Genomic DNA, 72089 nt, shown 5'->3' with positions numbered 1-72089 from the left:
ATGCCAACCTCCCCCCTGCCTTAATCCAGTGATTCTGATCTCCTGGACGCGAGGTCAATACTGACCTCGTCTTAGTTTAGTTTATAATGCGAGGTCAATCCTGACCTCGTCTTAGTTTAGTGTATCATGCGAGGTCAATCCTGACCTCGTCTTATTCCAGTGCGTTCAGATTACATCTCTGATTCGAGGTCAATGCTGCCCTCGTCCTATTCCAGTAATTCTAAACTTATTTTCTAGGATACGAGGTAAAGCCTTGCGAGGTAAATCCTGACCTCATATTCCATTGATCGGAAGAGCTATATCGTTCTTGAGACGAGGTATATTTACACTTGGGACTTATTATTATATTATTATTTTACTTAACTGTGCAGTGGTTTGACTTGGGACTTGTGCCGAGACAAAATAGAGATACTCCGCCTGATCGTCGGGCGGCGGCGTTGACGAGAAGGGCCGTCGTCCGGCTGATGCCCGAGCCCATTATATGATGATTATTCCCCTCTTCTCCGAACAGAGAAATAGGGATTGCTCTGTACATATTATATATATATGCAAGTATATATATCGAACCCTTTGTGTATACAATGGTTGATGAACGAAGGTGAAGAAAAATGGCGATAATTAAAAATGGAGGGCTGTGTGTTTGTGTGTCTAAAGACACGGCTGAAAGGTGAGAGGTCTGTGTATTATCATTTTTTTTTATTATTATTTATTTATTTATTTCAAGGGTAAATTACACCCACACCCCTGAGGTATACTTAAATAATTGTAAGGTCCCTATGGTATTCATTGCCGCATTGTCCACTTCGAACCTACGTCCGCGAATTTTCTTATCATACTTCGCGTTCATTGCCGCATTGTCCACGTTGCACGTTCTTACTCTGCCACGTGGCCCGTTCTTACTCTGCCACGTTGCACGTTCTTACTCTGCCACGTGGCGCGTTGATACTCTGCCACGTGGCGCGTTCTTACTCTGCCGCGTGGCACGTTCTTACGCGGCGTGTTCTTACTCTGCCCAATATCACAATTATCGTAAAAACCGAGGTATAAAACCTGCGAGATAGACTTTCGAGATAAACTCTACGCCTAACAAAGTAGGTATTACGTCGGCGTATCGAAAGTAGGAAGGGGGACAATTATGGGACGTAAAGGAGGGGTGGCAGGCCTGAACTGATGGAGGAACAGTGAAAAGAACCAATGAGGACATGTGTCACGTGGCTGAATAGACAGGCTGACGGTTTTTCTATCTTGGAAATGTAAACAAGCCCAAAAGGCCCATATTGTAGTAGTATATATACTAGGTCATAAGTAGTGATGTGGGCATGTTCTTATGCAATAAAATTGGGCCATTCGTATCCATTATTTTGTAACATCATCAATTAATTAGCTCACATATATTGTTTAGTAAATCTCTCGTGTTCACATTATTTAGTGATTACATACACATACAAGGTATGAATATTTGAACCTATGGCAAAATCTAGTAATTTAAAGAATAAAATAAAAGGGTAAACTTATATTATTGTATGTGACTAAATTTGGCACATCAGTTGTCACTGTTGTTGTTCCCGATACATAAAACGGGTAGTGATTTAGTAAAATGATCAAATAAATTAGTCGAAATACGAAAAGATTAGCCGAGGCGAGAAAACTCTTTCCTTAAGACAATATTGCACCGCTACGGTGCTTACGGTTGTTTGGCAAGTGTCTCCCAAGATACAACGGCTAACACTGCATATGAGCACCCAAAATCCCGAGTACAACGAACGTTACATTGTGTCTCAAACTCTGGAATCGAATACGGAAGAAAATATTCTACGAAGAATATTCCCGGGCTAAAGAAGGAAGAATTCCATTTTTAAATCAAACATGTGGAGTTTCTATTTGTAAGTTTCCGATGGTTTTGATTAATGAACACAACCCTTGGGAAATTAAACAAGTGAAGAGGTGTGGCCACACATTTTCATATTGTCACACCTATTTGATCAAATATGTGCCTAAAATATTTTTTAATTTTCATTCAAAAAATAATTTTATTTTATTAAATAAATTCCCAACAATTGTTAAGTATGCCAATATTCAGTATGGATCCAATATACAGTATACATAGAGAGAGAAAGACAAAGATAAATACGTATAGTGTGTGTATGTATATATGTGGATGTTCAAAATATTGTTTACGTAAAATTTGGATGTTGTGTTTTGATGATGTATATATATCAAAACACATGTAATATATATCACAATAAACGTGAGAGATATTTATTCTCTCCTCTCTCTAAAATATTCTCCTTCTATCATGGTATCAAGCCAAAAACCCTAAGCCGCCGTTTCTCTCATTCTTCAATTTTTTTTTCGTTCGGCCTTCTTCTCTTCAACCATGGCCAACGAAACACCAACACCGATCATGATTTCCAACCCTTTTCACCTTGCTCATGCTATATCTAACATCAAAGCTCTTATTCCTGTAACCCTGGATATTAAAAATCCGAACTATCAAAAGTGGAGCCATTTCTTCATCATCACCACAGGCCGCTTCTGCCTCACCGATCTGCTTCTCGGAAACAAAAAGCCCGACAACATCTCCGCCGATGAATGGCAACGCGCGGATTACCTCCTCCAATCTTGGATCTATGGCACCATAACCGAGGACCTCTCAAGCATGGTTCTCTCCAAAACAGCAATGGCTCATGATCTGTGGAAGGCCCTCGCCTCTCTCTTTACAGACAACGAAGACTATCGGGCCATACAACTCGAAGAACAGTTCAAGTCCCTCAAGAAAGGATCTCTTTCGATCCATGATTATTGTCAACTTCTCAAAACCACTGCCGACAACTTGGCAGACGTCGGCAACCCCGTGTCCGACAAGCAACTCATCCTCCAAACCCTCCACGGTCTACCAAAACATTACGGGACCATTGTCAATCTAATCTCCTTCCAAACCCCGTTGCCATCTTTTCTCCAAACACGTTCACTACTCCAGATGGAAGAACATCGCATTGCTGAACCGGAGCAGACCCCTACTGTTCACTTTTGACCCATATTTTCGCCAAAATTGCAGTTTCGACCCCATACTTTTCCAATTCTTCAATTTGTACCTAAAATACAATAAATCAACTTTTTAAGCACCAATTATCGTTAAAACACACCAAAAGATCAAATAAAAAGATACGATAAAGTGTAAAAATATACACTTAACACACCCCCAAACTTGAACTTTTGCTTGTCCTCAAGCAAAATCTACCAATAAGCAAATAACTCAACGATAACATCTCATCACATAGATCAATGGTCAACTTCACGTTTTCAGAACTTGTAATTATAATGACAATTCTTAGGCATTCGCAAGCTCAAAATTTAACAACACTTAGTCACTCACCATTACCAAAAACCACAATTCATACAATTACTTCAAGCATCCAATATTTGCAAATTAAAGATAGAAAGAATTTATACTTACATGCATATGCTTGACTCCAAATACTCACCAAATTATTCTACTCTACTAATATCGAACATTAAGCTATTGGGATCATTGGGGCTTTGTGGCTTTCAATTGTTAGGCTCTTTGGTTCGAGGTAGGAAATATGGGTATGTGTGGCTATTCTTCTTGAATTTAGGTGATTACGCCAAAATTTGAAAGATAGGCGTTTGAAACAATGAATTCACCTCTAAGGACTTTAATAAACTCGATTCTTAAGAGTTCAAAAGTCTCCACTTTTGCTTTTGAGGCAATGGGTCGAGTTTTCAAACATAATTCAACAACTAGTCCTTATTTCTCCCTTAGTCTCTTCTTCTTCTTCTTTTTTTTTTTTTTTTTTTTTTCTGTTTTTTTTTTCTTTTTTTTTTATAATATATATATATAGAAGCATATATATTTATCTCTTTTTTTTTCTTTTCTTTTTTTTTTCCTTTTTTTTTTCAAAGAAGAAGAAGGACCTTATAAAATTTTTCGACCGAACTCCAAGGGGTAATTTTCAAGAATCTCCACCTATTCTACCTTACACATTGGCTAAAAGAAAGAACACCTTTTCTCCGAGGCTCAAAACAAGGTTCTAAATATAATTTCGATAAAAATGTCGGCTTGAAAGGCTCAAACGGTTCAAAGAAGGCCCAAATCATATCTCAAATCACTCACTACTCAATACTTCGTATCATAAATTTCCTAAGGTGAGTTCTAAAACCGAACATCGCATGATCTAGCACAAATTAATTCCAAATTTAAAATACAAAACATTCAACCAAAGCAATGCACAAAATGTGATTCCTAGCAATAATTCGCTTCTAAGTTCCTTTGAATCGAAAGCTAAACAAACATCAAATCCTTATCACATAAAACAAGCAATTTCATCATCAAACATTGATCATCTCTCATCATCATAAATCATAGATGCATTCGACTCAAGCATTTTTTTTTTATATTCCGGAAAAACGAGAAAAAACAATAAAAACGAATAAAACCTAATGCATGCAAACTAAAACAAATAAGCACAAAAATAACATGTTTATCACCCCCAAACTTAAAATTTTCGTTGCCCTCAACGAATTTAGCACAAAGTTTAAGGATAGAAAACACCTGATTTAGTCGGAGTCGATGTGATCGGGGTGCTCCTCCCTCGCTCTCTCACACTCGTCCTCATTGGGCGGTGGTACTTTTCTTTCCCTTTCCCTTCCCTTTGGAAGATGATGCTTCGCTCGTGCGGCCTTGTTTGTTGGATGACATAGTTGAGAGAGAGGTTGGAATAGATTCGGTGAGAATTGGTTGACAATCAAACTCAAAATTTGGTTGGAGCAAATTGTCGAACACTTTGTGGGCCTGCCTTGAAAGAGTAGATTTTGAAGAATTTGGTTCGATTCTCTAGCTTCCATTTGTGTGTGGGAGTTTGAGAGAAGGAAAGAGGAGGGTTTAGGAAATAATTGGGGAGAAAATCTAATTTTTTAAAGTTAAAACGCCCCAAAAAATAGTCGGACGGCCGTCCCGGTTTTTGTGCTGATTTTCGGACGGCCGTCCGACATCTTCTGTTTCCCCACTGTTCACGGGACGGCCGTCCCATGTTTGTGCCTTATTTTAGGACGGCCGTCCCACAGGCAGTGATGCCGTTTGGAGCTTTCTGTTTCCCGGACGGCCGTCTGGGATTTTGCCTGCGATTTCGGACGGCCGTCTGGACCTCCTGACTATGTTTTCGACCCTGAAAATTAAAATTCAAATAAACTAATTAGAATGCATGCCTATGACGATAAAAACGAAACGAAAAATTAAAGAAAACTACGAAAACATAAAGCTCGGGTTGCCTCCCGAGAAGCGCTAAGTTTAAAGTCTTCAGCCGGACTTTGCTTGTTGAAATTTTTATGTCCAATCCAAAGCCTTGTAGATTGTGCATCCATCCATGAGCTTTTTCACTTCAATTGCAACCGATACAAGGATAGGATTGCAATATGTCAGGGTCCACCTTAGCTTGTAGTCTTTCTTAGTTGTAATCAATCGGTACGAAGCCAAGATGGGATCTTCATCACCCGCTCCCTCAAATCGGTACACAAAAATCTCACGTCCGCGTATAACCTCAACTTCAAACACATTCGTCTTCTCATCAACCTCTATTGATGCCTTCAAAGCCACGTCATGAACAACAATAATATCCTCAATTTGAATATTTGCACTAACCACATCCATCTCCTTCTTCTCTTGTTCCGAGACATCTTTGGAGTTGAGCTCGATTTCATTGTCTGATTCATCATCTTCAAGTGTCTTTGTAATATCTTTTTCCCTCTCATCGACACTATTTTCTAGGTCTAAAGGATTTTTCTCATCACAAGTTTCAGACGGATTTTCTTTGTTGCAACCATTCTCGATATTGTCTGAAATATGTTCAAGAGATCTCTTGAGCTTCATCTCTTCCAACATTATTTCCAATCTTCGGATAGATGCTTGAGTGGATTTCATAAATTCTTCAAGGACGGAGTTCAAATAACACTCCTGAACATTGGGTTCTCGTGGCGTGTTGGTGTATGTATTCCAATAACCGCCGTTGGTGTTATCTATGAAATTATTCGCTTTCAGTGCATACCAACATTGGTTAGTGTAATGATCTCCACCACATATTGAACAAAGTGACGGCATATCATAGGTATTTTGGAGGTATTCGCCAGACGGAAGCCATTCGTATCCCGTTTGAATTGTAACCTGACATGTAACCAAAGAAAAAAAAATATATTAAAAAAAAAATAATTTGGGTGAATCGTGAAAATTGTTCAAATTTAGAGCTAGAATAAAATAAATAATTAAAATATTCCCCGGCAACGGCGCCAAAAACTTGTTGGCCGAAAACCTACACGCAAGTGCACGTATCGTACAAGTAATATAGTGGGACTAAAAGTCCGGATATCGAACCCACAGGGAATATTTAATTATCTAATCCTAGACGCTAAATTCTACCAATTGTTATCAAGCCCACCCTACACAGTCGAATTTTAGAGAGAATTAACTAAATTAAATTAAAAAGCAAATTAAAACGACGAAGCAAGAAAGCAAATTAAACACGAAGATTTATCAGAGTAAACGAACCTAGGATTTTATTCTTCCCCCTATGTGATTATTATTCCCCCAATTCCTTCAATTATGCAATCAATTAACCCGGATTATTAACCTGAGATGCTAAAATAATCATAACCCGCTTTCGCGTGTATTACGATTCTAATACTCTAGATTCAATTACTATATTCCTATGCAATTAATTCTAGAACACAGCATTAAGCACAAATCTCAATAATGGCTACCTAAGAGATTAACTATATTCCTATGTTAATACCACAAAGGCTCTTCTACCACAGTTCTAATTATTAACCCGATCTTCCGATTCATGCGATTAACAATAACATAAAAGCACATAAGTTGATCAAGTTCATGCACTTAATAAAACAAGTAGAGGAAATAATCCGGAATTAAAACTTGCATAAAATCATAGAATTGGGTTCATAAATCCCACATAGGGTTCCAAATAAAATCCTAGAAATAAAGACTTAGCTACTCGTAATTCTTATGATAAATAAATTAAAATAAATAAATTAAAATAAATAAATTAAATAAGAAAAACTATGCTTGAATCTTCGTTGATCTTTTTTGCTCTTGAATTTGCGTAAAAAGATTGATCCCCAATTGTGTGCTTGGCTTGGTCTTATATAGGGTGAAGAACTTGGGGAATAAGGCAGTTTCCTTGTGCAATTAAAATCCCTTTACCGCGCAGCTTCGGAGTCTCGGACGGCGGTCCCACAATTTGCACTAAAACTGGGACGGGGGTCCGAGCTTAAATCTTCAGAATTTTGATATTTTCACTTTTGACCCATATTTTCGCCAAAATTGCAGTTTCGACCCCATACTTTTCCAATTCTTCAATTTGTACCTAAAATACAATAAATCAACTTTTTAAGCACCAATTATCGTTAAAACACACCAAAAGATCAAATAAAAAGATACGATAAAGTGTAAAAATATACACTTAACAGTAGCAACGAATGTGTTTAGTCACAAAGCCCAGTAGCACAGTGTTGCCACGTTTCAATTTTTTGGAACAAACATTTGCAGGCTTATTTTATGGTCCTAATGTGAAACACAGTGGCTAAGTCAGTTACTACGGTACTCAAGAATTTCTTTTGTGGTTTCGAGATGATCATTTCGCTGAAGTAAACCACAAAAAATAAATAAATGGATTCTGAATATCAAGCATAATTATGTCAAATTCCTCATGATACTCAAAACGGGGAGCTGTAATAATCACATGCAAACCTCAAGATTGATGACAAGGATGAACGGAAGCTTTTTTTCCTGCGGCACTCTGCAATTAGAAATGACATTAGAGAGAAAACGCTATAGTATATAGACGCAGTCAAACCAATTAGAAAATATCATCTATGGCTACGTGATAGTGTTCACGAAACCCATCCGTCATTCAACCAAAGATTACGAATTGTTTGTAGCAAAGAACATATTGTAGAGGAATATTGGATAATGATAGGATTTTGTGGTCGCATCAAACGTTGCAAAGTCGTACTAGCATTACCTGAACAAGGTTTTTAGGATGCAATGCAACCTTTGAGACACATTCTTCCACCTTGAACCAGTCAACTGCTATGAGTTTGAGAAGAGGTTCTCCACCTTTGACCTGAAAAGGGATCAAGTAATACAATATTTTGATCAAATTAGATTGCTTACTTAGAGTTTGGAACTCAAGTAATAATGGAACTCTCGACTAGAGTGGAAACCCAGAATTATTGAAATTTATTCAGAAAGTGGATTGAAAAACAAGAATCACTTATTTCTAAAATTTGATGCAGGATAACAGAACTACAGCGTTTAAAAAATTAAAAAATAAAAAATAAAATTGCCTCTTATAAACGTACCTTCATGCTATCTCTCAGGTATGTCTTCCCTCTAATCATGAATCCAGAACCCTCCGGAGACGACCAGCAATTCTTATCAGCTTCATCCATTGCTCTCCTCATGGACCCATTAAACTGACTCAAATCGAGATTTATAGGAGGTATGTTTGTATCTAACTCATTCGAGTCTGGTGTTGTATCAGATGAATAAAAAGAATCTTTTTAGAATAATCTAAAGGATTCTTAACTAACAGAGATAAATATAGCTGCCTTCAAAATGAGAGAACTGGAGAGAAAAGTACCTGAAGTGCGTTTTAGTGTTAAACTTGCTATGGCCCATGATATATTCTTCAGCTTCATCTTCTTTTCCTGACGAATAAAACAAAAGTTAACAAAAAGTCGTGCATAATTTTAGAAGTAAATAACTCAGACAATGAGCGTAAACCTTAGGAACTTCTTTTCCATTCTCACTATCTTCATCTTCTGAAGATGAGGATGAATCATCAGCAATTGCATCGTAGAACTCTTCTGCTGGTTCTGCATCCTAAAATTCACTGATTGGCCCAGAATGATCGGATGCATTTGATTGGACAATTGTGGTTGAAGACTCGGACGTAATTGCAGGATTTGCTGCAACGTATTCCTTCAGCCCTGGACAAATCATGTAGCATGTGAACATCATTACTGTAGATCATTACTTTCTCATTGTGTAAAATAGGTCTAATTTTTTAACAAACCTGATACTTGACTGAGCAATGCATATGGAACAGTATTTTCGAACTTCTGGCAGTGCTTGTTCCTCCAATTAAACCATCCTTTGAGGTTTATCTCTAGAGTTTGCGTGACTAGACATTTGGGACTACTTAACGAGGAAGGTTTGCTTAAATTACTAATCTCCCACGTTGAAGCTACAAACCAAAAGAAAGAAAGAAAAAAGTTACAACAGTTTACAGGGTTCATAACTTCCAAATACGGATTCTGGTTAGAAAGGCAGTCGTTGACAAACTGTAACAACAAATTCTTATCTGCGATTTAGACAAACAAGAAAAACTTGCACAAAAATAATTTATTGAATTAAAATAAAATATTGCGGGTTACAAACTCTAATTTAATCCTCTGATTCTTCTCTCTAGAACGATATGTGTTTGACTTTGAATTTCGGAGACGGGTCGTTGACTTGGTCTTCTCCGGATTTGATTTGGATTTGAATAACGTCTTCCGAGGGTCTTGCGGCTTGAATCTCGGATCGAAACGCTGAACTTTGACGGGTTTTGACTTGAAGATCTTGAAGTTCTTGATGAATTTGACCCTTCAATCTTTCTTCGATCTTGATTTGTTGAAGAACGCTCTCGATTTGATGAAGAACGCCTTGAATTTGATGAAGAACGACTTGATTGATGAAGAACGACTTGAATATTGTTGAGAGAATTTTCTCCTACGGTTTTTCTTCTTCTTGAGTTGTGTCTTGAATTGTGTAGGGAGGGTCCCTATTTATAGTGGTAGAATAAGAGTCCTACATGAAGTCTTCTTGATGACGTGGCGCGATTTGATTGGCTCTCTTTAAATTAATATTTATCTCTTATAACTTGGAAGAGAAGAAACAATCCTATTGGTCAATAATTAATTGATAATTATCTCCATGACTTATTTTTCAAGATAAATTATAATCTTGGGATTCAATTTAATATAATATAAATTATATTAAATTTACATGTCTACACAAACATTAACTCAAAATGAAAAGGCATGAAAAACTTAGTAAGAGATTAATTATTAAACGCAGGATATTGTGGTGGGAGTAAATTTAGTATTTAATAGGAAGCCATATTGTGGCCCATATCATTCCCACCTTCAGAAATCTTAATGCCCGAGAAATTATAAGTGTATACTTCTTAGATTTAATCACTGAAATAAAGCAAACCTTCTCCACCTAAAACTGGAACATGTAAAAGTTGTACTGTAGTTCGTGTTTTTAATAAAAATATAAATACTGAAGCTTAGTCCACAACACTATATATATATATAATTAAAAATTGTACAATTTCAAATTTATTTTTTGAATGTAAATTTTGGTGTTACATTATTTTGCTTGATCTTGAGTTGGCACATAGTTCCAAAGAAAAATAAATAAAACAAATCTTCATATTTTTTCTTGAATTTGCATAAGTGATTTCTCTTCGTAACATAAAGTTATATATTATTGTAATATTTATTATTCTTCCTCTTCGAAGTAAACAACTTTTGTTGACACTCCTATTTGCAAATTCTAGCATTGTCATTTATTTTATCGATTTGCATTATTTAGTGAAAATAATTTTATGCGATCAATTATTTATATTTATATTTTGTTTTTATTTAACATGGTGATTTATCTGAAGACTAAATTAGAAACAATTAGAGAGAAAATCGATTATACCCTCTCTGTGCAAAAATCGTTATGAATACACTTCAAATGCATATACGCGTATATTACAACAATAACAAAATGAACTTATATTAGACATACATTTACAATTGAGATGGTATTACTTATTAGTCTTTATTGAAATTCCTTCACTACATGGACTGTAAATATTTTTTTCAAGTTTTTCTTTAACTAATAGAAAATTAATTTTATGAATAAATAATTAGATGAGTCTACTTCAAAAATAATTACCCAAAAAAAAAAAAAAGATTATGAAAGTATGATTAAATGCAAGTAGTAATTGAACTGAGCCTTCAATTATTGACTCAATGTAAGAATTTCACTCAATCCTATAAGACCTTCTTGAATGGTAGTCACGTGAAGATTTTTAATTTGTTTACGCAATATTTTTTTATGTCCCTATTTACATGAAATTTCAATTAGTCCTATAGGACCTTCTTCTTCCCCTATATACGCTCTTAGGTAGCCACTTAAATGGTAGTTTTATGAAATTCTCTCTAAGTGAAAGGTGTTCTTTTTGTACCCTTGAATCAAACAAAACACCATCCTGTCGGTTACTATATATATTCATGTTCATGCTAGCTAATTAATTTATATTTGCTAATTGGTTTGTATTTACCGAATTATTTTACAAACTTAATTCCAAAGGGTATTTTGTCCATAAAAAATAGAAGAACCCCCTCTCGATATTCTCACTTTTATAAAACTAAAAAAAATTATAGGGAAGTTGATGCCAATAAAATAACCTAAAGAGATTAAACAAGTACTGTAGATAGTAGCAACATAGAAATTAAAAGTCAAATTCAACTTGCATAATGCAATTTATTATATCCAAGTCTTTTATTTTAAAATAGACTATGGAATTCAAAATTCATGTGCCCAGCAACATCAGAAACCAGTAATATAAATGGTAGCAAAATAGAAATTAAAAGTCGAATCCAACTTACAGTATGAAATTTATTATCATCCCAACGTTCTATTTATAATCTTCAACTAAATTTAATCCATTCGACCAAATGCAGTATATAATTTAGAAAAGTCTAGTAGAAAGTGATAGTGCATATCGATGATGTAAAATAACTTTTTGAATGAGATACATTTGTCCAAACTTACATTAGATGATTATAGAAGATGAAATTATATGTTCTACTTTAACATGCATGAAGATATTTATCAATTAGCGAGCGGAGATCTAAATACAATAGTTTAATAATTATTATTATATCAACTGAATATAAACGAATGGAGCAAGAGGAAATAATGTTGCATCATTCTCCTTTTTATATATTTATTTGCTGACTGTCCAAATTCTTATTAATTCCTAAACAAAGTCGGTTACTTTTATTCATGTCTGTATAATAATAATTTGTATTTATAGTATCATTTAAAATATAATAATACCCTTAATATATCTCTTTTTATTGGATAAAAATAATCGAATAATGATGCTATAAATTTAATCAATTAAAAAGTCGATGTAATATATTTAAAATTTAAATATTATATTTCCTCGATAAAAAAGTCGATGTTTATTTTTACCCTTGATGTGTCCTTAAGCTATTGGTTGTTTTGGAGGGTATTTTTAGGACAACCAAAAAATGGAAGAAACCACCCTACTATTCCCACTTTTATAAGTAGTATAGATATATAAAAAGTAACTAATTGAGAATCAGAACATACTCATCCTCCATGTTCAGCTTGCTTCTCACACTAACACCTCTTGAAAGCTCGTACTCTACCTACAATTGCATGATAAACATGAAGATATGAAAGCAATAAAAGGTAGTCAAATGAACTGCTTTGTGTTGGATCGGTTTAATAATATAGAGTGAAAACACGCAGCGGAATAACTTAAAATAGAGAGGAGGAGTAGTGGAGAGGAGATAAAAATATATTACTCACTCAATCAACACGAATATATAAACTCACTCAATAACTCTCTAACGATGGATTTGGGATAGGTCTTCCAAAGAATCCGCAGTTCCTTATTTTTCTCTCTAACGATGGATTTTAGAAGAGACCGAATGGTTGCGTTTCTTTGGGGACCACGACCCTTTATATAACTGTAGAGTCCAGTTATATTATAATTGTGATTCAACCCCATCAATAAATCACAACTAAGCCCTAATTGTCTCTACACATTAGGCCCATAATTATAGTTTAATACCCATAAGTCCAACCCAATAATCTTTATTAGATCACAATTAATTTGGACTTTCTTTTAGATAGCCATACACATTTATGTCACATATGTGAGCCCACATAATTATTCAAAATAATTCCAACAATCTCCCACTTGGGCCACATATGCTATATACCTTATAAATGTGTACACCTTATGAGCTCAAATATTGCTATCATATAAAAAGGCATTCCTTACAATCTCGTCCATTTACCATATAATAAAGGACTAAAGAGGCTTTCGTCACATTGATCGTGTCTAAACCCAACAGTAATCACGTATACCAATATAGCCAAACGACATAGATCAAATTATGGTGTGTAGCATGGAAATTACATATAATGTGATCTTAACATGCCTATTTCCAACTGGTCCTACTTTAAACTATATTGATACCAAACCTTAACATAATTGTACAAAGCGCAACCAAATACTTTGTTTCTGCAGAAAACTAAATACACAACTTTGTGTCCAAACATATCATAGAGCTACCAAAATGTATTCATATATACACATACATAGAAACTCCCACTGAACCATAATATCCTTAAATGATATAACACCTACATGAGCAATGCTCATGAAATACCTTGTGTGTCAATCCTTTAGTAAGCGGATCCGCATTTGTGGAGTTTATCTTAAAATGCTCTATGTATTGTTCACTCTGTACCCTTCACAACTAAGAACTTTACAAGCTCTTCTTGTTGTTCAAAATTATAGCTGTTAAATATTGTCATCATTTAACTTTAATACAAAACAAAATGTGCAGCCTAGTGACAAAAGTTTATAGCTATATTCTAAAATAAGATGCAAAAAATTACCATAAATTCTCAACCATCGTGAAAAGAGCTTAACGTGTTTGTTGAACACCCATGTCAAAATAGCTCAATCACTTAGGTTTACATTAACCAAAATGGATCTATACTTTATACGCATCATAAAAATCAAAATCATGAATAAACCACCGATCTCCCAAAATATCTGATTTTGATAAATGAGCATATGTATATAACTTACATTCCCTATAATTACTGTATAACCCATTTGGCTGCTTTGCTAAATGATCCACTTCATAGGGTTATTCAGATATCTGCCTATCTTTATGCACACCTTAACCAAATGCGTACATTCTTTTATTTAAAATATTTATTGGGCATTGAATTGAGACTAAACAAGTCTCCTTTGTTGTGAGATTATCTCCCACTGATCCTTGAGCATGTATAATCATTAACTTTATTTATCTCAAACTACATATGAGATAATTAGCTTAGGATTGTAACATCATTAACGGAAATTTTAATTTCATTAATGGACTACTTTAGTTTGCAATCAATATCCTTCAAATCTTTAAAATTTTATGGTTACACTTTATTGTTCCAAAATTATTACTATTTGAGAAACATATTTCTTGTGTCCATAAATCTCTTAATAGAGTCGATATGAGTGAAATATTTAATGACTAAACGTACCATATATCTTCCAATATTGCCCATTTGAATTATATTTGGTCTCAATTATTTGTAACCAAATTCACATCTTATGGCAATTTGATAAGATCTTAATGTCTTGTCATTCTAAATTTCAACTCATCTTTAATGCTTTATTATTTTAAGGTTGTTGAGTTTGCTCTTTAAGTAACAATTATCAAGACTTGATTTGGGAATTGTTCAACATTGTCTTATCAAATCTCCAAATCTACTTTTCAAACAATGACAAGTATAAAGACATGTACATTGTCAAAAGCAGTATTAGGAATCGAATTGACTTATCTTTAAAGACAATGTCTATAATCTAAATTTATCCCCTCAAACTCAACATCCTTAAAATATTTTAAATTTCCCCTTTTAAAACATAACATATTGCAGCACTTAATGTTTCTCCTAAATATACCTTAGTGAAGAACAATGACTTATCATATTTTTCTCTCTAACGATGGATTTTAGAAGAGACGGAATAGTTGCGTTTCTTTGGGGACCACGACCCTTTATATAACTGTAGAGTCTAGTTATATTATAATTGTGATTCAGCCCCATCAATAAATCACAACTAAGCCCTAATTGTCTCTACACATTAGGCCCATAATTATAGTTTAATACCCATAAGTCCAACCCAATAATCTTTATTAGATCATAATTAATTTGGACTTTCTTTTAGATAGCCATACACATTTACGTCACATATGTGAGCCCACATAATTATTGAAATAATTCCAACATTGACGCCCAGCTGGCGCAGTCGCAGCAGGTTGTCACGGCCCGCGAGTTTTGACCCAACCCCTTGCCGATTTCCCTTGAGTTGGGGATGTTAAAAAATCCAAGAATTAGCCCAAGTAGGGTTAGGCCCAAGTTGGCCCAATTGTATAGTGGTAGGTAGAGCCATTTTTGGTAGGTAGAGGTAGGTGGTGGTAGGTAGAGACATTTAAGGGATTGTTTCACTCCCAACCGTTAGATCATATCGATCTCCACCGTCCATTGATGAGGTGGTCTTGTATAAATAGAGGTAGGGACCTCATTTGTAATCATCCAACACATATTCAAGAAATCCAACAATAAAGTATTCTTCTACCAACTCTCTTGTCTTCTTACTTTCTTTCTTCGTTTTCCATCACTTAAGTATTCGCAACACAATTCGGGAGAGGCTGACTTAGCTATCGCGAGGGGCGAGAAGGAGCTAAGGCCGTACGGTTCTTTGTTGAGGGAACAAGTCCGTGACAAGGTGGTGGCTAAGTACTCCGTTCTCGGACAAGGTCAACACCCCCTCGACGATAAAGACCTCGACCATTTCATGGTACTACACCAAACCTAATATTTTTTTAATCTCGAATTAATATTTGTTACTCTGTAGTTCAAAAAATATTGGAATTTAATTTCCATATATCAAGATGAAATCAATTAATGATGGTAATTAATTAGTGCTCGAATTCTGGTGTTGAATGATGTTTTGTTTAATTTCAAGGGTTTATTAGGGATAACCCCTTGTTCATATTTTCTAATGAGGTGGATCCAATTTTTTTTCCCCTTTTTGAGATAGATCCAATTTTGCCAACTTGGCAAATATATTATATAATTTTCCTTTAATACCCCTGTTTTATTTTTTAAAAGGCATTTATTTCCTTTACTACGTGATTTGAGATTTGCTGATACGTTGCCTAAAATCACGGAATAAAATTACGTGAGATCATTGGCCGTTATATCAAATCGTGTACAATATTTTTCGAAGGTTCTCTTCAGCGTTCCAGCGGTTCTTTATCATCTTTGAAGATTTCTGCACCGTCGTTGAAATAGGATCGAATTTGAGCTTTCGTTGTTGGACGTTGTTAACCGGGTATGAATGCGTTATTCGTTTTTATTTTTCGCTCAATGTCTAGGATTGTCGATTACGGTGGTTAGAAATTTTAAGGGTTGTGTTGATACTTGATTCTATGAAGTAGAACGTTTTTTAACAAAATTACGTCGTCATATATACATCGTTATTTTTGGCGGATGATGTTTGTTTGGAAGAGGATTGACAGAGTTAGAAGAGGATGCTTCACGCAGATCGGACCAGAGTTGTTTTATATGAGCTTCGTAGTTGGTTTATGCAATAATCGGAATAATTGTCCGCTGTGGTCGAGTTCATGTTTTTTATCCCGATCGATAGTTGGTTTATTTGTTTATAATAGCCGATTTAAGTGTGCTGGGTAGTACATTAAAATATAGTTCGTAGTCTTTTTTAAATTAGCGTATGGATTTTGCATTTTAAGTTTATTTTTGATGATATTAATGTATTGTCATTCAAATGTATTTGCAGTCTATTTAATCATTTTTTAGTATTCTGCATTTTTTATTTTGTTTCATGATTTTAGGTTTTTTCGATGGCGAATTTCGTAAGTATTTTGTTGAGGTTTGGTGGGTTGGTTGCTATAAAGAGGTGTTTACGATGTAATGGCTCGGTAACTTCGATTAAGTTTTAAACCGTTGTAATACAGTAGTATACTATTATGAATATCGTATGATACTACCATTATCATTTTATTATACTATTATGAGATTATTAATGTACTAGAGTTTTTTAACTCGACATATTGATTTTATTGTGTTATGATGTGTTTTATGTATTTTATCAAAACCCTAGATTGAAATTATGAGATTATTAATGTACTATTTTATTGGTTATGTTGGAATACTTTACGTTGGTGTTGTTCTCAATGTTCTTGTCATTTCAGTGGTATATTGTTTGTAACACAATTCATATCACTACTATAATCGTAATATACTATCATAGCAGATCAATGTACTATATTGAAATTATTAATATACTATGTGGTTGAATAATACGGAATCCATAGTCGATTAACGAGATCCATAGTCGAATTAGATGAATAAGATAGTCTAATACATGATATAAGGAAAATTAGCCTAATTGATTAGTATTTCAAACAAACATATTATTCAGTTTCCATATATATTATTATTTTTTCATATATATCATTATTTACCCTAATCGTTTTCATATAATAAGGAAAATTACCCTGATTGATTAGTATTTCAAACAAACATATTATTCAGTTTCCATATATATTATTATTTTTTCCAATAGTCATTTAACTAAACCCATAGTCGAATTAGATACATGGGATAGTCTATTAAAAGATATGAGATAGTCTATTAATTTTAAAACACAAATCCGCCGCCGTCACTTCTCAAATCTAGGGTTTTGATGATTCTTCGGCCCATAGTCGATTAACGAGATCCATAGTAAAATTATATCAGTGGGATAGTCTACTAAATGATATGGGATAGTATATTAATACAGATGTAATTCGACTATGCATCTCGTTAATCAACTATGGGCCGAAGAATTATCAAAACCCTAGATTTGAGTAATCCTATATTCGAGTAACCCTAGATTGGAGCAGTGACGGCGACGGCGACGGCGGCGGCCAACGACGATATCACTTCTGGTGGATGTCCTGCCCATCAATTGTTGCAATATCACTGATTTAGTGCTCGAATGCGGTATGCGATTATAACAGATCTGCAAATACACAAACGTGATAGTCGATTTAGCCAAAACATATCAACAAATCGATGGATGATAGCGATTCAACGAGTGGCGACGACGTACCTACGGCAGCTTGCTCGGAGTGCACGAAAATCGTCGTTTCACGGCAGTGCAGACGTCTTCCCCTTTCAATCGGCCGCACCGGGAAGTTGTTTTGGGAGTTTTTGCAGTTTATTCGATAGTGGGGTTTGGGATGATAGTGATTTAACGGAAAAATAGGAAGGGATTTGATTTTATTTCAAAAGGTAAAGTAACGGGTTTTGTGGGATTTGATTGAGGGTAATTATGTAATTAGAAAAAGTTTGATGATGTGTATAATTGGATTTAGGCCCAAGATGCTCAAATTGGCCCATCTAGAGGAAAAATCCAATTAACATTCTTAATTACATTCAACTTGTCCCACATTGGTTTTTAACAAGAAAACCACATCAAACTACACCTATAACTATAAATATGTGTTATCATACACATAACAAGGTAAGCACTATTTAGGCAATTAATTAATATTATTTGCTTATATTGTGATAGTTTTCTGACTTGAGCGTCGGAGGACAATCGCCGGGCCACCCCCGGCGTGTCACCTAGTGTTTTCAACTGTTTTGTAGGTTAACGAGTGGAGCGATCCCTTCGACTACCTGAGCAGCATCATTTGGGTTGTTATCAAAATGGCAAATATAAATTTGGGTCTACCCCTATTATTTGAATGTTTAAGGGGGTTATATCTAATAGACCCTAATTTCAATTAACTTGCTTGCAACTTGTCCGATTAATATAGCGGTTCTCGTAAAAAATCTGAATTTTGCCGATTTATGCGCTTAAGTGAGGTCACTGTTTGGATTTAGAGTGGGAATACAAATATCAACGACTAATCGGAATTCATCGAATGAGGATAGGAGAGAATAAGTTAGGACAGAGGATGATAACATAATCGAAATCAAACCAAGACAAATAGTTGGCAAATCGAATCTGTTACGGGACGGTATATCTGTTTATCCCATCAAATTTAGGAATTGTGTTGTTTATCGGTACACTAATAATGAACTCCCAATTTTTTTTTTTTTTTTGTAGTGCTTTCAAGAAACTCTTTCTTGATGTAGTAGCCCCACTTACGGCTCGTTTTTTGGTTGTTTTTAGAAGTTCTTGTCTGACGCAGACGCATTATGTTTTATTACTGTCCTCGTTCAAAGAACAACTGCAACAACACGTCCGAGTTCATGCAATGGAAGCAGTCATGGCTTGTTGGGAGCTCGAGCAATCGTTACAAAGCTTAACAGGTTAAATATTATTATTTATTATTCGAGCAAGAATTTGTCGACCCATTTGTCTAAATATTTTTTCGGACAATTCTTGACAGGTGTAGCACCGGGTGAAGGTACAGGCGCAACGATGTCCGATGATGACGAGGACCAAGCAGACAGTGAAACGAACCTGTTCGATGAAAGTCTCGACGGAGGAGACAACATGGGATTTGGTCCCTTAGTACCCACTGAAACCGAGAGGTCTTTGATGGAACGAGTCAGGCTAGAACTCAAACACGAGCTTAAACCGAGAGGTCTTTGAAGAAAAAGGGTGTCGGATTCGATCGAATATACGGGTGAAGAATGGGACAACGAGATAGAAGATTGTCAGTGTTAGCTGCTTTTAAGGTAGTCCTTAAAATTGGCTGGGGGCTTTGTTGAGTAAGAATATTTAGTTAGAAGCCAATTTAAAGGGACTTAATATATGATTTGGACAACTTGAAAACATATCAAAAGCTACTGTAATATTTTTAATTCTGGTGTTAATTAAATGTCAACATGAGTATATGAGCAAGATCCAATTAGTAGGGTTTTTTTTTTAATAATTTTATTTTATTTGTAGTTTGTATGGGTTGAGGCAACAGTTTTTTTTGTCTGTTTTGTGTAAAATTTGTCTTACTATGACTTCTTCCATTCGAGGATATATATATATATATATATATATATATATATATATATATATATATATATATATATATATATATATATATATATATATATATATATATATATATATATATACTAGTGTAGAGCACCGCGCAATGCGCGGTGCCGGGTGCCTCGAGGGAATACAAGAACTTATCGTATTATGTATTTTCGACATACTTTCATATATCGATTTTTAGGCTGCATTTTTTTATCTTTCTTTTACGATTAGGTAAAATTTGTGTCAAATGTGGCGATGGGAAGTGACCATTTGAAGCTGTACAGAGGGTGTTGTGGGGTCCAACTCCCTTAGAAACAAGGGAATTTGCTGGTGCACAAATGATTGTCACAAAATACAAACTCGTTTCTGTGTTAACGAAAGCTGATTAATCAGGAGTTAATTGTTCTTCCTTCTGTTAAAGGCTATCTGAATGACGGCGCGTGCGATGCGAAATAGGTATATAATATAGTGAACAAAAATCGTAAAAATTGATCGATTTGTTGATATTTAAGATTTATTTAACATTTGAATCGACATATATATGAATGAATTGAATCGTAAGATTTGAATCGTAAATCATAAGGATTTATGCTCGGTATTGCAAATTCTCGTAAATGTAGCGGATATTTTTGATATTGAAAGAGAGATCAACTTTGGGGTTAAATTTGCAATTTGGGTGGAGCGGATAGGAAGATGGAGTACGTATAAGGGTGATTCTGCAGTTTTCAAAACTGTTTGAGCCAGGTAGGTGGATTTTTTGAAATTACAAATTGACCTCCACTTGGGGGGCATTTCCGGTTTAAGGACCAAAATTAAAAATGGTATATAATATAGGGACAAAATGTAATTATCACAAGTTTATTATAAATAATATAATAAATTAAATTTTTCATAAATCGTAAATCGTAACATTTGATCGATTTGTTGATATTTAAGATTTTTTGAACTTTGAATCGACTTAGGTATGAAAGATTTGAATTGTAAGATTTGAATCGTAAATCATAAGATTTTAAACTCGGAATTGCGAATTTTCGTAAATGAGTCACACACAATTATAGCGGAGGAGTGGTAGAAGCATACTGCGTTGGTGGTGGATATTTCGGATATTTCAAGAGAGATCCGCTTTGGAGTTAAATTTGCAAATTGGGTGGAGCGGCTGGGAAGATAGAGTAAATAGGGTGATTCTGTAATTTTCAAAACTGTTTCAGTAAGGGAGATGCATTTTTAGAAATTACAAATTAACCCCCACTTGGGGCATTTCTGGTTTAAGGGACAAAATTATATATATATATATATATATATATATATATATATATATATATATATATATATATATATATATATATATATATATATATATATATATATGTATATATATATAGCGTAAAATTTGATTGATTTGTTAAGATTTATTTTAACATTTGAATCACATAGATATGAATGAATTGAATCGTAAGATTTAAATCGTATATCATAAGTTTTTATGCTAGGTATTGAAAATTCTCGTAAATGAGACGGGTATTTTGAATATTGAAAGAGCGGGTAGGAAGATGGAGTAAGTATAAGGGTGATTCTGCAATTTTCAGAACTGTTTGAGCCAGGGAGGTGGATTTTCAGAAATTACAAATTGACCTCCACTTGGGGGCATTTCCGGTTTAAGGACCAAAATTAAAAATTGTATATAACATGGGGACAAAAACCGTAATTATCACAAGTTTATTATAAATTATATAATGAATTAAAGTTTTCCTAAATCGTCAAATTTGATCCATTTGCTGATATTTAAGACTTATTTTAACTTTTGAATCGACTTAGGCATGAATGAATTGAATCAAGTTTTGAATCGTAAATCATTTGATTGTATACTCGGTATTGCGAATTTTCGTAAACGAGTCACACACGATTATAACTGAGGAGGAGTCAATGGATACTGCGTTGGTGACATATATTTCGAATATTGCAAGAGAGATCTAATTTGGGGACAAATTTGCAATTTGGGTAGTGCGACTAGGAAGATGGAGTAAGTATAGGGGTAATTCTGCAATTTTCAAACTGTTTCAGTCAGGGAGATGGATTTCCAGAAATCACAGATTGACCCCCACTTGGGGGCATTTCCGGTTTAAGGACTAAATAGAAAAATGGTGTATTATTAAATTAAAAATGGTATATAATATAGAGACAAAAACTGTAATTATCACAAGTTTATTATAAATAATATAATAAATTAAAGTTTTCCTAAATCGTAAATCGTAAAATTTGTTGATATTTAAGATTTATTTTAACTTTTGAATCGACTTAGGTATGAATGAATTGAATCGTAAGATTTGAATCGTAAATCATAAGATTTAAAATTCGGTATTGCGAATTTTCGTAAATGAGTCACACACGATTATAGCTGAGGAGTCGAAGCATACTGCGTTGGTGGCGGATGTTTCAAATATTGCAAGAGAGATCCACTTTGGAGTTAAATTTGCAATTTGGGTAGCGCGGCTGGGAAGATGGAGTAAGTATAGAGGTGATTATGCAATTTTCAAAACTTTGTCGGACGGGGAGGTGGATTTGTTTTCTTAAATATCAACAAATCGATCAAATTTTACGATTAACGATTTAGGAAAACTTTAAGTTATTATATTATTTATGATAAACTTGTGATAATAAATGTGGCGGATATTTTGGATATTTAAAGAGAGATCCACTTTGGGGTCAAATTTGCAATTTGGGTTAGGGACCAAAATAGTAATTATATCACGTTAATTATAAATAATATAATAAATTATTGTTTTCTTAAATCGTAAATCGTAAAATTTGATCGTTTTGTCGATATTTAAGATTTATTTTAACATTTGAATTGACTTAGGCATGAATAATTGATTCGTAAGAATTGAATCGTGAATCATAAGATTTTAAACTCGGCTTTGCGAATTTTCGTAAATGAGTGACACGCGATATTAGTTGAGGAGTCGAAGCATACTGCGTTGGAGGCGGATATTTCGGATATTGCAAGAGAGATCGACTTTGGTGTTAAATTTGCTATTTGGGTGGAACGACTAGGAAGATGGAGTAAGTATATATAACGGTGATTCTACAATTTTCAAAACTGATTCAGTCAAGGAAGTGGATTTCCAGAAATTACAAATTGACCCCCACTTGGGGTACATTTCTTGTTTAAGGACCAAATAAAAAAAAATGTATGCAATATATGGACCAAAAATCGTAAAATTTGATCCATTAGTTTATATTTAAGATTTATTTTAACATTTGAATCGACATAGATAAGAATGAATTGAATCGTAAGATGTGAATCGTAAATCATAAGATTGTATGCTCGTTATTGCGAATTTTCGTAAATGTGGCGGATATTTTGGATAGTGAGAGAGATATCCACTTTTTAGGGTCAAATTTGCAATTTGGGTGGATCATTTAGGTAGATAGAGTAAGTATAGGGTTGATTGTGCAATCTTCACAACTATTTCAACAAGGGAGGTGGATTTTCGGAAATTACAAATTGACCTCCACTTGGGGGCACTTCCGGTTGAAAGACCAAAATTAAAATTCATCTATAATATATGAACCAAATCTGTAATTATCGCAATTTTATTATAAATAATATAATAAATTAAAGTTGTCTTCAATTGTAAATTGTACAATTTGATCGTCTTGTTGACAATTAAGATTTATTTTAACTTTTGAATCGACTTAGGTATAAATGGATTGAATCATAAGATTTGAATCGTAAACCATAAGATTCTAAACTCGGTAATGCGAATTTTCGCCAATGATATAAATAATATAATAAACTAAAGTTTTCTTAAATCGTAAATTGTAAAATTTGATTGTTTTGTTGATATTTAATATTTATTCTAACATTTGAATCGACTTAGGTATGAACGAATTGAATCTTAAATCATAAGATTTTAAACTTGGTATTGCGAATTTTCATAAATGAGTCACACGCGATTATAGATGAGGAGGAGTCAAAGCATATTGCGTTGGTGTCGGATATTTCGGATATTGCAAGAGAGATCCACATTGGGGTTAAAATTTGCAATTTTGGGTGGAGCTGGTGGGAAGATGGAGCAAGTATACAGGTGATTCTGCAATTTTCAAAACTGTTTAAGTCGGTAAGGTGGATTTCCAGAAATTACGAATTGACCCCCACTAGGGTGCATTTCTGGTTTAAGGAACAAAATAACAAAAAAAAAAAAGTATAATAAAATAAGGATCAAAAATCGTAAAATTTGACCGATTAATTGATATAGAAGATTTATTTTAACATTTCAATCGACACAGATATGACTGAATTAAATCGTAAGATTTGAATCGTAAATCATAAGATTTTGTGCTCGATATTGCTAATTTTCGTAATTGTGGCGGATATTTTGGATAATGAAAGAGAGATCCACTTTGCGGTCAAATTTGCAATTTGGGTGGAACGGCTAGGAAGATGGAGTAAGTATAGGCGTGCTTTTGTAATTTTCAGAACTGTTTCAGCCAAAGAGGTGGATTTTCGGAAATTACAAATTGAGCTCCACTTGGGGGCATTTCCGATTTAAGGACCGATATTAAAAACTGTACATAATATAGGGACCAAAACTGTAATTATCGCAAGTTTATTATAAATAATATAATAAACTAAAGTTTTCTTAAATCGTAAATTGTAAAATTTTATTGTTTTGTTGATATTTAAGATTTATTTTAACTTTTGAATCGACTTGGGTATGAACGAATTGAATCTTAAATTATAAGATTTTAAACTTGGTATTGCGAATTTTCGTAAATAAGTCACACACGATTATAGATGAGGAGGAGTCAAAGCATACTGGGTTGGTGTCGGATATTGCAAGAGAGATACACTTTGGGGTTAAATTTGCAATTTGGGTGGAGCGGGTGGGAAGATGGAGTAAGTATAGGGGTGATTCTGCAATTTTTAAAACTGTGTTAGTCAGCGAGGTAAATTTCCAGAAATGACAAATTGACCCCCACTGGGGTGCATTTCTGGTTTAAGGAACAATATTAAAAAAGTATAATAATATAGGGATTAAAAATCGTAAAATTTGACCGATTAAGTGATATTTAAGATATATTTTAACATTTCAATCGACACAGATATGACTGAATTGAATCGTAAGATTTGAATCGTAAATCATAAGATTTTGTGCTCGGTATTACAAATTTTCATAAATGTGGCGGATATTTTGGATGGTGAAAGAGAAATCCACTTAGGGGTCAAATTTGCAATTTGGGTGGAGCGGCTAGGAAGATGGAGTAAGTATAGGGGTAATTATGCTATTTTCATAATTGTTTTAGCCAGAGAGGTGGATTTTCGGAAATTACATATTGACCTCCACTTGGGGGGCATTTCCAGTTGAAGAACTGATATTAAAAAGGGTATATAATACATGGCCTAAATCAGTAGTTATCATAAGTTTATTAAAAAAAATATAATAAATTAAAGTTGTTAAATCTTAAATCGTAAAATGTAATCGTTTTGTTGATATTTAAGATTTACTTTTACTTTTGAATCGACTTAGGTATGAACGAATTGAATTGTAAGATTTGAGTTCTAAATCATAAAAATTTAAACTCGGCATTACGAATTTTCGTAAATGAATCACACGCGATTATAGTTGATATAATCGCGGAGGAGTAGAAGCATACTGCGTTGGTGGCGAATATTTCGGATATTGCAAGAGATATCCACTTTGGGGTTAAATTTGCAATTTGGGTGGAGCGGCTGGGAAGATGGAGTAAAGATAGGGTTGTTTCTTCAATTTTAAAAACTATTTCAGCCAGGGAGGTGGATTTCCAGAAATTACAAATTGACCCTGTTGATTTATATGCCTATAGAAATCAGTTGATCTAAGTTGTAACAGTTAAGTTGTAGAAACAGTATTCAGTTACAACTATAAATCTTGTGTTGTCACAGTTATACTCTACTTAAAGTAAATAAACAAAACACAAGAATTAATGTGGTTCAGACACAATTGTGCCCTACATCCACGTGGACCTGCAAACACGATTTCACTAGTTCAGATTTACAGTGTACATTAATAGGACTTATTAAAAACACTAAAGACTCCCTCTTTATGTAATATGCCGTTCTTGTACACAACTCGAACTTCGTGTTTCTTCCAACAGCAGCTCCACACCGCGTGCCTAGAACTCCTTTGTGGCCTGAACTCCCTTCAGTGACGCGGTTGATCTCCCAAGAGATCTATACAGCCAATCTGTATATGTTGACACATCCAACGATGGCACAGTTCTGTTCAGCAGAACGTTTCAGCGATTCATCAAAGCAACGGAGTGATTTTTCTCCCAAAAAAGTGTCACGGTCTTTGTGAGGTGAGGAGCCTTATATAGGCGTGAGATGGGCCTCCAAAGACCTGTCTTCCAAAGGAATCGAATAACTAGGAAACAGAATCCTAGTCAATATCTAGTTCTAATCTAGATAACCATAAAAGATTCCTAACAAGAATAAAGTACTAGGAAATAAATCTAAGTCCTAAAGTATTACAAAGGTAGGACTCTAAATTTCCAAAATAAACATGGGAACAAATCTTTAGCCAATCTTTACTTCCCAAGTGAGGCGGATTTCTTCCTTCGTGGAAATCCGGTGCCAACAATCTCCCCCTTTGGCATAGATTTGGTCAGAACCCATGTTTACCGAGAACTCCCCCTGCATCACAGACTGTTAGCACTCCCCCTGCATCACAGACTGTTAGCACATAATATCACATACTGTTAGCACAATAGCAGTGCTACTTAAGTATTTCCTGCAGTGAGACAAATAAGAGAGAGATATATAATCACTCCAAAATTAACTCAAAAACAGTTATCAATGCAGATAAAGAGATAACACATAAAGAGATAACACATAGAGTCAGAGATGCAAAAAGAAAACAATACTAAGCTATTACAGACCAAAAGTAATAGCAGATAGTTTTTAAGAAAAAAAACATAAAAACGAGAAACACAATTCTCTGCTTTAGTAACTAAAGCCAGAGAACAAATCATCATCATCACGAGAGCTGGGCTGTGGAGGAGTGAGGAGGGATGCCTGCTTTTTGCCTTTATCTTTGGTCTTGGTGGAAGCCGCAGGAGTTGGAGTTGTTGCTACTCCCCCTTTCTGACCAGAATGTGCCAAAGTCCTAAGCAGCTGATCTTGAATAGAGGCAAACCCTTGAGCTAGCTGAGCCTGGATAGACTCCTGAAAACGAGTGAGCTCATCCTTGGTGACCACATCAACTGGCGGCGGAATAGAGGCAGCTACAATGGGAACAGAGGCAGCCACTATAGGAGCCTTCTTCACACGTGGGACCGTCTGAACAACAGTAGGATCGACAGGAGGCAGATCAGCAAAATGTTCAGAAAGGACCTTACCGTGGATAGTGATTGGACGGCCAGGAGGGTCCAGTAGAGTGGCATCACGAGTGGGCAGGCCTTGTTTGATAAGAAGCTGGTAGATCAGAGAAGGAAACGGCAGATGCTCACGCTCGGTGCGGGAATTGGCTAAGGCACCAATCTGAGTGAAAATTAATTCACCAATATTGATCTTGAAGTCGTGAGTGATGCACCATAAAAACTCAGCTTGGGTGGGATTGAGAGTAGCATTGTGAGTAGTGGGAAACCAGTTGGAAATGCCTATTTTAAAGAGGACTGAGTACAGCTGAGTCAGCTTAGACACATGAAAAGCCGACTTTGGACCAGGCCATTTTTTCAGAACTTTGGCAGTGAGGACAGAGGCCAGGGTGTCTTTGGAAACAGAGGGTTTGGAAGAAACCTCGTTTGGACATTTATAAAACTCATTAATCAAGGCAGGTGTCACAGAATAGAAAGACCCCCTCACATACACTTTCCCATACCCACGAGACCCCACAACAGAAAAGCGATCAGAAAGATTGGCATAGAACAATAACAGATCGTTCAAAAGGTTGTGCACTCACAATAGTGCCAAGCAACCCTTGAGTTTTTAGAAGACGGAAAATCCCAGACAAAGGTAAGACAGACCTAGACAAAACACGCTCAGGAGAGCAGGCACGCTTACTCATACTATCCCAATTTTCTTTAGCAAGAGCGGAATAGAAGAGAGGAGAGAAACAGTTACCAGCAGAGAGTTGAGAGCCCACAGATGAATCAGAGGATTCAGAACGCAAAGGGTCATCCTCAGGAATAGGCTCAGAAGAAGAGGATTGTTGACCTTCAGACACGGAGGCAGGAGAGGAGGCAGATGGGCCTTCGTGTTTTCGATTGGAGCGGCGGAGTTGAACAGGAAACTCAACACTGCGGGGGGCAACCTCTGGATCTGAGGGCAGATCATATTGTGGAGTTCCAGAGAGGCTATCACCGTCAAGAACAGCCACGCCGGTGTCGACAGGGTCAGGCACATCACTTGTCTTGAGACTTGGTGATGGTGAAGCCACAGGAGAAGGGACGGGGTCCAGATCTGTGGTGACGGGAACAGGAGAGATTTCCACAACAGTAGGGCGGACTTTCTTTGAAGATTTTCTGGACTTCTTCTCAGCAGGCGAGGCAGATGGAGTGTGGCGTCGTTTCTTGGAGCCCTCAGCAGATCGATTCTTGCCCATGGTGAATAGTGAATACAGAGAAAAACAAGAAAATAGAAAAGGAACGGCGGAAGAAAAGAAGAGAAAGAATAAAGTGTGAGAAGCAAACCCTAAAAGAGGCGGATATTTAAAGCACAGGGACCGAGAAAATAGGCAGAAAAAGAGAGGACTCTTCGGATACTGGATATTTTCAAATCAGAATAAGATCCCACAAAATCCGCCACCAATAACAAGCAAGATATTCTCCACACGAAACATCAAAAAATAAAGAAGGCAGATGACATGGCTTATAGCCACGTGGCCAGAGACAACTAGAGCCAAAAATTCACAAAGCCCAAAGATTTAAAAAAAAATTTAAAAGGAAAAAAAAACTTTTTAAGGAAAAGAAAATCAAGAAGATCACAAGATTAAAAGTTGAGGGCTTGGTTTTCATGAATTAATTAGATAATCTTAAAGAGAATCACAATAGAAGGCCACCTAGCAAACTCTTGGATGCACGATATAACTATAACCCCATGACCATACTCAAGAAACCATAATTTAGGTAATTTTTAAGGGTTATGAATGCATATGCGATTAGCACAGCAATTCGATCGTGGACTTCAAGGAGAATTTCCTAATATATGCTTGAATATCATCCCAACCCCTCTTTTTTTTTTTTTTTTTTTTTTGAGTTCGAACTAATTTTTCTTCTCCTCCCTTTTTTTTGTTGATATGATGTTCAAGCAAACATTAGGAGGGCAACTTCCTTAAGAATCCACATAGCTTTTAAATAGAAGTCAGAGATGCATATGCGGTAGCATAATTCTCCCAATAGAGGTATGATCTTTGAGATGAATGAGGTCATAGTCATTGATCACTCCCGATAGAGGGGGCAGCACACTTCTATCATGGTTATCTGTGGAAACAAAAATTAATTCACCAAAACTAACACACAAACAATTAGTCAAAATGAACCTCCAATCATTCCTAGTCCAAAAACAGTGATGTCACATTTGTAGGTGACACATATAATGTCCGATTAAAAAATTCAAGTGCAATCCGGACACAAACTTTAATTGCACGTATCATAGAAAATTCAGTTTTGCACATGGCAAATCCCAAGCGCTTTACGCAAGGAATCAAACCTAAGGAAATCGAGGGGCTTTGTAAAAATATCAGCTAATTGATTGTCTGTGGACACATACTCTATAGTCACACGTTTCTGCTCAACTAATTGCCTGATGAAATGGTGTCGAAGATCTATGTGTTTGGTTCTAGAATGCTGGACAGGATTTTTTGAGATATTTATGGCACTTTCATTATCGCAGAATATATGAACGAGTTTTTCATGAAAGCCATAGTCATTCAACATATGTTGCATCCAAAGAAGTTGAGTGCAACAACTACCTGCAGCTATGTACTCAGATTCAGCTGTTGATAAAGAGATGCAGTTTTGTTTCTTACTGTACCAAGATACTAGGTTGTTTCCCATGTAGAAACAGCCTCCAGTAGTACTTTTTCTGTCATCCACATCTCCTGCCCAGTCAGCATCACTGTATCCTGCAAGACAAGTATTAGTATCTTTGGAGTACCATATTCCTAGTTCAAGAGTTCCACTCACGTATCGTATGATGCGTTTGACTGCACTTAAGTGACTTTCTTTAGGATTTGATTGGTACCTAGCACATACTCCTACACTGAAACAGATGTCAGGTCAACTGGCAGTAAGATAAAGTAAACTTCCAATCATACTCCTGTATAATGTGGGATCCACGTCTGTGCCCTCACAGTCGCGTCCCAACTTTTCAGTAGGACTCATCGGAGTTTTTAGAGGTTTTGCATTATCTAACCCAAATTTACTTACCAGATTTTTGGCATACTTGCTTTGTGTGATGAAAATTCCATCCTTCATCTGCTTTACCTGCAATCCAAGAAAGTAAGTTAGCTCTCCAACCATACTCATTTCAAATTCGTTTGACATTTGAGAGATAAACTCATCTTTCTTGTGGTCAGAAGTAGACCCAAAAACAATATCGTCCACATAGATTTGAGCCAAAAGGATTTCGTTTTTAAAATTTTTGACAAATAGTGTTTTATCTACCCCACCTCTTCTATATCCTTTTTCAACTAGAAAGGTCGTAAGTCGCTCATACCAAGCCCTAGGGGCTTGTTTGAGACCGTATAGGGCCTTTTTAAGTTTATAGACATGTTGAGGTTTGAGTGGATCTTGAAAACCTTTTGGTTGTTGACATACACTTCTTCATTTAAGAGACCATTTAAAAACGCACTTTTTACATCCATTTGGAAGATTTTAAACTTTAAAGCACAAGCAACTGAGAGTAAAAGACGTATTGACTCAAGACGAGCTACCGGAGCGAATGTTTCGTCAAAATCTACTCCTTCAATTTGGGTGTACCCTTGAGCAACAAGACGAGCTTTGTTGCGAGTTATATTACCAAGTTCATCCGTTTTGTTTTTGAACACCCATTTTGTACCTATAACGTTTACCTGGTCGGGTCGTGGAACAAGTTCCCACACTTCATGTCGAGTGAACTGCTCAAGTTCCTCTTGCATAGCTTGTACCCAATACTCATCAAGAATTGCTTCTTTGATGTTTTTTGGTTCTATAGTAGAAGTATAGCAAACATACCTGACCATTTCTTGGTAATCAACTTTGGGCTTATTTCGAGTTTTCATACCTTCATCAAATTCTCCTATCACCTGTTCAGAAGGATGATTTTTTACAACTCGTTTTGATGGTCTTTTTCTTTCTTATGTGCTTTCCTTCGCTGCTGGCACGCCTTCTGTGCTTTCCTTCACTGCCGTCACTTCCTCTGTGCTGACGCCTGGCGTTTGTACTGGTACAATGGTTTTTCCAGGATTAGCGTCTTCCTCATCCATTTCTGCAGATAAAACTTCGTTAAATGTTACATTAATGGATTCCATAACAGTCATTGTACGTTCATTATAAACGCGATATGCCCTGCTGTTTAAAGAGTAACCAAGAAAGGTACCTTTGTCTCCTCTTGCAGAGAACTTACCGAGTTGTTCTCTATCGTTCAGGATGTAACATTCACACCCAAAGACATGAAAGTAACTTAAGTTAGGCTTCTTACCTTTCCATACTTCATATGGAGTTTTCTTGGTACCTGGTCTGAGGTGTACACGGTTTATGGTGTAGCAGGCAGTGCTCATAGCTTCAGCCCAGAACTTTGTGGCCACTCTTGCTGAGATGAGCATTACGCGAGTCATTTCTTGGAGAGTTCTGTTCTTTCTTTCTACCACACCATTCTGCTGTGGTGTCTTTGGTGCTGAGAATTCGTGGGAGATACCGTGTTTATCACAAAATTTTGTGAATGAAGAATTTTCAAACTCTCTCCCATGATCGCTTCGAATTCTTCCAATATTGCTGAATTTTTCAATTCGCAATTTCTTGCACAGAGTTTTGAACTCATAAAAGGTATCTGACTTTTCCCTAATGAAGCGTACCCAAGTGAACCTTGAGAAATCATCAACACAAACTAGAACATACCTTTTTCCACCAATGCTCTCGGTTTGCATTGGTCCCATTAGATCCATGTGAATGAGTTCCAAGGTCCTGCTAGTCCCTGCATGATCTGTGTTCTTGTGAGATGTCCGTACTTGTTTTCCCAGAGGACAGTCACCACATGACTCAGGTGTGTCAGTCTTCAGTTGGGGTATCCCTTTCACGCAACCTGTATTAACAAGACGGATTAGATCATGAAAATTTAAATGACCTAGTTTATGATGCCAGAGATCAGTGAGATCAGAAGAAGTGTGATGACAATGATCCGATTTGTCAATCTGATCAATTTTGTAGCAATTGTCTGATGACCTGTATCCAGTTAGAACACAATTTTTGCTTTCATCAAATACTTCACACTTACGCTTTGTGAACAATACAGAGTCGTATAGATCACACTACTGACTTACACTCAGAAGATTTGATTTCAAACCTTCCACATACAGAACATTGTTCAAGTTTGGCAACCCTCCAACATTTAAGTCTCCTTTTCCCCTTACATAAGCCTTATTTCCATCTCCAAAAGTAACCTGTCCACTAGACATGTTATGCAGATTTGATAAGAAATTCCTTTCACCTGTCATGTGTTTGGAGCATCCACTGTCAAAATACCAAGAGTTAGTAGCACATGCATTTAAAGATAAAATAGCTGACCAGCAGTTAGTACTATCATTTGTCATCCTTTGTTTATGAGAGTTGTTACTTTGAGAGTAAGTAACCCACGCAGCGGATTTGGATGTCTGATATGCTAACTGTTTATTTATCAATTTCCATCTTTTAAAGCATTTAGGCCTAACATGCCCTATTTTGTGACAGAAGTGACAGATAGGAATAAACTTAGTAGGATAGGTTTGGTTGTTCACACAAGAAGATGTGGAATTGACAAATCTGATTTTTTGGTTTGACCCAGTGTTAGCATTAGATTGTCCATCAGTATACCCTAACCCAATTCTTTTGGAATTGGAAGGATGAGCATTTATGATTTCATCTAATCTATTAGAGGGAAGAAATGCAGTGCGATTTAACTTACTGACAGAGGCATCAAACACTGTGCTAACAGGCGGTGAAACATCTTGGTGATCATTAGCATGTACGTTTGGAAAAAGATTTTTCCTCACCCTTTTTGCTCTTTCACCATCATAGTCCTGCCAATATTTCAACAAATCCTTGGTGACTCTGAGGTGTCATCACTCCAAGTTGTGGCAAGTGATTTTCCTTGTTTTTTTAGTGTGTTAGCACATTCTGCTTGGATATGACCATAACCATGACATTCTCTACATCGAATTCCCTTCTTGACTTCTGGCTTATCTGTAGATGTCCTGGGTTTTCTCTCAGAGTTTGTAGGATGTCCATTTTTCTTGATGAATCTTCCGAAATTTTTTGCTATTAAGGACATGGATTTTGTGAGCTTGACTTCAAGTGCTGACATAAGAGCAGTAGGCACAGATGTTGTGGTGTCCGATACAGACTGCAGGGCGATTTTCCTTTCCTTGTCCATTCTGCTGATGTTCAACTTGTTTTCAAAAGTTTGTAGATTTCCAATCAGGTCCTCAAGTCGCAATGAGTCCACATCACTTGCTTCCTCTATGGCAGTGATCTTGTACGCGAATCTGTCTGGCATGGATCTAAGCACTTTTCGTACAAGTTTAACTTCAGGATAAGTTTCACCAAGGCCATGAGCTTCGTTTGATATGTCACATAATTTGGAGTTGAATTCGCTCACGGTCTCATTTTCTTCCATACGAAGATCCTCAAACCGGGTGGCAAGCATTTGAAGTTTGGATAGTCTGACTGAAGCAGTTCCCTCGTATGCTGTTTGGAGTTTCTCCCATGCTTCTTTAGCACACTCACACGCAGAGATTATCTTGAATTGATTGATATCAATTCCATTGAATATAGCATTCAAGGCCTTGGAATTCATGTTTGCTGCAATTTGTTCGGCTTTGCTCCAGTCTTTCTCATGCTTCTCAGTTTCAATCCCTTTCTCATCTGTGGCAACGGGTCGCTTCCATCCAGTTAACACTGTTCGCCATGCATCTTCATCCATTGATTTTATGAACATCTTCATCTTAGTCTTCCAATAGGAGTAGTTGGTTCCCGTGAGTAGTGGTGGGCGAGTCGTGGAACCTCCTTCCATATGAGAACTCATAGTACCTACGAATAATAAATGGCAAATAAATCAAATTCCCAAAATCACACACTATGTATATCTAGTGAGAGGCTCTTGATGCCAATTGTTGATTTATATGCCTATAGAAATCAGTTGATCTAAGTTGTAACAGTTAAGTTGTAGAAACAGTATTCAGTTACAACTATAAATCTTGTGTTGTCACAGTTATACTCTACTTAAAGTAAATAAACAAAACACAAGAATTAATGTGGTTCAGACACAATTGTGCCCTACATCCACGTGGATCTGCAAACACGATTTCACTAGTTCAGATTTACAGTGTACAGTAATAGGACTTATTAAAAACACTAAAGACTCCCTCTTTATGTAATATGCCGTTCTTGTACACAACTCGAACTTCGTGTTTCTTCCAACGGCAGCTCCACACCGCGTGCCTAGAACTCCTTTGTGGCCTGAACTCCCTTCAGTGACGCGGTTGATCTCCCAAGAGATCTATACAGCCAATCTGTATATGTTGACACATCCAACGATGGCACAGTTCTGTTCAGCAGAACGTTTCAGCGATTCATCAAAGCAACGGAGTGATTTTTCTCCCAAAAAAGTGTCACGGTCTTTGTGAGGTGAGGAGCCTTATATAGGCGTGAGATGGGCCTCCAAAGACCTGTCTTCCAAAGGAATCGAATAACTAGGAAACAGAATCCTAGTCAATATCTAGTTCTAATCTAGATAACCATAAAAGATTCCTAACAAGAATAAAGTACTAGGAAATAAATCTAAGTCCTAAAGTATTACAAAGGTAGGACTCTAAATTTCCAAAATAAACATGGGAACAAATCTTTAGCCAATCTTTACTTCCCAAGTGAGGCGGATTTCTTCCTTCGTGGAAATCCGGTGCCAACAATCTCCCCCTTTGGCATAGATTTGGTCAGAACCCATGTTTACCGAGAACTCCCCCTGCATCACAGACTGTTAGCACTCCCCCTGCATCACAGACTGTTAGCACATAATATCACATACTGTTAGCACAATAGCAGTGCTACTTAAGTATTTCCTGCAGTGAGACAAATAAGAGAGAGATATATAATCACTCCAAAATTAACTCAAAAACAGTTATCAATGCAGATAAAGAGATAACACATAAAGAGATAACACATAGAGTCAGAGATGCAAAAAGAAAACAATACTAAGCTATTACAGACCAAAAGTAATAGCAGATAGTTTTTAAGAAAAAAAACATAAAAACGAGAAACACAATTCTCTGCTTTAGTAACTAAAGCCAGAGAACAAATCATCATCATCACGAGAGCTGGGCTGTGGAGGAGTGAGGAGGGATGCCTGCTTTTTGCCTTTATCTTTGGTCTTGGTGGAAGCCGCAGGAGTTGGAGTTGTTGCTACTCCCCCTTTCTGACCAGAATGTGCCAAAGTCCTAAGCAGCTGATCTTGAATAGAGGCAAACCCTTGAGCTAGCTGAGCCTGGATAGACTCCTGAAAACGAGTGAGCTCATCCTTGGTGACCACATCAACTGGCGGCGGAATAGAGGCAGCTACAATGGGAACAGAGGCAGCCACTATAGGAGCCTTCTTCACACGTGGGACCGTCTGAACAACAGTAGGATCGACAGGAGGCAGATCAGCAAAATGTTCAGAAAGGACCTTACCGTGGATAGTGATTGGACGGCCAGGAGGGTCCAGTAGAGTGGCATCACGAGTGGGCAGGCCTTGTTTGATCAGAAGCTGGTAGATCAGAGAAGGAAACGGCAGATGCTCACGCTCGGTGCGGGAATTGGCTAAGGCACCAATCTGAGTGAAAATTAATTCACCAATATTGATCTTGAAGTCGTGAGTGATGCACCATAAAAACTCAGCTTGGGTGGGATTGAGAGTAGCATTGTGAGTAGTGGGAAACCAGTTGGAAATGCCTATTTTAAAGAGGACTGAGTACAGCTGAGTCAGCTTAGACACATGAAAAGCCGACTTTGGACCAGGCCATTTTTTCAGAACTTTGGCAGTGAGGACAGAGGCCAGAGTGTCTTTGGAAACAGAGGGTTTGGAAGAAACCTCGTTTGGACATTTATAAAACTCATTAATCAAGGCAGGTGTCACAGAATAGAAAGACCCCCTCACATACACTTTCCCATACCCACGAGACCCCACAACAGAAAAGCGATCAGAAAGATTGGCATAGAACTCAACAATAACAGATCGTTCAAAAGGTTGTGCACTCACAATAGTGCTAAGCAACCCTTGAGTTTTTAGAAGACGGAAAATCCCAGACAAAGGTAAGACAGACCTAGACAAAACACGCTCAGGAGAGCAGGCACGCTTACTCATACTATCCCAATTTTCTTTAGCAAGAGCGGAATAGAAGAGAGGAGAGAAACAGTTACCAGCAGAGAGTTGAGAGCCCACAAATGAATCAGAGGATTCAGAACGCAAAGGGTCATCCTCAGGAATAGGCTCAGAAGAAGAGGATTGTTGACCTTCAGACACGGAGGCAGGAGAGGAGGCAGATGGGCCTTCGTGTTTTCGATTGGAGCGGCGGAGTTGAACAGGAAACTCAACACTGCGGGGGGCAACCTCTGGATCTGAGGGCAGATCATCTTGTGGAGTTCCAGAGAGGCTATCACCGTCAAGAACAGCCACGCCGGTGTCGACAGGGTCAGGCACATCACTTGTCTTGAGACTTGGTGATGGTGAAGCCACAGGAGAAGGGACGGGGTCCAGATCTGTGGTGACGGGAACAGGAGAGATTTCCACAACAGTAGGGCGGACTTTCTTTGAAGATTTTCTGGACTTCTTCTCAGCAGGCGAGGCAGATGGAGTGTGGCGTCGTTTCTTGGAGCCCTCAGCAGATCGATTCTTGCCCATGGTGAATAGTGAATACAGAGAAAAACAAGAAAATAGAAAAGGAACGGCGGAAGAAAAGAAGAGAAAGAATAAAGTGTGAGAAGCAAACCCTAAAAGAGGCGGATATTTAAAGCACAGGGACCGAGAAAATAGGCAGAAAAAGAGAGGACTCTTCGGATACTGGATATTTTCAAATCAGAATAAGATCCCACAAAATCCGCCACCAATAACAAGCAAGATATTCTCCACACGAAACATCAAAAAATAAAGAAGGCAGATGACATGGCTTATAGCCACGTGGCCAGAGACAACTAGAGCCAAAAATTCACAAAGCCCAAAGATTTAAAAAAAAATTTAAAAGGAAAAAAAAACTTTTTAAGGAAAAGAAAATCAAGAAGATCACAAGATTAAAAGTTGAGGGCTTGGTTTTCATGAATTAATTAGATAATCTTAAAGAGAATCACAATAGAAGGCCACCTAGCAAACTCTTGGATGCACGATATAACTATAACCCCATGACCATACTCAAGAAACCATAATTTAGGTAATTTTTAAGGGTTATGAATGCATATGCGATTAGCACAGCAATTCGATCGTGGACTTCAAGGAGAATTTCCTAATATATGCTTGAATATCATCCCAACCCCTCTTTTTTTTTTTTTTTTTTTTTGAGTTCGAACTAATTTTTCTTCTCCTCCCTTTTTTTTGTTGATATGATGTTCAAGCAAACATTAGGAGGGCAACTTCCTTAAGAATCCACATAGCTTTTAAATAGAAGTCAGAGATGCATATGCGGTAGCATAATTCTCCCAATAGAGGTATGATCTTTGAGATGAATGAGGTCATAGTCATTGATCACTCCCGATAGAGGGGGCAGCACACTTCTATCATGGTTATCTGTGGAAACAAAAATTAATTCACCAAAACTAACACACAAACAATTAGTCAAAATGAACCTCCAATCATTCCTAGTCCAAAAACAGTGATGTCACATTTGTAGGTGACACATATAATGTCCGATTAAAAAATTCAAGTGCAATCCGGACACAAACTTTAATTGCACGTATCATAGAAAATTCAGTTTTGCACATGGCAAATCCCAAGCGCTTTACGCAAGGAATCAAACCTAAGGAAATCGAGGGGCTTTGTAAAAATATCAGCTAATTGATTGTCTGTGGACACATACTCTATAGTCACACGTTTCTGCTCAACTAATTGCCTGATGAAATGGTGTCGAAGATCTATGTGTTTGGTTCTAGAATGCTGGACAGGATTTTTTGAGATATTTATGGCACTTTCATTATCGCAGAATATATGAACGAGTTTTTCATGAAAGCCATAGTCATTCAACATATGTTGCATCCAAAGAAGTTGAGTGCAACAACTACCTGCAGCTATGTACTCAGATTCAGCTGTTGATAAAGAGATGCAGTTTTGTTTCTTACTGTACCAAGATACTAGGTTGTTTCCCATGTAGAAACAGCCTCCAGTAGTACTTTTTCTGTCATCCACATCTCCTGCCCAGTCAGCATCACTGTATCCTGCAAGACAAGTATTAGTATCTTTGGAGTACCATATTCCTAGTTCAAGAGTTCCACTCACGTATCGTATGATGCGTTTGACTGCACTTAAGTGACTTTCTTTAGGATTTGATTGGTACCTAGCACATACTCCTACACTGAAACAGATGTCAGGTCAACTGGCAGTAAGATAAAGTAAACTTCCAATCATACTCCTGTATAATGTGGGATCCACGTCTGTGCCCTCACAGTCGCGTCCCAACTTTTCAGTAGGACTCATCGGAGTTTTTAGAGGTTTTGCATTATCTAACCCAAATTTACTTACCAGATTTTTGGCATACTTGCTTTGTGTGATGAAAATTCCATCCTTCATCTGCTTTACCTGCAATCCAAGAAAGTAAGTTAGCTCTCCAACCATACTCATTTCAAATTCGTTTGACATTTGAGAGATAAACTCATCTTTCTTGTGGTCAGAAGTAGACCCAAAAACAATATCGTCCACATAGATTTGAGCCAAAAGGATTTCGTTTTTAAAATTTTTGACAAATAGTGTTTTATCTACCCCACCTCTTCTATATCCTTTTTCAACTAGAAAGGTCGTAAGTCGCTCATACCAAGCCCTAGGGGCTTGTTTGAGACCGTATAGGGCCTTTTTAAGTTTATAGACATGTTGAGGTTTGAGTGGATCTTGAAAACCTTTTGGTTGTTCGACATACACTTCTTCATTTAAGAGACCATTTAAAAACGCACTTTTTACATCCATTTGGAAGAGTTTAAACTTTAAAGCACAAGCAACTGAGAGTAAAAGACGTATTGACTCAAGACGAGCTACCGGAGCGAATGTTTCGTCAAAATCTACTCCTTCAATTTGGGTGTACCCTTGAGCAACAAGACGAGCTTTGTTGCGAGTTATATTACCAAGTTCGTCCGTTTTGTTTTTGAACACCCATTTTGTACCTATAACGTTTACCTGGTCGGGTCGTGGAACAAGTTCCCACACTTCATGTCGAGTGAACTGCTCAAGTTCCTCTTGCATAGCTTGTACCCAATACTCATCAAGAATTGCTTCTTTGATGTTTTTTGGTTCTATAGTAGAAGTATAGCAAACATACCTGACCATTTCTTGGTAATCAACTTTGGGCTTATTTCGAGTTTTCATACCTTCATCAAATTCTCCTATCACCTGTTCAGAAGGATGATTTTTTACAACTCGTTTTGATGGTCTTTTTCTTTCTTATGTGCTTTCCTTCGCTGCTGGCACGCCTTCTGTGCTTTCCTTCACTGACGTCACTTCCTCTGTGCTGACGCCTGGCGTTTGTACTGGTACAATGGTTTTTCCAGGATTAGCGTCTTCCTCATCCATTTCTGCAGATAAAACTTCGTTAAATGTTACATTAATGGATTCCATAACAGTCATTGTACGTTCATTATAAACGCGATATGCCCTGTTGTTTAAAGAGTAACCAAGAAAGGTACCTTTGTCTCCTCTTGCAGAGAACTTACCGAGTTGTTCTCTATCGTTCAGGATGTAACATTCACACCCAAAGACATGAAAGTAACTTAAGTTAGGCTTCTTACCTTTCCATACTTCATATGGAGTTTTCTTGGTACCTGGTCTGAGGTGTACACGGTTTATGGTGTAGCAGGCAGTGCTCATAGCTTCAGCCCAGAACTTTGTGGCCACTCTTGCTGAGATGAGCATTACGCGAGTCATTTCTTGGAGAGTTCTGTTCTTTCTTTCTACCACACCATTCTGCTGTGGTGTCTTTGGTGCTGAGAATTCGTGGGAGATACCGTGTTTATCACAAAATTTTGTGAATGAAGAATTTTCAAACTCTCTCCCATGATCGCTTCGAATTCTTCCAATATTGCTGAATTTTTCAATTCGCAATTTCTTGCACAGAGTTTTGAACTCATAAAAGGTATCTGACTTTTCCCTAATGAAGCGTACCCAAGTGAACCTTGAGAAATCATCAACACAAACTAGAACATACCTTTTTCCACCAATGCTCTCGGTTTGCATTGGTCCCATTAGATCCATGTGAATGAGTTCCAAGGTCCTGCTAGTCCCTGCATGATCTGTGTTCTTGTGAGATGTCCGTACTTGTTTTCCCAGAGGACAGTCACCACATGACTCAGGTGTGTCAGTCTTCAGTTGGGGTATCCCTTTCACGCAACCTGTATTAACAAGACGGATTAGATCATGAAAATTTAAATGACCTAGTTTATGATGCCAGAGATCAGTGAGATCAGAAGAAGTGTGATGACAATGATCCGATTTGTCAATCTGATCAATTTTGTAGCAATTGTCTGATGACCTGTATCCAGTTAGAACACAATTTTTGCTTTCATCAAATACTTCACACTTACGCTTTGTGAACAATACAGAGTCGTATAGATCACACTACTGACTTACACTCAGAAGATTTGATTTCAAACCTTCCACATACAGAACATTGTTCAAGTTTGGCAACCCTCCAACATTTAAGTCTCCTTTTCCCCTTACATAAGCCTTATTTCCATCTCCAAAAGTAACCTGTCCACTAGACATGTTATGCAGATTTGATAAGAAATTCCTTTCACCTGTCATGTGTTTGGAGCATCCACTGTCAAAATACCAAGAGTTAGTAGCACATGCATTTAAAGATAAAATAGCTGACCAGCAGTTAGTACTATCATTTGTCATCCTTTGTTTATGAGAGTTGTTACTTTGAGAGTAAGTAACCCACGCAGCGGATTTGGATGTCTGATATGCTAACTGTTTATTTATCAATTTCCATCTTTTAAAGCATTTAGGCCTAACATGCCCTATTTTGTGACAGAAGTGACAGATAGGAATAAACTTAGTAGGATAGGTTTGGTTGTTCACACAAGAAGATGTGGAATTGACAAATCTGATTTTTTGGTTTGACCCAGTGTTAGCATTAGATTGTCCATCAGTATACCCTAACCCAATTCTTTTGGAATTGGAAGGATGAGCATTTATGATTTCATCTAATCTATTAGAGGGAAGAAATGCAGTGCGATTTAACTTACTGACAGAGGCATCAAACACTGTGCTAACAGGCGGTGAAACATCTTGGTGATCATTAGCATGTACGTTTGGAAAAAGATTTTTCCTCACCCTTTTTGCTCTTTCACCATCATAGTCCTGCCAATATTTCAACAAATCCTTGGTGACTCTGAGGTGTCATCACTCCAAGTTGTGGCAAGTGATTTTCCTTGTTTTTTTAGTGTGTTAGCACATTCTGCTTGGATATGACCATAACCATGACATTCTCTACATCGAATTCCCTTCTTGACTTCTGGCTTATCTGTAGATGTCCTGGGTTTTCTCTCAGAGTTTGTAGGATGTCCATTTTTCTTGATGAATCTTCCGAAATTTTTTGCTATTAAGGACATGGATTTTGTGAGCTTGACTTCAAGTGCTGACATAAGAGCAGTAGGCACAGATGTTGTGGTGTCCGATACAGACTGCAGGGCGATTTTCCTTTCCTTGTCCATTCTGCTGATGTTCAACTTGTTTTCAAAAGTTTGTAGATTTCCAATCAGGTCCTCAAGTCGCAATGAGTCCACATCACTTGCTTCCTCTATGGCAGTGATCTTGTACGCGAATCTGTCTGGCATGGATCTTAGCACTTTTCGTACAAGTTTAACTTCAGGATAAGTTTCACCAAGGCCATGAGCTTCGTTTGATATGTCACATAATTTGGAGTTGAATTCGCTCACGGTCTCATTTTCTTCCATACGAAGATCCTCAAACCGGGTGGCAAGCATTTGAAGTTTGGACAGTCTGACTGAAGCAGTTCCCTCGTATGCTGGTTGGAGTTTCTCCCATGCTTATTTAGCACACTCACACGCAGAGATTATCTTGAATTGATTGATATCAATTCCATTGAATATAGCATTCAAGGCCTTGGAATTCATGTTTGCTGCAATTTGTTCGGCTTTGCTCCAGTCTTTCTCATGCTTCTCAGTTTCAATCCCTTTCTCATCTGTGGCAACGGGTCGCTTCCATCCAGTTAACACTGTTCGCCATGCATCTTCATCCATTGATTTTATGAACATCTTCATCTTAGTCTTCCAATAGGAGTAGTTGGTTCCCGTGAGTAGTGGTGGGCGAGTCGTGGAACCTCCTTCCATATGAGAACTCATAGTACCTACGAATAATAAATGGCAAATAAATCAAATTCCCAAAATCACACACTATGTATATCTAGTGAGAGGCTCTTGATGCCAATTGTTGATTTATATGCCTATAGAAATCAGTTGATCTAAGTTGTAACAGTTAAGTTGTAGAAACAGTATACAGTTACAACTATAAATCTTGTGTTGTCACAGTAATACTCTACTTAAAGTAAATAAACAAAACACAAGAATTAATGTGGTTCAGACACAATTGTGCCCTACATCCACGTGGATCTGCAAACACGATTTCACTAGTTCAGATTTACAGTGTACATTAATAGGACTTATTAAAAACACTAAAGACTCCCTCTTTATGTAATATGCCGTTCTTGTACACAACTCGAACTTCGTGTTTCTTCCAACAGCAGCTCCACACCGCGTGCCTAGAACTCCTTTCTGGCCTGAACTCCCTTCAGTGACGCGGTTGATCTCCCAAGAGATCTATACAGCCAATCTGTATATGTTGACACATCCAACGATGGCACAGTTCTGTTCAGCAGAACGTTTCAGCGATTCTTCAAAGCAACGGAGTGATTTTTCTCCCAAAAAAGTGTCACGGTCTTTGTGAGGTGAGGAGCCTTATATAGGCGTGAGATGGGCCTCCAAAGACCTGTCTTCCAAAGGAATCGAATAACTAGGAAACAGAATCCTAGTCAATATCTAGTTCTAATCTAGATAACCATAAAAGATTCCTAACAAGAATAAAGTACTAGGAAATAAATCTAAGTCCTAAAGTATTACAAAGGTAGGACTCTATATTTCCAAAATAAACATGGGAACAAATCTTTAGCCAATCTTTACTTCCCAAGTGAGGCGGATTTCTTCCTTCGTGGAAATCCGGTGCCAACAGACCCCCACTGGGTGCATTTCTGGTTGAAGGAACAAAATAAAAAAAAAGGTACAATAATATAGGGACCACAAATCGTAAAATTTGATCTATTAGTTGATATGTAAGATTTATTTTAACATTCCTATCGACATAGATATGAATGAATTGAATCGTAAGATTTTAATCGTAAATCATAAGATTTTTTGCTCGGTATTGCGAAATTTCCTAAATGTGGCGGACATTTTGGATAGTGATAGAGATATCCACTTGGGGTCAAATTTGCAATTTGGGTGGAGCGGCTAAGAAGATGGAGTAAGTATAGGGGTGATTCTGCAATTTTCAGAGCTGATTCAGCTAGGGAGGTGGATTTTCGAAAATTACAAATTTACCTCCATTTGGGAGCATTTTCGGTTTAAGGACCGATATTAAAAATGGTATATAATATAGGGACCAAATCTGTAATTATCATAAGTTTATTATAAATAATATAATAAATTAAAGTTTTCTTAAATCGTAAATCGTAAAATTTTATTGTTTTGTTGATATTTAAGATTTATTTTAATTTTTCAATATGAACGAATTGAATCGTTAGAGTTGAATCTTAAATCATAAGGATTTAAACTCGGTATTGCGAATTTTCGTAACTGAGTCACACGCGATTATAGATGAGGAGGAGTCAAAGGATACTGCGTTGGTGTCGGATATTTCGGATATTTCAAGAGAGATCCACTTTGGGGTTAAATTTGCAATTTGGGTGGAGCGGGTGGGAAGATGGAGTAAGAACAGGGGTGATTCTGCAATTTTTAAAACTGTTTCAGTCAGCGAGGTAAATGTCCAGAAATTACAAATTGACTCCCACTGGGGTGCATTTCTGGTTTAAGGAACAATATTAAAAAAAGGTATAATAATATAGGGATTAAAAATCGTAATTTTGTATCGATTAGTTGATATTTAAGATTTATTTAAACATTTCATTCGACACAAATATGAATGAATTGAATCGTAAGACTTGAAATCATAAATTTTTGTGCTCGGTATTGCGGATTTTCGTAAATGTGACAGATATTTTGAATAGTCAAAGAGAGATCCCCTTTTGGGTCAAATTTGCAATTTGGGTAGAACGGCTAAGAAGATGGAGCAAGTATAGGCAATACAGGGGTGATTCTGCAATTTTCAGAACTATTTCAGCTAGGGAGGTGGATTTTCGGAAATTACAAATTGAACTCCACTTGGGGGCATTTCCGGTTTAAGGACTGAAATTAAAAATGATATATAATATTGGGACCAAATCTGTAATTATCATAAGTTTATTATAATAATATAATAAATTAAAGTTTTCTTAGATCGTAAATCGTAAAATTTGATCGTTTTGTTGATATTTAAGATTTATTTTTACTTTTGAAATGACTTCGGTATGAACGAATTAAATTGTAAGACTTGAATCGTAAATCATAAGATTTTATATTCGGTATTGCGAATTTTCGTAAATGAGTCGCACGCGTTTATAGGTGAGGAGTAGTAAAAGTATACAGCTTTGGTGGCGGATATTTTGGATATTGCAAGAGAGATCCATTTTGGGGTTAAATTTGCAATTTGGGTGGAGCTGGTGGGAAGATGGAGCAAGTATACGGGTGATTCTGCAATTTTCAAAACTGTTTAAATCAGCGAGGTGGATTTTCAGAAATTACAAACTGACCCCCACTAGGGTGCATTTCTGGTTTAAGGAACAAAATTAAAAAAAAAAAAAAAAAAAAAAAAAAAAAAAAAAAAAAAAAAGGTATAATAATATAGGGACCAAAAATCGTAAATTTGACCGATTAATTGATATTGAAGATTTATTTTAACATTTCTATCGACATAGATATGAATGAATTGAATCGTAAGATTTGAATCGTAAATCATAAGATTTTGTGCTAGGTATTGGGAATTTTCGTAAATGTGGCGGATATTTTGGATAGTGAAAGAGAGATCCACTTTGGGATCAAATTTGCAATTTGGGTGGAGCGGCTAAGAAGATGGAGCAAGTATAGGGGTGATTCTGCAATTTTCAGAACTTTTTCAGCTAGGGAGGTGGGTTTTCGGAAATTAAAAATTGAACTCCACTTGGGGGCATTTCTGATTTCAGGACCGATATTAAAAAATGTATATAATATAGGGACAGAAGCTGTAACTATCGCAAGTTTATTATAAATAATATAATAAATTATAGTTTTCTTAAATCGTAAAATTTGATCGTTTTGTTGATATTTAGATTTATTTTTACTTTTGAATTGACTTAGGTATGAACGAATTAAATTGTAAGATTTGAATCGTGAATCATAAGATTTTATACTTGGTATTGCGAATTTTCGTAAATGAGTCACACGTGTTTATAGCTGAGGAGTAGTAAAAGCATACTGCATTGGTGGCGGATAATTCGGATATTGCAAGAGAGATCCACTTTGGGGTTAAATTTGCAATTTGGGTGGAATGGCTGGGAATATGGAATAAGTATAGGGGTGATTCTGCAATTTTCAAAAAAAATTCACCCAGGGAAGTGGATTTCCAGAAATTACAAATTCACCCCCACTTGTGGTGCATTTCTGGTTTAAGGACCAAAAAATAAAAATAAAAAGGTATATTGTATAGGGACCAAAATTCGTAAAATTTGATCGATTTGTTGATATTTGAGATTTATTTTAACATTTGAATCGACATAGATATAGATGAATTGAATCGTAAATCATAAGATTTTATGCTCGGAAATGCGAACTTTCATAAATGTGGCGGACATTTTGGATGTTGAAAGAGAGATCCACTTTGGGGCAAATTTGCAATTTGGGTGGAGCGGCTAGGAAGATGGAGTAAGTATAGGGGTGATTCTGCAATTTTCAAAGCTATTTCAGAGAGGTGGATTTTCAGGAATTACTAATTGACCTCAACTTGGGGGCATTTCCGGTTTAAGGATCAAAATAAAAAACTGTATATAATATAGGGACAAAAATTGTAATTTTCGCAAATTTATTATAAATAATATAATAAATTATAGTTTTCCTAAATCGTAAATTGTAAAATTTGATTGTTTTGTTGATATTTAAGATTTATTTGAACTTTTGAATCGACTTAGGTATGAACGGTTTGAATAGTAAGATATTAATCGTAAATCATAAGATTTTAAACTCGGTATTGGGAATTTTCGTAAATGAGTCACGCGCGATTATAGCTGCGGAGGAATAAAAGCATACTGCGTTGGTGGCGGATATTTCTGATATTGCAAGAGAGATGCACTTTGGGGTTAAATTTGCAATTTAGGTGGAGCAGCTGGGAAGATGGGAGTCAGTATAGGGATGATTCTGTAATTTTCAAAAACATTTCAGCCAGGCAGTTAGATTTCCATAAATTTCAAATTGAGTGGTGCATTTATGGTTTAAGGACCAAAAGGAAAAGGAAAACTGTTTCAGTCAGGGGAGTGGATTTCCAGAAATTTTAAATTGACCCCCACTTGGGTTGCATTTCTTATTTATGGACCAAAATTTCAAAAAAAATGTATGTAATATAGGGACCAAATATGTAATTATCCCAAGTTTATGATATAAATAATATAATAAATTAAATTTTTCGTAAATTCATTCATTTTCTCCCAAAACCAAATTGGTAATCGTAAACCGTAAAATTTGATCGATTTGATTATATTTAAAAATTTATTTTGACATTTGAATCGAGTCAGGTATGAATGAATTGAATCGCAAGATTTGAATCATAAATCATAATCCAACTAGTACTTCACCCGTGCGTTGCACGAATATCAGTTTCAAAATGAAAAAAATAATAATATTTAAACGAATATCTTTTTATAACAACAACAATTCAAGTAAAACAAAATGGAAGGAAATGAAAAAAAAATTATCTCTTAATTCAGAGTAATAACATATGAAATTCAATTAAATATTGCAAAGAAAAATACGCGAACGGCGCAAAGCACGATATGAAGATTAAGTGAAATAATTTAAAACATATGGTATAACTCTATTTCATGGAATGCAATCTACTACACCATGTGAATCATCTGCAAAATAACTAACTTAACAACGAACACAGTAGCATAGAGGTAACACAATAGATATTCAAATAACCTGCAAGTTTATCACTAACAACATTAAATTAGTGTTCACATTACTCAAACAACAACACAACTTATAAATATTGCAAAAGAGATAAGATGTATACGACAATTACGCCAATACCAATAATAATACCAATACTGATAGTGATATTAATACTAATACTAATACTAATACTAATACTAATACAAATACTATACTAATTTTAATACTAATATTAATATCAATATTAATACTACTACTAATACTAATAATGATACTAATATTGATAGTAATGATAATAGTACTACTGATATTAATATTGATACTAATACTAATACTTATACTCGTACTAATACGGGTACTCATACTGATACTAATTCTACTCATAATACTAATGTTAATACTAATACTAATACTAATACTCATACTAATGATAATACTAATACTAATACTATTACTAATACTAATACTAATACTAACACTACTAATACTAATACTTATTGATATTGATACAAATACTGATACTGATACTGATACTGATACTGATATTGATACTGACACTGATACATATATTGATACTGATACTGATGTTAATACTGATACTGATGTTGATAGTCATATTGATACTCATAGTAATATTAATATTAATATTAATACTATTACAATAATGATACTAATATTGTTACTCATACTGATACTGATGCTGATAAAAATACTAATACTAATACTAATATTATACTAATAATACAGATACTAATATTAATATTGATACTGATACTGATACTGATAGTGAAATTGATACTAATATTGATATTCATACTGATTTTGATACTGAAACTGATATCGATACTGATACATATACTGATACTGATACCGATACTGATATTTATACTGGTACTGGTACTGCTATCGATACTAATACAGATACTTATACTGATATTAATACTAATATTAGTACTAATACTAATACTATTACTAATAGTGATATTAATACTAATATTGATACTGATACTATTACTAATACTAATAGAAATGCTAAAACTAATATATATATATATATAAATATATATATATATATATATATATATATATATATATATATATATATATACACACACACACTGATACTGATACCAATACTGACGCCGATACTGATACTGATACTGATACCGATATCGATATCGATACTAATAATGATACTGATACTGGTACTGATATTGGTATTGATCCATATTGTGGTACTGATACTGATACTTATACTGATACCGATAATAATATTGATACGGATACTTATACTTATGTTAATACTAATACTTGTACTAATACTAATACTAATACTAATACTAATACTATTACTAATACTAATACTAATACTAATACTAATACTAATACTAATACTAATACTAATACTAATACTAATACTAATACTAATATTAATTCTAATACTAATACTAATACTAATACTAATACCAATACTAATACCAATACTAATACTATTACTAATACTAATATTAATACTAATACTATTATTAATACTATTACTAATACTAATATGTTAATATTGTTAATGTTAATGCTAATGCTAATCTAGATAAGCTAATTATGATTGTAATTATAATATTATCCAAATCCTTATCGTATTCCTGATTCTATTCATAACACTAATAATAGTTCTAATCGTAATCCTAACCATAATCCTATTCCTAACACTAATCATAAGCCTAATAATGTTAATACTAATAATGCTAATGTTAATTCTAATTTTAATCTTAATTGTAATTCTAATCCCAATCCTAATGTTAATATAATCCTAATACTAATGCATGTCACTAATTATCGTACTAAGCATAATCATAATCTTAATTATAATTCTAATACTAATATTAATCATAATCCTAATATTATATTAATCCTAATTACAATCTGAATCCTATTTCTAGTATTAATACTAATACTAATTCAAAGAATCTTAATTATAATTATAATTATAATTCTAATGCTAATATTAATCACAGATTCTGATTTTGCAACAATTCTTTTTGCAATGATCTATTATTTAGTATAAAAAAGAACATTTATATTCAATCTCGAACCTTTATATCAAATTTCTTATGGAGTTAATTGCATTGAGCCCCCTGTGAAATGTCTAATTTCCATAAAAGTCCTTATGTTAAAACAATTGGCATTTACCCCCCTATGATGTGTTTTATTTAGCCTACCATCCCCTATCCAAATAAAGCCCGTTGACTGCATTGAAATGGCTATATTGCCCTTATGAATGTAATCCAAAAACAGCTGTCCATCAAAAATAAAAATACCAAAATATTTTATTGTTAATAAAAAAAAATCTGCCCCATTCCATTACCCAACATCTCAATTCTCAAACCCCAAATTCTGAATCCAAAAAATCCAAAAATCAATTCAATGAACTACCCTTGAAGAAAAAAATCAGAACAGTTGAGTCCTTTTCTTTTTTGTTCATCTGCACAAAATCAGAAAGTAGAAATAAAAAATAAAATTAAAAAAAAATAAAAAGCAGGAAGAAATCTGCTCTTCTTGCTCGTTTTTCCGAAAATGTTAGCCCTAACTCCGGCGAGGTCGTTGGTGCAGACGAGGAGGGAAATAGCTCGTCAAGCGGGATGAGGAGAATAGGCGGAGTATTGCGCGGTCCTAGGAAGGGATGGGGGGATGGACGACGACTGAGGATGCGATGGAGGCGGGGATCGAGAATGCGCAGCCGGGGAAGAGAAGACTCAAGAGGGCCATGCCTGAGGAAAGTGACGGGATGAGAGGAGCTGTCAATATCTCCAATAGGAGCGATGAAGAGTTACATTTTGGGTTGGGGTCTGGTTTTGGGTTGATTGGGGAAGATGGCTTTTTACAAATATTGGGGATTGAATTGAAAATTTTGAAAACTTCATTTTGGGCCTGATTAAAATTATGGGGTGAATTTATAATTGTTTAAATTTCTAATTTAAAGGGTATTTGTGTCTTTTTGCGTAAAAAATACTCACCCATTCGCACATTCCGCGCGTGCTACACACATTTGGATAGTAGGGGCCTTATTGCCTTTGACTAATTTTCATAGGGGGGTATTTGCTAATTTTTTTAACATAAGGGTTTTTTCAGCAATTCGAGATTACACAAGGGTGGTTTTTGCAAAAAACCCATTTCTTATGTGTGGTAGTTGAACCATAAAAAAACACATATTAAATATATTAGAAATTAATATTTAATTATATTATCAAACTGACATTAAAATTATTTAAAATATTATAAGCGTATAAACAAACGTTAAGACGTAAAAGAACAATAATCATTGTAATTAATAAGATAAATTATGAAAATCCTTCCGAACTTAGGCTAAATTATAGAAAACACCTCCACTTATCGGTGATTATACCAAAACCCCCCTAATGTTTGTTTCTCTCTTACACGACCCCCTTATGGTGTGATTTTTTTACGGATTCTTTTTTATTCCATGTAATGTCCCAAAAAATATGGAGTCTACCCTTGCAGACATGACATTTCTTTTATCGTACTTTTTAAACTAAAAAATTACCCTCAGGGTTGTCATGGTAATAATAAAAATATGTGAAAGTGTTACTTAAGAAGAATAAAGATTTCGTGTAAAGTTCACCTGAGGGTAATTTTTGTCTTTAAAAAATACCATAAAGAAATGTCGTGTGTGCAGGGTGTATATAATAAGCATTATTGGAATATTCCACGTAATAAAAAAAATTCCTTGGAAAATCATACCTGGGTCGGTGTATGACGAAAACAAACATTAGAGGAATTATTAATATAAACTATTTACGGCAAGAGCACTTCGAGTGGGATTATTAAATGAGCTATCAAAACATTTAACCACCATTTTTATACTCCAAAATAGTAATTTTTAATTCTAATAGAGTTATGAAATAAGGTATTTTGATATTTCATCTTTCAGAATGTAAAAATACATTATGCAATCATGCACAATAAAATATCAAACATGAGTTATGAATTTAACCACCTCAGTGTCCATTTAGAAAATAACATGTGGCAATTAGATATATTTAATTAACAACTATTTAATATCTATGGTTGAAGCAAATACATTTAGATAAATATCAAAATAAAATATTAAATAGCACATAAATATTTGCAAACTCATTTTGATACTTTTGAGTTGGAGTTGTTGTAGATAATTTACTTGATTATATTATATTTATTAGAGTTATAATGAAATAGTTATTAGTGGAATACAATATATAGTATATAAGATCATTATTTAAACATAACAATTGATATTCTTAATGTTAGCCATTAAATAAAGTGGATAAACGAATTTAATTCCAAATATTTAGAATTATTATATTTTGAAATATATAAAATCAATTCGTTTTTTTTTTATTAATTGATTAAACTTAACTTAGGTTATTCAATTTATTAGTATAATCATGATAAAATTTGTATTTTAATTAGTATATAATTTAAAAAGTTAAATCTATCGTAAAATTTATTGTCACTGGATTCAGTAAAGAAAAAATAATTATTTAAATAATAACATGAAATTCATGTAGTATAATTTTTAATATGGTAAATAATTGGGAGTACATTACTCTACACATTGCATAACAAATAGTGTCAATTTTCGCAAGATAGTAAATTCAAACATGTATCTTTTTTTTTTTTACAGATAATATTAATATATAATATTAAATTAGTAAAAAAATACATATTCTCTAGTCATGTTCATGTAAAATGTATAATATCAAATAATTTATTTTGCAATAAGTTTTTTTAATATAAATCCAAATTTATGAATTAAAATTAAAAAAATTCGTAACACCACCAATCATGCAATTATAATAAGGGAAGATTTTAAATCGAATTTAACTAAATTCAAATTAAATTAATTATAAAATTAAATTCAAAAATAAATTTATGTAGGATTTCCAAGAAAGTTGATATATTTAGAGCACTTTATAAATGGTAGGATATAAATAGATTAATAAAATAATTAAATATATTTAAATACCTTTAATTTTGGAAAATGATGACATATTTTTTGATGATTTATTTCCACCAATCAATTCGCCACATGGATAAAATTGAGGACATGTCATCAATTGAAATTGCCAAATGTCAATCAATTAGCTATGGAATTCAACTTTTATATATTATATAGATGTCATATAATTTCCCAGCACCAAAAGAATAAATAAAGAAAATCGCAAACTCAACATAATGAGAAATTCAAGGAACATATAACTGCTACTTGAAATTTATTTATACCTCTCTAAACCATTTGTAAAACCTTCATCCGCATTGTCATTAGACTAACCATCTCCCATTATACAAGAATCTAGATACTGAAAACAGGAATATATATTTCATAATAATAATAGTAATAATAAAATCTTGATATAGGCTAATACCTATCAGTGCGAGCAAAACGTTCTCCGGCGACATAACCATTACCGGGAGCTCCCTCAGCTTGCCCTTGAAGTTCATTTTTCCTATCAGAGCCATAGACAGGTAAAATGGCATAATTTACTTTTACTGTTCCTAACATCGAATAAAATACGAGAAGCACAAAAATTACCTTCAAACAGTTCTTGGGCCGAGGCAGTTACACACTGCAGCCATCGCTTATTTCGTACCGCATGCCTTTATTCCGGTAGCCTTTAACGGAAGTTAGAACGACAGTGCATCGGAAATAGTTTAGTAGCTCTCTCTCCTGTCGAACAAAAAGGGCATCGAAAATATTCTATTCCCCAAAATCAGATCTATAACGAGATCAGTAAACAATTAAATCTTCTCTTAATGCAGGAATAATTTGCTCGAGGCACCTATGTGTTTATTTTTGTGCAAAACTGAAACACCTATTTTTACTTCACCTACAAAGAAGAAGAACCACTATAAACATGAGCATAAAAGCATCGAATAAATGAATCGTTACCTTTCCTCTTACTGCAACACCCCCTCGCTTCTTAATGGAATTGAAAGGAGAGACATGGAGAACTACGGATTCTGATTTCGTTATGTTAAAAGTTGGAAATATAGATACACTATCGTACGACTTAAAAGTACCTTAACACCCCATTGAAGGACAGCTTTTTCGGTTGGAGATCCCGAAACCTCCATTGCACCCTCCTAAACACTACAAGAGATAAAAACTCGGTTAATGATCACACTCCCTTCCGAAGCACAGACATTTATTTACGAAAAGACTTGAAAAATCCATGCTCACGTGCACTCACGTACTGATGAAAAGAATACATTAGATAGAAAAACACTGCCGGAAGTGTTCTGTGCAAGTCCCTCGTCTAGAAGAGAGGAAATTGTTGCATGCAACTGAGCACCGTCTTCAGGAGGATCCATCTTCTGTTTCCCAACATAAGCCTCAACTACAGTCATCTGTCTTACGTGGTTTGTCAAAGTTAGTTACACCAAAGTCGGAAAAAAAGGAAGGTTATCTAACGTATTCGCAATTACGTATCAAAATGTAGAAACTTACAGCAGCAGTTATGATATGTGTATAACCCCATCAACTATTTCGCCAACACTGGTCTCTCCATGGACGAACTGAACAGATCCATCGGGATTTTTTTACGTCCCCGTGAAAAATCTGAGGTAATTAATTTGTCAATGTTACTGATACTCAGAAAGTGGTCGTAGAATAAGATAACACGAAACACTGCCCAAATTACCTGATTAAGAGAATAATCAGCACGAAGAGAGCCACGGTGAGCCCAACGATGCCTATAAACGTTGCAACACCATTCAGGCGCACCTGTAATGTATCAACAGGATCCATAATTGGTTTTATTTATTTTCATGTAGTAAGTAAACAATGAAAAGATGAACCGTTATATCCAATAAGTACCTGCAAAGGAGTTTCTTCACCGGTATCTTCTGAAATACAGGCCATCAACAATCCCCATTCGGTGTTGATTCCGACACCAGTTACCTGAAACAGAAATTTGAACTTGTTATAATAATTCAACATCTGAAATTGGAACAGAAATTAAGCGTGGTCGAAAATTCGTTTACTGGAGGTGGGAAAGTTTTATATCTTACCATCATTGTTCCGGCACCAGCTGCTACTTTGCAACCAGACATCAAAAATGGAGATTTGTGGTCTTTGTGGACCTGCAATAATGGCATTGTGTGTGAGAAATAAAAATATAATTATCTAATATTATAGAACCTTCAAAATAAAGTCTAAGCAGCTCACAATCTTGCTTTCTCCAGTCATGTTGGATGCGTCAATGGCGAGAGAATGTCCGCTTATCAAGATTCCATCGGCAGGAACCTGTGTAAAATACATTAGGAGACTCTTTTCGACAATGATGCGTGGTCCAAGAAAGTATATCGAGTAAAATCGGATCTGTTATCACCTGATCACCAATCTGGAGAGGTATGACATCTCCAACCACAATCTCGTATAGCGAAACCTTGTTTCTTCTGCCACCTCTGATCATCTGTACATATGTTTGTCCATGAGAGTACTCTAAAGAGAACAATAACAAGAAGGTAAAAGCTTGAATAAGTTCGTGACTGGAATATTACCTCCAATTTGATGTTCCGTTTTTCTTCGTTTAAATTTTGAAACTGGAGGGACTGCCGATAATCACTAGTTGCTGAACAACAGATGCAACAGATGCAATTATATTACTTCTCTCCTAAGGTTATAAATAACCAATCTGAATTTTCTAACCTGTAACAAAAATAACCAGAAGAAAAACAAAGGTGATGCTTCCTCCGTCGTACCATCCTTCCTCCAGGCCCTGGAAAACACGAGCAATTCTTAAATTTATATATGAAGGAAATTATATAAATTCTTTTAATAATATGGTATTGTTTTATTTCAAGCCAACCTCAGTTTTTATTCCGAGAGCCAAAGAGGCCACGGCGGCTATTATTATTAAAATAATGAGAGTTAGATCCTGCCAAGCCTCCCATAGGAATCTCTGCGCAAAAACAAACGTCGAATAATTAAATGGTGGAAATGTATAAGTAAGAACATCCTATCAAACAAATATAACACTCTAGACAAGTCTTACCAAGAAACTCCTTCCTTTTTTCACGGGATACGTGTTTGAGCCGAAAGCATTCTTTCTTCGTGATAACTCATTTTCGTCACCGTATATCCCTGTTTCGACGTCTGTTTTTATCATTTCTGCCAACCCTTTAACCTGAATAAAATGACGGTCGAGATTAATATTTATGCATATAGCATATGTTAGCAAACTTCCTAGAGAGATGGTGAAGGGAAAAAGGAAGTGTTACCCCTCCATATTGTTGCAGTGCTGTAATATTATGATCCATGTTCATCGAAGCAAGTTGCTCGAGTCCGATTTCATAATCACCGTTAGGAGATGGTGGAGCTACTGTCGTGCCTAATACTGATTTGACGAAAATCAAATCAGGTTTGTAGCAGAGATGGAAATAGGAAAACCCGCTTAAAAAGAAGCAACGCTCGAAAAATACCTATTGCTCGTTGTCTAGCCAACTTAAAGAGCAGTGCAGCCTACAACCACCGACACCAGAATATCAAGAATCGAATTAATAAAAGTACGGAATGAAGACTAATGTGTTTTAATATTACCCTTATGACCTGAGCATGTGCTCTGATCATCCGTCTTCTCTTTTCTTGTTCTTCGTCTTTTTTCAGGTCTAACGTTTAGCGGAAACATCACGAAGCATTAAGCACGAGGGCGGCTTGCTGCAAAAGGACCAAGACTTAGACAATCAGAAAGAGGTGCACATGCATGTAATTCATCGAATTTCAAGTGATTTTAAATTCCATAACCATAAAAGCAAAAACGATAAATTCGACAACTAATCATTCAACCGTTTAATTTATCCTCCAAACAGAAAAATAATTGCATGTGATAATTAAATGCAATACAATAAACAAACACACGCGGGCGAAATCTTACCCTCCAGCGCTTGAGCGATTCATGGGAGGCATTTTTGGTGTTGGCAATGTCGAAAGGATCAGAGAAATCAGGATCGCTGCCCCCATCCACCCCCATCAACGCCAGCGGAGGAGTCGCCGGTCTCCAGGTCGAGGTGCGATGCAGCTTCATTGGCGTAGTCATATCGACGGTGGCTGGGGGAGGAAAAAAAATATGAGTAAGAAACAATTTGTGTTTATTTTTGTGCAAAACTGAAACACCTATTTTTACTTCACCTACAAAGAAGAAGAATCACTGTAGTTGTACAACGCAAGAACATGTATAATACAAACTTTTTCACTCCACCACCGCCGGAGCCATGAATATTTGCGCTAGGCCCGGAATTAACAGAACCACCAGACCCTCCTCTAATAAACACAGTCTTGAAGCCCCTTTTACGGCGCAATTTGCAAATCTGAAACTGACCCACCAAATTAGAATCAGAACTACAAAAACCCTAAACGAAAACAAAAGAAAAAAAGCACAGACAAGATAGATACGTAATTAGAATCAGTACCCATAACGAGGATTTAACATGAGTTTTCCAGTAATTAATGAAAGAAAGTTGAAAGAATCAGTAAAATAAGTAAATTTAGTGTTCTAACCTGTGATAGTAACCAAAGGGTTATCCAAGAATCGCTGTGATAGTAACCAAAGGGTTATCCAAGAATCGGAAAAAGGTTGAATCTTGGAACCGGTTGAATGCGAAGAGAAAAGATGAAAGCTGGTTCTGAAAATGCAGAAAACCCATATATGACAGCCCAGAAATTGAAAGGCCAGAAATTGAAGATAGAGACGAGAAGGACGGCGACGCATACTATTGGAGGAAAAAAGCGGTGCCGTGGTAGAGGTGCCGGGTGGAGCGGCGGCGGGGCGGCAGACTAATCAACGGCGGAGGTCAACAAATGTTGGCGAATTAAAAAAAATCGAAAATCAAGCATACACGACACGGTCGAGCTGCTTGGAAATTAAATGGAAAAGAAAATATTTAGACACGCTCATTGGATGGAGGGGTTGGAACGGCAACGTTTCACAATTAAATGGGGCAAAAGAAAAGAAGAAAGAAAAGGCAGTGAAAATAAAAGGCAGATCCCCATACTTATAATATATATATATATAATATATATATATATATATATATATATATATATATATATATATTTATTATTATATATTGTGTATATATAATAAATCAGTGTGTTGAAAAGTAAGTACATGTTAACCATCTTTTCTCTTTTAAATTGCAAAAATATCACTCTAATTATAATTTATTAGGCAAATTACAGGAAGATCCCCCAAGATAAGATTAAATTAAGAAAAAAATCCTTACTCGAGTAATTAATTAACAAACCACTCCTAAATATTTATCATTTGAAGAAGGGTTTTTTGCAAAATCCACCCCTGTGAAATCTCAAATGGCTAAAAAAGTCCCCATGTTAAAAATATTAGCAAAAACCCCCCTGTGAAAATTAGTCAAAGCCAGAAAGGCCCCTGCGGGCTGATTGTGTGTTACACGCGCTGTGTGTGCGACTCTTTGTTATATTTTTTGTCATGAAAAGTCCCAAATGCCCTCTAAAATTATTTTATAACTGAACATAAATTTATTTGGATTTAAAAATAAATAATCCAACTTTTTGGATGAAATTGCAATTTAAAAAAATTTCTTTACACAGCTTTTTCCCAGCACCATTTCATCGTCACCATCAAACCATCCTTCCAATAGTGCAACCCATTCTCCCTACCAGGTACCTCAATGCTGCCGCCACATCGACGACTATCGGTGCTCCAGAATTTATCGGAATCTTCATCAAAAGCGAATTCAAGTCTAAAAGCCCAACTTTAGGGTCAGAGGTTTTGGGCTTTCTTCAACATAGAGAAAGAAGAGGGCCAAGATTCGATTTTCAACAGGGCCGCCCTAACCCTTGAGACAGAGAAAGAAGGGACCAAATTCCAGATCCAATTTTATTTTTTTATTCCGGATTTTGGGATTTTGGAACAAAGAAGATTCACCCATATACACAGGGGTAGAGAGTTAATTTGTGAGTGTAGCTCCACCATGGAATCCGCCGCCGGTTTGCATCGCCACACCTTCCCCGATGCTGGTTGAACCTCCGTTTTTCTGCGGTCCTTATATTAGGGGGACAAAGAAGATTGTTGGAATTTTATTAGTTTTTTGGGAAGATATGAAGGAGGGGACGGAGAAGAGGATGTAAGTGGAGGGGAGGGTGTACAACGACAAAAAGAGGGAGGAGGAAGGAGATGGAGAAAAAAACAAATGAAAAATAAAGTTCTTGTCGGAGAAGATGACCGGAACAAGAATCCCACCCAGAAGATGGACCGTAGGAGGATATGTTTTTGGGATTTGAATATTTTACATTATTATTATTTTTTAATTACGGGTAGTTTAGTAATTTCACATGGGTCAACAGCTAATTTTAAAATAAGGGGCAGTATACTTTGTCAAAAATAACATAAGGACTTTCTTGTTAATATTTTTAACACAAGGGTCTTTTTAACCATTCGAGATTACACAGGGGGTTATATGCAATTAGCTCTTTGAAGAATGTACGGGCTAAAGGAAATACATCATAGAAGATTTTTTGTTATTATTAATAATAAGTAATAACACGTGAACTTTTTTAGCAATTCAAAAGAACATATCGAAAACATCAATTCTCGTCTTTCTTTAAATATCCAACATCTTACGAAACCGATGCATGTAGAAAGAAACATACCATAAGAACTTGTCAAGAGACAAGATAGCTCGTTGGTAAGCACCTTACATAATATTTAGCCATAGATTCAAGATATCAGGAGGAAAATCAGGAAACAAGTAAAAAAAGAAGAAAAAAAAAATACCATAGGAACTTCTTTTTCCTTTTCGAATTAGTATTTTTAATTAAAAGATTGAATTTAATTAAAAGATTGTATTTAAACTTGTCATTTAGTTCAAATTGGGTTTGATTTGAGGGACTCATAGCATAACCTTCATATTTGAATAATTACAAACACCCGTCAATTATGTATTTAAGTTCTCATTAATAGTCAACTTTGTATGTACCTCACGAGTTTATTGCGTTTAGGTTTCCACTCCGAGTAATTAACTTTGTAGTCACTCCTTAAAATGTATCATTTGAAGAATTACTTGCTAGAAGAAATACATCGTAGAAGATTTTTTGCTAGTATTAATAATAACACGTGATTTGTCTAGCAATTCAAAAGAACATATAGAAAACACCGAAACTTAGCTTGTCTGTCTTTAAATATCCAACAACTTACGAAACCGATGCTTGCAAGAAAGGAACATAACATAGGAACTTATCAAGACAAGATAGCTTGTTGGCAAGCACATTGCATTGCAGACTATTTAGTCATAGGTTCGATACATTAGAAGGAAAACCGAGAAACGAGAAAAGAAAGAAAGAAAAAGAATACCATAGGAACTTCTTTTTCCTTTTCAAATTATTATTTTTATTTTCAAAACTATAAAATTATTTCAATTATTTAGTTAATTATAACTTATCAAACCAATCAAACGATGCCTAAGATGTCTTCATAATTTGGGGAATGAAAATAAAAAAAAAAAAAAAAAAATACGTAGATTAATGTTAAAATATAGCTCACCTAGGGTGGTGTAGAAAATGAGCTGGGAGAGCAAAGCAGGTCAGTAGCTTGACAACTTGATGGTCCTGAGGACCCTGCAAAATGAGCACACATGAACTAAGCCAGGGGTTGATCCGGCGGAAACCCCTCCGACGCTCAAGTCAGACATGCTGATAGTAGAAATAGTCCAAAGAATACGTATTGTGGTATTGCTCCGTTAATAGGACGTACCTTAATAAAATGAGTAAAACATCTATTTATATGTCGTTTATTGGGTTGGGTTTGCTTTGTTGGGCCCAAGCCTTACTTGAAGGTGTTTGGGCCTCGGTGATATTAGTCTTCAATATTGGGCTCGTAGCCCAGTAGGTAAATAATTTGTAGGCCCATTGGGTTGGGCCAATTAGGCATATCATTAAGCCCCCCACTCTCGAGTCGATGTGGGGGCAATGTTGAAATGGGTGACATATCGTGTCGAGAGTAAAAATTGTAGTAGTCGATGGTGTGCGATAACGCGTTGGAGCGTGTGTCGGAGGGGCGTGAATGCGCGTTGGCGCATAGCGCGACCAAGTTGTCGCGATGTAAGTTAATTGAGTCGTCGGTTTTGTCCCACGACGATGTAGTAGCGAATTATCTCCTCGTGGGAGTTGTCTCGTCGCGGGGTAATAGTGTTGATCGAGTTATCTCCTCGTGGGAGTTGTCTCGCGATAATGTAATAGCACGGATCAAGTAATCTCCTCGTGGGAGTTGTCTATGGGGTAATAGAGTTGTCGAATTATGTCCTCGTGGAAGTTGTCTCACGATAATGTAGTAGCACGGAGCTAGTATTCTCCTCGTGGGAGTTGTTATTTTTCGACATTGTCGATGTTTTGACGCGTTGCTTATATGTGTTTACATATAGCCTTGTGCGTGATGTACTTGAGGAGGGGATCAGACTCTCAAGATTTTTTTTATGGGGGTCGTGCCCCTTGTTAGACCTCGTGGGTCTTAAGTGTGTTTGGACCGTGGCCACGTTTTAATGAATAACCCATCTAAAACAAGTAGATAAATTTGAGTAATCAAGCTGGCCAGGCTATATAGATTCTCATAATATCTCTAAGTGCTTCTAGGGTTGTAATCGTGCTAACTTAAGCTTGCGATTATATAGTGAATTTCGGGCGAGTTGCCTCCTCATGGGAGTTGTCTCGCGATGAATAATATTATCGAGCGAGGTGGTTGCAGTGGGAGTTGGCTCCTCGTGGGAGTTATCTCGCTGAGGGTTCGTAACCGAGCGAGTTGGCTCCTCGTGGGAGTTTTCTCGTTGCGGGTTCGTAGTACGGAGCGAGTGGTCTCCTCGTGGGATTTTCCTCGCAAGGGGTTGTAGATCCGAGCAAGTTGTCTCCTCGTGGGAGTTGTCTCACTGCGGGATGTAGAAAGAGCGAGTTTGCTCCTCATGGGAGTTGTCTCACTGCGGGATGTAGGACAGAGCGAGTTTGCTCCTCGTGGGAGTTGTCTCGCTGCTGGTTGTAGAACCGAGTGAGTTTGCTCCTCATGGGAGTTGTCTCACTGCGGGTTCGTAGTACCGAGCGAGTTGGCTCCTCTTGGGAGTTGCCTCGCTACGGGTTGTAGGATGGAGCGAGTGGTCTCCTTGTGGGAGTTGTCTCGCTTTGGTGTTGAGACCCGAGGGAGTTGGCTCCTCGTGGGAGTTACCTCGCAACGGGTGGTAGTACTGAGCGAGTTGGCTCCTCGTGGGAGTTGTCTCGCAAGCCCCCCACTCTCGAGACGATGTGGGAGCCACGTCGAAAAGGGTACCGGATCGTGTTGAGAGTAGATCGGTGTTGTAGTGTTTATTTATTCGTTGGCATGGCGTGGAGAAATAAATTTGTTATTTATTTTCCATTTGATAGCGAACGCAATTTGGTAGATGCGTTAAAGAGCTCGCGCAATTTGGTGGAGCGCGTTGAAATTCTCTCGCGATTTGGTGAAGCGAGATGAAATCTACGCGCAATTTGGTGGAGAGTAGCAAAAGTTGTGCCCAATTAGGTGGGAGCGCGCGCTCCAAAGTGGTCTTGGGAGGCGCGCGCGCGTGCATGGGAAGGCGCGCGCGCGTGTGAGAGAATTTTTTTTTTTTTTTTTTGCTGCTGGCGCGCGTGCAGTGCACGCACGCGCGTCTGGCGCGTGAACGCCACGCGCGCGTGCTGTGCACGCGCGCCTCCTGCCTCTCTTTTTTTGCTGCTGCTGGCGCGCGTGCAGTGCACGCGCGCGCGTCTGGCGCGTGTACGCCACGCGCGCGTGCTGTGCACGCGCGCCTCCTTTCCCTTTTTTTTTTTTTTTTTTAATGGAGCCGCGCGCGCGGCTTGGCTCGGCTCGCGCGCGCGGCTCGGCTGCTTTCTCCCTTTTTATTTTTTATTCTCTTTTTTCTTCTTCTTCTTCTTTCTTCTTTCTTTCTTCTTCTTTTACTCTCTTTTTTCTTCTTCTTGTTCTTGTATTTTTTCTTCTTCTTTCTTCTTCTCTTTTTTCATCTTCTTCTTTTTTCTTTTTCTTTTTTCTTCTGTTTTTTTCATCTTCTTCTTTTTTCTTCAACTTCTTTTTTTTTTTTTTGGTTGATATTCACCCCCTTGGGGATGTTCTATTTTTTGAGTAGGGATATTATCCTCGTTCCTTGAGATGGGATGTGCACCCCTCTGGGGATGTTTTATTTTTTGAGTAGAGAGATTCTACTCGTCTCTTGAGGTGTGATGTGAACCCACTTAGGGTTGAGAGGTAAGGTTCATGCCCAACCTTAGGATGGGGATAATTGCCCACTGTAGGATGAGGCGCTCGAGATCTATGGTCTGAGGTGGATGCGCACGGTGTTGCCATTGGTTCGCGCGTGCGCGTCAGACCCTTTTTTCTGTTTTTGAAGTAGGGACGTGAAACACTTGATGGGATGTGAAACCCCTTGGGGTTGAAAGGTAAGTGGATGTACCACCCTTGAGATGAGATGCCCAACTTTAGGATGGGATAGCCCCCCATTTAGGATGAGGCGGTCACGAACCACTGGGGTGAGATGCCCAACATTGGCGATTTATGGTGCCACTGATTCAGTGGCAGCACGAGTTGAATCTTCCGTGATCATACGCTTAAGGTCTTCTTCGGTTATCTGAACCGTTCGAGAAGTAAATAGAAATTGATCATGTTGAGGACCCAGTGGGGCCTCACGAGGAGGAGCATTGGCTCCTGCTATGACGATGTATGGTGCCACTGCTTCAGTGGTAGCACAAGTTGAAGCTTCCGCGATTATACGCTGAAGGTCCTTATCGGTTATCTGAACCGTTAAAAGAGCTAGTAGGAGTTGATCTTGTTGAAAGTTCGGCGATCATATGCTGAAGGTCCTCTTCGGTTATCTGAACCGTTCGAGGGGGCGGAAGTAGACCCCCAGAGAGTCGATGACCCATGGCGAATGAAATGTTTTGGGGGCACTGTGAACCCCCAGGGAGTCGATAACCCTTGGCGAACGAAATATTTTGGGGGCGATGTAAACCCCCAGGGAGTCGATAACCCTTGGCGAGCGAGATATTTTGGGAGCAGAGGTAAGCCCCCAGGGAGTCGATGGCGGTGGTGCCATAGGTGGCTCCACATGTGGAGCAGGTGCTGGTATCGCGTTGGGAGCATTTTGTGACACCCCCTAGAAATCGTATAGCAAACCGAGAGGGTTTGCCATGCACGGAAGCTTTAAAGGTATTATATAAGTGTTGGGATATATGGGTAGACTCCAAGGGTTAGCGAACCGATATTTTTCACATGATCTAAGGCTTAAAAATGGGGTTGACTTCGGAAGAATTTTCGGCGAATGTTTTAGAGGAATGGAGGAACATATATCATACTACTCGATTAATCCCTAATAATGGCTATAAATGATGTCACCTTGATAAAACATAGTAATTGTAACACCCCGTCTTTCCAAAACCCGAAAACCCTAAAACCCGAAATTAATATTCCTAAACTCGAGAATCCTTAGGTGACATTATTACGTGATGATATTTATATGACTTACGTGAATTTAATTATGTGAAATATTTATGTGCTATATTTAATTAGTAGAATTATTTCCTAGCAAATTTATGTGACTTATGTGAATTAGACTACAATATGCTATAATTGATTTATTAATGTGATATACACTACCATATACATACCCTACACATGTGACTTTATATGATAGCATACATGCATACATACATGGATTATACATGTATTGCTTCATTATATAATATTATATATATATATATATATATATATATATATATATATATATATATATATATATAATATATATATATATATATATATATATATATATATATATATATATATATATATATATATATATATATATATAAGTGCCGTATGTGTGTGTGTTTGTTAGTTAAAGGAGGTGGCAAATTAAATTATTATTTAATAAACTTCACATGGCACCTAGTTGAGTTTTACACTCTTCCTTTTCCCTCTTTTTCCAACACCTAACCCCCTTGCTTGTCATCCTCTCTCCATTCCACCGAAACCTCACCACCACCTCCATTCTTCATCTTCTTCCACATCAACTCCTATTTTTCAAAGAAAATGAAAAATAATTTTGAAAGTCCTCTATTTAATCATGGACTTGTAGAAGCCTAGAACACCATTCTCCAAAGAAAATATTCATCTCACTTGAAGATCCACACCATCTCCTTCACCATCGAAATAATTTGGCTAGAGCTTGGCACCAACCTTTGAAGCATTTTCCTTCGGTTTTCCCTCACTTTTCTTTCGGTTATTAAGGTAAGAAATTCCGATTTCTTGCTGCAATTAAATGGCATCAATAGTATTAAAATGATTTTCAAAATTACTTAAAAGATTGGGGAAGATTTCGAAGAAATTAGTACTTTTGTGGAAAAATGGAAAATATGTGTTTAATGTTGATTTCTTGTTCTTGCATGCATCACTTTTGTTTGTATAAAAATTTTATTGGCCAAAATCATAAAAAAAATTCGGATTTCAAAAAGGTTTTGCAAGAAAAATAAATTTTTGGGGTTGCATGTGTAAATCTTTAGATTTTCGGGTCAAATCTGTAATTTTTAAAAGTCAGTCCTAAATTCGTTTTCAAAACTGTTTTCCAGCATTTATTGAACAAAAATTTTGGATTCAAAGATGTTTTTCATGAAAAAGTGGATTTTGAACTTTTAATGTGGTTGCATGTGCAAATCTTGAAACTTTTGGGTCAAAACTGCAATTTCCGAAAAATCTCTTATTTTTGAAGTTTGGATCTGTTTTTCCAGTAAGTATTAAATGAGGAAAAAGTTTTCTTTACAAAGTTTTCAAAGTAATTAAGGTCACATGAGAGTTTTGGATTTTTAAAAGGAAAAATGGAATTTTCTAGTTTTTAATTTCAAGAAAATTCGAAACTTTGTGAAAATTCAAAATAATTTCAAAATCTGAAATTTGGGTCAGTTAGGAGTTCTAGGATTTAATTTGGTAATTTTTGGAATTGGTTTGCTGTTATTTCAAAATTAGATCATTTTGCATGTCATGTATTATGTGTTGTGCTTTAATTTCCATGTTTGTGAATTAATAATCATGAATGACGAAACTTGAGATTTTGCACCTTGAATTACTGCATGGATGTGGATTAATTGCCGTTGGAATATATTGGAATGGATTATTACCTAGAAGTGGTAATTAATTCATTAAATGAAAGGTGAAAAATGGGTGCTTGCTTTACAAGCATGGTTTGCTATTAATTGGTGATGTTTTAATATGTTGGCTGCATGTGTGTGTGTTGAATATGTGTGAGTGTGTGTGTGTGCTGATTGTGCATGTGGTGTGTGCCGTGTGTGGTTGTGTATTTATGTGTGTGAATTTGGGGATTTTTGCCCAAATTATAAATATGTGGTAAATTGTGATATTTGTGTAATTTTGTGGCACTTGATTAATATTTGTGATGTTATGTGTGGGTCATAAACATGATTTTGAAAAGTTGCATTAAAAGGTTTTTAAATTGAAAGATTAATGGAATATCGGGTAATAAACAACTCGGATATAGTGGGCCGGTATCCAACTAGGATGATGTGTATAGTGGTTTGATCCCCACTTAGTGAAAACGGGCTCGTAACAGGTTTATTACTCAGGTACAGAAATTAATCTTTCACGGATCCGATAAAACGAAAAATGTGTTTTTCATGATTTTCAAAAAAGGGCATTTTAGTCATTTTGCATAAGTACGTGATTTTGTGTGAATGATGTGTTTTCGTGAGTTATATGATTTGACCGATTGCCTCGTGTTACTGTACGGAACGTGGGTAAGAACGGGAATATAATATTATATATTATGTATAACGTATTTCCAAAGTTCGATATTACTCGGATTTCTTACTGAGCTTTATAGCTCATACAGGTAAGAACGGGAATATAATATTATATAGGGTTTAGGCTAGGCTTAGGATAATCATTTATTTATTTTATAATTATTTAATAATCCACCCTTAAAATACACACACATATACGGCACACATACATACATATATATTATGTATTATGCTAATTATGCTAAGTCCTAGCATGCATGTATAATTTACCCGTAAACACATAGGCACATAAGGTCACGTATAAAATTCGATATCTAATAATTCGGCACATAATAATTCATGTATAGCCCTATTATTAGTAAAACTTAGTACTTAGGTGGCTAGAGATTTATGGTTTAGAAATTATCGTGTTTTGAAAACGTGGGGTGTTACAATCTTCCCCCCTTAAAAAATTTTGTCCCCAAAATTTGTTACCTGTCCCGAATAATTCGGGATCGAGACTTCTCATTTATGATTCGCGTTCCCATGTAGCTTCTTCGGGGGTGTGGTTGGGCCACTGTACTTTGACTAGGTGTATCTCGCAGTTTCGAAGTGTCTTGGTTTTGGAGTCTAGAATTCGGAGGGGTTTTTCTTCGTATGAAAGGTTTGGATTTAGCTCAATAGGTTCAGTTTTGAGGACGTGATCAGGACTGGAAATGTATTTGCGGAGCATGGAGACGTGAAATACGTTATGGATTCGGGATAGATTTGGCGGAAGTGCTAGACGGTAAGCGCGACTGCCTATTCTTTCGAGTATTTCGAACGGTCCGATATACCGCGGAGATAGTTTGCCTCGGTTTCCGAATCGCAAAATTCCTTTAAAAGGGGCTACTTTTAGGAATACTAAACTTCCGACTTCGAATTCCAAATCTCGCCTTCTATTATTAGCGTAGCTTTGTTGTCGGTTTTGGGCAATTCGCATATTTTCGCGGATGTCTCGAATTAGGTTCACCGTTTGTTGAACCAGGTCGGGCCCGAGAAGTTTTCTCTCTCCAATTTCATCCCAGTAGAGGGGAGATCGGCACTTGCGTCCGTAAAGTGCTTCATATGGTGCCATTCCGATTGATGATTGGAAGCTATTATTATACGCAAATTCGATCAACGGTAGCCGAGATTCCCAGTTGCCTCCAAAGTCGAGTATACAGGCTCGAAGTAGGTCCTCTAGGGTTTTGATCGTACGTTCCGACTGGCCATCGGTTTGGGGATGAAAGGCAGTACTGAACGATAATTTGGTTCCAAGAGTTCCTTGCAAACTCTTCCAGAACTTTGAGGTGAACCGTGGGTCTCGATCCGAAATAATAGCCGTCGGAATTCCATGGAGTCGGACGATTTCTCGCATATAGAGTTCTGCGAGTTTATCTAGGCTAAACGTCTTGCGGATTGGAAGAAAATGGGCCGATTTGGTTAGCCGGTCGATGATTACCCAAATTGCGTCGGATCCGCGCTGGGTCCTTGGGAATCCTTGAACAAAGTCCATCGTTATCACTTCCCATTTCCATTCGGGAATTTGATTTGGTTGAAGTAATCCTCCAGGTCGTTGGTGTTCAGTCTTGATTTGTTGGCAGGTGAGGCATTGGGCAACGAATCGAGCTATATCTTTCTTCATTCCCGGCCACCAATATAGTTTCTTCAAGTCTTGGTACATTTTGGTTGATCCGGGATGACATGTATATGTGGTCTGATGTGCCTCGGCTAAGATGAGTCGTTTAATTTCGGCATCGTCGGGAATGCAAGTGCGGTTTTGGAATAGGAGAAATCCGTCTTTGGAAATTCGGAAATTAGGGTTTGCTTCGAGATTTGTGCGAATTTTCTGAAGTTGGGGGTCTTGATCTTGAGCTGTCCTCACGCGGTCTCGGAAATCTGATTCAACCACTAGGGCGTTCATTGACTTCCGACTAAGAGCATCTGCCACAACATTCGCCTTCCCGGGGTGGTATAGGAATTCGCAGTCATAATCTTTAACCAGATCGAGCCATCTTCGCTGTCTCATGTTTAATTCCTTCTGAGTGAAGAAATACTTCAGGATTTTGTGGTCGGTGTAAACGGTGCACTTATCGCCGTATAGGTAGTGACGCCAGATTTTAAGTGCAAAGACTACTGCTGCGAGCTCTAGATCGTGAGTTGGGTAATTCTTCTCGTATTCCTTGAGCTGGCGGGACGCGTAAGCTATCACTTTTCCGTTTTGCATAAGTACAGCACCTAGTCCGAGTTTGGATGCGTCGCTATAAATCACAAATCCTCCGGATCCTTCTGGTAGTGAAAGAATTGGAGCGGTGGTCAAACGCTTCTTTAGTTCTTGGAAGCTAGCCTCGCGGTCTGGGGTCCATCGGTAAGTGACTCCTTTCTTCGTGAGTTGAGTGAGGGGTGATGCGATTTTTGAAAAATCTTGAACGAATTTGCGATAGTATCTGGCTAAGCCAAGGAAACTTCGTATCTCCCTTACATTCTTTGGAGTGGGCCAGGTTGAGATTGCTTCTATTTTGCCGGGGTCAACGGAAAGTCCTTCGGCAGAGATGATGTGGCCAAGGAAAGTGACTCGGGATAGCCAAAATTCACATTTACTGAACTTGGCGTAGAGTTGATGATCTCGGAGTGTTTGGAGTACTATTCGTAATTGGGAGGCATGTTCTTCTTGGGTTCTGGAGTATATAAGAATATCATCGATAAAGACGATGACAAATTTGTCGAGGTACTGATGAAAAACTCGGTTCATAAGATCCATAAAAGCGGCTGGGGCGTTGGTTAATCCAAACGGCATTACTACGAATTCGTAGTGGCCGTACCGAGTTCGGAACGCCGTCTTAGGAATATCAGCTTCTTTGACTTTCAGCTGGTGGTAACCTGACCGGAGGTCGATTTTGGAGAAGACGGATGACCCTTGGAGTTGGTCAAAGAGATCGTCGATGCGGGGTAGAGGATATTTATTCTTTATGGTCACCTTTTTTAGCTCTCGATAGTCGATGCAAAGGCGGAACGATCCGTCTTTCTTCTTAACGAATAGTACCGGGGCTCCCCATGGAGAGTGACTGGGGCGGATGTAACCCTTATCGAGTAATTCTTGAACTTGATTCTTCAATTCTTTGAGTTCCACAGGAGCCATACGGTACGGAGCCTTTGAGATTGGTTCTGTTCCCGGAATAAGATGAATTTCGAACTCAATTTCTCGATCGGGCGGTAGCCCGCGTAGGTCATCGGGGAAGACGTCAGGAAATTCTTGAACAACGGGAAGTTCGGACATCACCGGTTGAGGTTTTGAGCTAGTCTCCAGAAGGTCGACTAGATAGCCGATATGTCCCTTGTTGATGAGTTTGGTGGCCTTGATTGCGGATATTATGGGAATTAGAGTCTCGGTGTCGCTTCGAAACTCTAAGAGGGTGTGATTTGGGAGAGAAAAACTTACGGTCTTTAGGGCGCAGTTGATTTGGGCCTTGAACTTGGTCAACCAATCCATTCCCATTATGAGGTCAAAGTTCTCGATTGTTAAGACGATGAGATCGAACCTCATGGGTTGGGATTGAATTTGAATAGGACAATCCTTCACTACTTTGTCAGTGATCATTTCTTCGCCCGAGGGCATAGAGATGCGATATTCGTGGCTTACTTGAGTTGGTATTAGTCCAAGACGTACGCACACATTGGTGGAAATAAAGGAGTGTGTAGAGCCTGAATCAATCAAAGCATACAAGGGTTCTCCAAGAATAAGAACGGTACCTGCGATCATCGTCGGATCTTGGCGCACTTGTTCCCGGGTCATGGCAAACGCGCGGCCTGGGACTCGAGTTTGAGCGTTGGGGCAGTCTCTCGCCTTTTGGCTAGGCTTTTTGCATCGAAAGCACAACTCGGTATCCTTTACGCAGACCCCAAAGTGAGCCTTTCCGCAGTTCGAGCAAGTTGGCTTGGTCGTCGGTGCTACTGGTCTAGGGTTTGGACTTTGGACCTTCTTTCCTTTGAATTTGTGATTCCCAAAGTTGGCCTTCTTCCATGGTCGTAGTGTGGGTGGTTGGGGTCGCTTCCCTTGCTGAATTTCATTTTCGTCTTGAGCAGCCGTTAGTGCCTTGTCCACCATTTGGCGAAAGGTAGTGGCGTCGGACATGCGGATGTCCCTTCGAATTTCGGGTTGTAAACCCCTTGTGAAGTGATTTTTCTTTTCCTCAACGTCCTTGGCGATGAATGGGGCGTACAAGAATCCTCGTTCGAATAGTCGAACGTATTCGGTCATGGTGAGATCCCCTTGGCGGAGTTCCAAGAATTCCTTGAGTTTGTTGGCCCGAACGTCCTTGGAAAAGTATTTCTCAAAGAATTGGACCTTGAATGACTCCCATGACAAGTTCTCGAGTTCAATACCTTCCTTAGCTCCCTCCCACCAGTTCCGGGCTTCGTTACGAAGTAAAAAGAGAGCACAGTGCACTCGTTCTCGGTCGTCCATTTGCATGTAGTCAAAGATTACTTCCAAGGATTTGATCTACTCTTCGGCTATGACCGGGTCGGGATCACCGTGAAATTCAGAGGGTTTCATGCGAAGAAAACGCTCGTATAAACTTTGGGGATTTGGTGGAGGTGTAGGTGGGGTTTGTCGGCTTTGAAGGAGTTGTTGAATTTGATCGTGATGATTTTGCGCTTGCTCGCGTATAAGGTTGGAGAGACCGAGGATAACGTTAGCGGTGTCTGGGAGATTATTTGTGGCGGCGGTGTTTCGTGATTGTCTTCCTGTCATGTCTTAGTGTGTGTTGCAAAAATTTTAGATCAAATAGAAAAATATAAAACACAAGTAAGCACATAATTACCGGACAGACTGAGTCTTCTCGCTTCGAGGTTTCCGAATTCCGGTTCGATGCTCGTATAAAGTTTCTACAAATTTTGCTCTGATACCATGTCTGTGACACCCCCTAGAAATCGTATAGCAAACCGAGAGGGTTTGCCATGCACGGAAGCTTTAAAGGTATTATATAAGTGTTGGGATATATGGATAGACTCCAAGGTTTAGCGAACCGATATTTTTCACATGATCTAAGGCTTAAAAACGGGGTTGACTTCGGAAGAATTTTCGGCGAATGTTTTAGAGGAATGGAGGAACATATATCATACTACTCGATTAATCCCTAATAATGGCTATAAATGGTGTCACCTTGATAAAATATAGTAATAAAAGGGTTTAGAGTCCAAAATCAAAACAACATATTCATTCTACATAAATGGACCATAGTTTAACAAAAAGGGGCCCATATTCGGAGGATTTAGCCTCCTTTACCACGGATAATAATACACATGAGCTACTACGGAAATAGTAATTGTCCTAAGGACAATATACACAAAAGACAAAACTACAAGCATTAGAAGTACATCCTCCATACGAGCCAAAAACCCGGAGTCGGCTTCTCGAACCGTCGACTAGTCCAATCCGGTGGAGGGAGTAGCACTAATACCTGCAAACGGAGAATATCTATATGAGCTAACAAGGCTCAGTAAGGATCTCGAAAGATACCGAGACTTAAAATATAGTCGTACTACGTATATTATATATAATCACACAAATGGAATGAAGTTAA

General features: G+C 36.8%; 2 protein-coding genes and 2 long non-coding RNA genes across 5 annotated transcripts; 1 reads left to right on the top strand and 3 right to left on the bottom strand.

Moving 5' to 3' along the window:
* Positions 1–8395: 8395 nt before the first annotated feature.
* LOC148766965 (uncharacterized) lies at positions 8396–9311 on the bottom strand. Its single transcript, XR_016034287.1, has 4 exons — positions 9108–9311; positions 8816–9021; positions 8673–8739; positions 8396–8558 (listed from the first exon to the last, which is right to left on the bottom strand). It is a non-coding gene; the product is annotated as an uncharacterized LOC148766965 (long non-coding RNA).
* A 5886-nt stretch (positions 9312–15197) lies between these two features.
* Positions 15198–19580, top strand: LOC148766964 (homeobox protein knotted-1-like LET12). Its single transcript, XM_088825879.1, has 4 exons — positions 15198–15221; positions 15693–15764; positions 19174–19294; positions 19375–19580. Exons 2-4 carry the CDS (start codon positions 15762–15764, stop codon positions 19578–19580), a joined length of 330 nt encoding a protein of 109 aa, XP_088682005.1. The 5' UTR covers positions 15198–15221; positions 15693–15761.
* Positions 19581–52842: 33262 nt separating this feature from the next.
* LOC148766963 (uncharacterized) lies at positions 52843–54088 on the bottom strand. The gene is made up of 3 exons (XR_016034282.1): positions 53890–54088; positions 53242–53799; positions 52843–53155 (listed from the first exon to the last, which is right to left on the bottom strand). It is a non-coding gene; the product is annotated as an uncharacterized LOC148766963 (long non-coding RNA).
* A 66-nt stretch (positions 54089–54154) lies between these two features.
* Positions 54155–57111, bottom strand: LOC105973532 (calcium-transporting ATPase 9, plasma membrane-type-like). 2 transcript variants are annotated; one of them, XM_088825380.1, is made up of 15 exons: positions 56896–57111; positions 56585–56757; positions 56251–56367; positions 56133–56172; positions 55932–56047; positions 55706–55837; positions 55520–55612; positions 55360–55429; positions 55212–55282; positions 55040–55123; positions 54877–54954; positions 54720–54791; positions 54526–54609; positions 54350–54432; positions 54155–54267 (listed from the first exon to the last, which is right to left on the bottom strand). In XM_088825380.1, the coding sequence occupies exons 3-15, from the start codon at positions 56278–56280 to the stop codon at positions 54249–54251; spliced, it is 972 nt and encodes a 323-aa protein (XP_088681506.1). In that variant the 5' UTR covers positions 56281–56367; positions 56585–56757; positions 56896–57111; the 3' UTR covers positions 54155–54248. The 2 variants fall into 2 exon arrangements, with proteins under 2 accessions (XP_088681506.1, XP_088681507.1); XM_088825381.1 differs by having other exon boundaries at positions 54350–54401.
* Between the last annotated feature and the right edge of the window lie 14978 nt (positions 57112–72089).

Source organism: Erythranthe guttata, chromosome 11 (assembly GCF_056151865.1).
Source record: "Erythranthe guttata isolate IM_541 chromosome 11, IM_541, whole genome shotgun sequence".
In the NCBI taxonomy this organism is placed as follows: domain Eukaryota; kingdom Viridiplantae; phylum Streptophyta; class Magnoliopsida; order Lamiales; family Phrymaceae; genus Erythranthe; species Erythranthe guttata.
This window is presented reverse-complemented; position numbering and strand designations above follow the sequence as displayed.

Bases quoted from the DNA above. Each gene is read 5' to 3' on its own strand.
- LOC148766964 (XM_088825879.1), top strand. The intron at 19,295-19,374 runs GTTAAATATTAT...AATTCTTGACAG, and splicing joins ATCGTTACAAAGCTTAACAG to GTGTAGCACCGGGTGAAGGT.
- LOC105973532 (XM_088825380.1), bottom strand. From the start codon at position 56,280: ATGATCAGAGCACATGCTCAGGTCATAAGG. The intron at 55,838-55,931 runs GTAACACTTCCT...CATTTTATTCAG, and splicing joins CACTGCAACAATATGGAGGG to GTTAAAGGGTTGGCAGAAAT. The intron at 55,283-55,359 runs GTTAGAAAATTC...TCTGTTGTTCAG, and splicing joins TCTGGTTATTTTTGTTACAG to CAACTAGTGATTATCGGCAG.